We start from the raw sequence: 53,219 nt of genomic DNA on the forward strand, positions 1-53,219 counted from the left end.
TTCCTCTATTTCACCAAAGCTAGTTCCGCCCCTTCTGCCAACCCACTTTAACAACCCTACTTATTATTATTATAATTATTATTATTATTATTATTCCATAAACTTGTAAAAGAAAAGGAGATGTGTTTGGCTATAATAAATTCGGCTTCTTGCAGAGAATGGTATGATATAGAGTATGGTCTGTGCCAGAAATTGGGGATTAGGCTTTAGGTTCGATAACACATATTGACCCAAAGGCAGGCTGCCCATAGCACAAGATTAGCCCTTCTAAAAGGTTTGAAAGGTAAAGATGGGATCCACTCATTTTGAGAATCTATTGATACATTTTCATAGCTTCAAATATGTCTATACAAAAACATGCAATTTTTGATAGACTTCTATTTCAACTCCAACACCTCCTTGTCTTTCTTCCTTAGCTCATAATCCACCATTTTGATTCCTTCATTTCATTACATTCAACACATACAAAATGTTTTACTTCAAGAAAATGTTCAAAGCTAAACCCATTTTGGGATCCCTAAACTATAGTAATATTTTGATTTATCAGGTTTTTCAATTTCAATTTGACTTTCTCGAGTCTTTTAACTTTCGTTTTTTGGTTCAGTAGGTCATTCAGGTCCTTAAACGGACATCCATTTAAAGACCAAATGAACCAAAAAAAATTTAAGATTTAAGGACCCAATTCAAAAAACGAAAGTTTAAGAATCTAAAAAAACAAATAGAAATTAAGAGATCTAATGAATCAAAATCGTATAGTTTAGAGTCCCTAAAATAGGTTTAGCCAATGTTTAATGATAGCACATGATTTTTTTCGTTGAGTAAAATATTTTTCTTTAAAGTCAAAAAATGATAATCCATTTCTTTCTTTTTTTTTGCTAAATGAATAATTATCCATTTCAAATTTTATAAAGTTTTATGAAATTCCACTTTTATTAATAAAAATTGACATATATATTTAATAAAAAAATATTTAACAATTTATCTTTGAGTAAGTTATTCTCAGGTCTACCACTTATGTTATAATTCGCATTTCCGTCCTCTTTATTTAAAAATCAAATGATACGATCCTCCACTTTTATTTTCATTAATGTTTTATTCCTTCTAATTATTTTTAGTGCTAGTCAGCTAAATTAAAAAACTTAACTGAATAAAAATTAAATTTTAATTTAGTTTTCAAATTTATTTTTGACACAAATATAAATAAAAATTATATTTGTATTAAATAAATTCAATTTAATTTATTTTATTTTACTTTACTTTTCTATACATTTCATTTTTTTCTTACTATTTTAATTTTCTTATTTAATTTGCATTTTTTAAACTAAAAATAAAAAAAATGAATAATTAAAACGTTAATAAATTATTAAAAATTAATTTGAAGTCATTAAATCATTAAATTTAATTATAACATATTTTTTATTTACACATATTAAAAAATTAAATTGAACTTTAATTTTTTTTAGCTGTGTTTTTTAATTTGTCAATTAACAACAAAACTGAATTAAGTAGAGTAAAATATTATTGTTTTAATATTTTTTTATATAAAATATATTATAACCAAAATTTGTGGTTTACAACCCAACTGAATCATTGCCACTATATTATCAAACCAAACATCAAATTTTGGTTCGGTCAATTAAAGATTTCGATTTGAATTGATTTTTAGCACAACTCTGGACACGATGAGAATTAGGAGTAATAGGGATTAAAGTATGTTAGTGGGAGAAGGGGGAATCCAACCATGTTTGTCTTAAATAGCATCACACTCTTTGGTGGGCATGGGCTGTATTGCCATCCAGGTTAGATTGACCAAAAGAACGTTCAATTTTTATTCTTAATAGCCTTAATTAAAAGTAGTCAAACAATTAAAAAGAAAAAAAAAAAACAAGTGTATTGATTAGAAGATTGAGTTATGCATGCTACACAAAATTCATATCCTAATGTTAGGCCACTAAGAAAAACATAGAGAGAGTACTCTTAGTAGAAGATTTATATATTGACCATTTAATATGGTTATGTATAGAATGGAGTATTGTTTTATCATCTTCTATTTACTTAATTAATATTTTAGCCCAGTAGATCAAAAAAATTAATTTTTTTTAATTATTTATAGTTCTAACAAAAGCTTTAAAATTTTCAATTTAAATTCTTCCCAGTGATTTTTACCAATTCTCTCCTATTGAAATAGGGATTCATAATTTCATATTGGCATTCTTTTTAATAGCACGAAAGCTACATAAAATTGGACACAAACTATAAAATCAATTGAGATGAGTTAGCTAATATCACTACGAACGTTTGAAATTGAATAAAAGTCATAAAGTTCTAAAGTTTTAGTTAGAATTGTAAAATAAATTGGATTATTAGTCAATTAGGCCTTATATTTTTTGTTATACATTTTTTAACTCGATATATATTATAATACGAGATTATACAATAAAAATAAAGTTAAGCATTTGTTGTTTATTGTTTTTTGAATATCTTTTTTAAAATTAGATTTAGAAGAGATAAAGTATATACTTAAATTAATAATTCTATAATAAAACATGCAGCAAGGAGGAGTGGAGTTAGAGTTGCGACATGGGGATTTGAAAAATGAAGTGGGAAGTAATATTATGATGAAGATAGCGTTTTTCCCATAATTTAGTGTAAAGATGGTTCCACTATGGCCGCGACAACCCTAATGTATCATGAATACTTGTATGATACAAAAATTATGAATGCATTACTAAAGAATCAAAATTAGAATCTATATGTATATTATTTTTATTTATTTACTATTATCTAATGCAACCAACATTCATTATTTTTAATTTAAATTTATGTAGTTATATTCATATCATTTGATTAATATTACAATTTAAAATAAATTAAATTAATATTTTTTTAGTTTAATATAACTCATTCATTTAAATTTACATACTTTCAAAATTTGTTTTAGTTTTTTGTTCTCTTTATCCCCCTTTTGTTGTATTTTAACACAAATTGTCAGACATGTTTGAACTTAATTTTAAAGTTTGACCAATTTTAATTTCAAACCGCTTTTTAACTAGTTTGGTTTTGAATCAGACCGTAACCGGTTCTAAGTGGAGCTATATATAGAAGATATATAATTGTTTTGGTTTCATTTTATGTGACTTATATCTAATACATTGTTTAAAAAGAATCAAAATTTTCCACTTGAACCAATAAAAGTTGGTAATAAGTGCATTCTTTATATATATATGATTGTTCTAATAAACAAAAAAATGTTTATGTGAATTTTGTTCAAGATTATTTAATTATGAAGGTATTGTAAGTTCCATTTGAGGAATCTTGTAATTTTTAATTCTTAAGGAGCACTTATGGTCTTTATAATATACAATTATATAAGTTTTATTTGATTTTATTTGGAGTGCGGCTCTTTTCAAAACTAAATTAAAATCCATTTGTAGCGTAAAATGGTTGTCTAACCTAGCCGTCAAGCGTTTCTCTTTTGTTTTTCGCTTCGACTGCCGTCAATGGTTTATTTTTGCCGTTGGCGGTAGCCATTTCTTTTCTTTTTTATTGCTTTAGAATAAAATAAATAACCGTTTCCTTTTCATCCTTTTCATTTTGGTTGGTAAATCTATCAACGAGGCGCATCAATTTCAATAGATGTACAAATAAAAAATCAGAGATGGATCAAACCCTTTCAAGATTGAAGATGAAATCGTTATAGGTTATATTAGTTTTTTTTTTGATAACTATTTTACAGTGATTGTCTTTCTTTTTTGAAAGTTTTACTGTTCTTTCTATATGAAAGATTTGTTGTTTTTTATGAAGAGTTTGTGAGTCTTCTGTTAGACAGAAAAGGATTGGATCTTATTGTGTAAGAGCGGTTATGTAATTTGATTTTGTTTTGTAAGGCGATCTGCGAATCAAGATTTATATCTTGTTCCATGTCAGGTCATTAGAAACGGTTATACCCTTTTTGAATTCTTACACCTGTAACTGCTCTTTATTATTAATGAAAGATTATTCGATTGTCAAAAAAAAACCTATCATTTCAAAGGTGTTCAAAAAAAGTAAAAACTATCATATCAAATTAACTGTTAAAAAAAACAATTTGTAATTCTTAAAAAAACAATTGTATATTTTGAAGAACAAATCCATGACTTTATATTGATAAAGTGGAAAAGTATATAATATGTAATAAAAAAAAATAAAAATGAACCATTATTCCATTTGAACCAATTAAAAGATCAATTCACCTCCTCAACTTGGCATGAAAAATCAAAGAGACCCAAAATCCTGAAAGTGAATCAAAAAAATTCAATAATTGCAAAAATCGGGCAAACTTTGAAACGCACTACCTATAAAAAATTGTAAAAAAAATAAAATAGTCCTTAATATTTTTTGAATTCTTCAAATTAGTTTTTGGATATTTTTAAAAAACAAATCCTACAATTTTAAAAATTCATATATTTAAAAAAATATAAACACTTTATTGTACTTTTTACATTCATCCAACCCAAATCCGCTAGCATCATCACCGCCGACGCCTCCTCTCAGACGAGGAGACAAACCCATATGGGTTCGTCTCCTCGTCTGAGAAGACGAGCTTGGCTTCGTCTTGTCAGATAGAGGATACGAACCTCTCAAACATGTCGAAGTGGAGGAACAAGGGCGGCGGTTGGACAATCAGAATGGAATGAAGATGGCATATTTGTTCAGCGAGGGTGCCAAAGTGGAGGAAGGAGGGTAACAATCGGATCAATGGAGCAGAGACGGAAGTTGGAATGAAGGCGAGCATGGAGGGTGGGTTTTAACCGATTTGACATAGTTAAGGGGTTTATTATCTCTCTCTTTTTGAGTGTTTTTTTTTACCGATTTTGCATAGTTGTGAGTTTGTTTGATTCTTTCTTACGACCTTATACCTCTTTTATCTTTCGTGTGTAGTTGATGGGGTGAATTGATCCTTTGTTCAAGGATTAATCATATAAACTCTTAAAGTGATTTAAAAATTAGAAATAAAATATATAATGAGAATATTATTTATAGATTAGTAAAGCCTAGAGTAATGTTCAAACGAGCAAAACATGAATGTAGTAATGTTTATGTTAACAAAAAAACTCGTTTATGGGCTCATTTATTTGTTCGCAAACGAGCTCATATATAATCTCGATTAAAATGAACATGCTCGTATATAAGCTCGATAAATAATTTACACTGCAAGGAATATTAGAATTAGCAGCAAATATTTTTCCTGCTAATCATTCCAAAATTGTTAATATTAATATATAGCAATAAAAAAATTGCGGCATGTTACTGCTAATAAAATATGATCTTAAGTAATTGGTAATAAAATCTGTTGTAAAATGATGCTTAAAATTAGCTAATAGCAATAACTTTTAAAATTATTGTTGCAAAATGTCTTTTAGCAGCAAAAAAGAAATTAACTGCAAAATTATTGTTACCAAATACATTATCTCTAGTAGTGTTACGAACCGGCTCTTATAGTAGCTCGATTAAGAGTTTGCGAACTACATTATAATTAAATTAAATATAAGTTTTTTTTATTTACTAAAACTACATATACAATTTTAGGAACAATTTTAGTTTTGATTAGAAAGCAAAGCAAAATTATGTAGTTTTTAATAAAAAAAAGTAGCGTTCGTTTATTTTAGTTCATGTCCATGTTCGTTTGTTTAGATATTAAACAAGTCAAGCTCGTGTTCATTCTTTTTATCATTAAGGGAACGATTATCGTGGACGAGTTCATTTAGTACGTTCGTGAACTTGTTCGCGCGCTTGATGACACGTACTGAATATGAACACTACGACTTTTAAATGACCAAAACACGAACACCTCAAACTCAAATAAACACATTGAGCATGAACACTATAATTTTAAAATGGCTCAAACACAAATACCTCGTCCAAAATTCAAATAAATATAAACCAAATATAAAGTGAACATAAACACTTCAAAACTCGACCTACTTAATATGTTTTTATCATTAGAGAAAATGAATTTCGGTGTTTGTATGAAAATGTTGATTTCATAATTTTAGCAAAAAAATTATTAAATACACATAGTATTTGGAGTTATTGCTATTGGGTTTTCCCCAATAAAAAGGTAATTTTGTAGAAACTTTCTTCCACTTATACATCTTTCGAGACAGTCTAAACATATATATCGGAAAAAATAAAAAATACTAACAATTTTTTTTGGATTGAATATTTTAGACTGCAGACATTGTTTTTAAATTTTTAAATTCATTTTTTAGTAAATCTTCTTTGGATCACTCTTATATAAGTTTAAATTCTAAATATACACTTCTCATAACTTTAATTTTATCAAATGCTTAATTTTATTTAGGATTAATTGCAAATTAAATCATATAGCGTGTTTTGCAATTACAATACGAACTTTAAAACTTGACAATATTGCTGTATATTATAATGTGCACATTAATGACCTACTTTCATCTTTCGGCAAATTGAAATACCAACTATTCATACAACAACATGTGACTGTATATTATAATGTACACGTCGGTGTTTTGACTTGCTAAAATTCGTGTTTTAATTGCAAATCGCTTTAAAGTTTGTGATTTCATTTGTAATTAACCGTTTTATTTCTTTATAAATTTTACATAGTTTAATTTTTTTTAAATCAGTTTAAATAGTATTCGATATATCTATTGCAGCAACATGGATAAATTAATTTATTATTTTTTTAACGTTTAGTCGGTAAATTAGACCATATTTAGTTAATAAATATTTTAATACAGGTTAAACTACGTCTAATTACTACACTACATACTATAATTTATTGGATCCTAATATATTTGCAGCCTGTGGATTTTGGAGTGTTTTTTCATTAATCGTCCTTTTACTATCAACAATATCCTCCTCAAACTATTCATAAACTTTAGTAAATATTTCAATTATTTTTAAATAATTATTTGATAGTTTAGTTGTTTTTAAAGTAATTTTTTATAATTTTATTAATTTTTAATGATGTATCACAAGATTAAGTTGATTTGACAACTTATTAGTCAACTTAAATCCTAAACTCATAAAAATATAAATTCTTTTGAATCCATTATAATAGGAAAAAAAAAATATCTTTAACAGATTTTCATTAATTCAATAAAAAAATAAAATCTAAACGGGTTCAATAGAATTACACTTGGCTGATATTAAAATAAGATGACACAACATTAAAAATTTAACAAAGTCAAAAAATTTACTACAGAAACAACTATATTATTAAATAAATTTAGGGATAACTGAAATACGGATTAATAATTAAGAACAAATTTGAAAGAGAAAACACTTCACGAACAGGTAATTAAACTAAATACTCAAAAAGTAATCATTTGTTATATTTTAGAAGCTCCACTTTTTTTCTAGATATTATTTTATAAACATCATTAATAGGAAAATAAAAATGAAACAATTTAATGATTTTTAAAATTTTGTAAAAATAACAAATTCTTATATGAACTTAACATTAGACCGTAAACTATAAATTAAATGAGTGAAATGTGACACTATTGAATGTTATAAACAATCATTAATTAGCTTATCAGAACAATCATTAATTAGCTTATCAGAACAATCATTAATTAAAGAGCGTTTGATTTTAACTAAACATTTATTATTAATAATATCGAATGATTATCAATTTATTAGGATGTTAGTACTAAATACCGTCCCTAGTTATTAGGCACAGCCCCTCTCAATTACTTTCTCGCCCTTTTAACCAAAACCAAAAACAAATTGCTTAATCCGGAGGCGTCTGTCCATAATTTAAAAAAAACGACTAAAACAATAAAAAAAACATAAAAACGACTACTTACCGGAGGCTCCCGTACCTCTATTTTGGGTAAATTTTGACATTTTTACTTCAAATTATTATATCCGTTCGTCTGATTTGAGCGTGAGTTGATAGAATTTGAATATGACTGAGTTTTTGAATTTGAAATAGGTTAGAAGGTATTTAGATAAAAATAAAGACGGTATCTTAGTAATTAGGGGCAGTAGATAGTAGTCCATATTTATTATTCATAGAAAATTGATTAATTTCATCCAACGTAACATACGCTTATCACATAATTAGTACTCTAACAGTTAAATTTTAAAATCTTTAAATTGGTTTAACCACTATTGGGGGTTGGAAACCAAAATTTAAAAGTAAAACATACCATGAAGAGCCTTAGCTGCTTGGTGACTAGCCATGGCAAACTAGTTGAGTACTAAAAGAAAAGATTAAAAGTTCCCTAACCTGAAGGCGCGTAGTAACAGCGTAGACATAGTTAGGGTTAAACCTGGAAAGAGTAAAGAAGATAAAGAAGCGAAGCCATCAGAATATCTCAATGTTTGTACGCTAAATATCACCCATTCACCAAACCCAATGTCCTCCGTTTTACTCACGTAATTACTACTACTTTCATTAAGCACCCAAATCAATAAATGATCTCTCAACTTAAAATAAAGGAAAAAGTGAAGGAATACAGAAATTACTCTACTTATAAAACCTTTTTTCTCGTCACTCATTATCATATATACTCCAGCTCCTTCTTACACTATACAGCTTTCTCGTTCCATCTCCACTTCTTCAACTAGTAGCTTTATAGTTTGTTCTCTGTCTTATTGTCTGAACAAGATTTTACTTTTTGTTTTTCTTCTTCCAATCAGCCATGGATGAGCTGTATCATCTTCACTCAAGTTGTAGTGGTTATTCTATGCAGCAAGTTGTGCCGGAGAATATGGTTGTTGCTGGTGGTTATCATGGCGGCTTTTCTGCGTCACCGGGGATTTCTTTTCCGTTTCTAGGTTCGGAGCAGTTGTTTCATGGTTCTTCTGCTGTATCGGATGCCGCCTCTATGGTGGCCGAGATGCAGAGAAGTGGTGGTAGTTCAGAGGAGGAGGTTTCTAGTGCTATTAGGGCTAAAATTGCTTCTCATCCTCTTTATCCCAAATTGCTTCAGTCTTATATTGATTGCCAGAAGGTATATATTAACTATTGCTAAAACAAAATATAAATTTTGATCAAGAACTCGGCAAAAATTATATTTATAACGCTATTATGATAACAAAATACATGGACATGAATCAATTCTTTTAACATTTTTTTTCTTTTTACCCAATCAGTTGAAATAAAGACTCCTTTTTCAACTCCACTAGGTAGTTTATATTAAACTGATCAAAGCTTTAAACCATGTTTTTTGTAACGTTTTGTAGGTGGGAGCTCCGCCGCAGATGGCGTATATATTAGAAGAAATCCGGCAAGAAACTGATCTTTCTAAGAGGCCCACCGCTATAACCTCTTGCTTAGGTGCAGATCCTGAGCTCGACGAGTTCATGGTATTTTTTTCTTCTTATCAAACCCAAACCCTAATCAATTTTCCTAATTCTCCTTTACAAAGATTATTTTATTTATCTTTTCTGATTTTAGTTTTATTCTTCTTTTTGCAGGAAACCTACTGTGACATTCTGGTGAAATACAAATCGGATCTCTCCCGGCCGTTCAACGAAGCGACTACTTTCTTGAATGATATTGAAGCACAGTTAAATAGCCTCTGCAACACTACTACTACTACTACAGCTTCTTCAAGAACTCATATTTCCGGTTTAATTTCTCTCTTCTCTATCTTTATTTTATATTTGTTTGATTCGTGTCCTGATAATGATCACATAAAAGAGTGTCAAAGCGCACGTTAGCATGAAAACCTAGCGCATTTTAGCATGAGAAATTTTTTCATAGGTAAATTTCCCCAAATTGGTACTGGAAAAAAGCCTGCACCTTTGACAACATTTATCATTGTGGATATGAACTATAATTCAAGATTTCAGATGTAGCGTATTTCAAGTAAAAAAGCAAAACAAACAAAAACCCTAATCTGAATAAGGACTACCCTTTTCCTTTTGAAATGGATAATCCAATGTAGCTCTGGTATTGTTCTCCTGTGATTGACAATTATAAAATTTAGAAGTAGAATAGTTCTGAATTCTGAAGTCATTGGTAATATCATTCAGCCTTTTCTTGACATTTGTTGAGTTCTTATTTTATCCTTTTTAGTCTGTTTTTTTTTGTTAAAGTTATTTTCTTTGAGTATAAAACTGGATTCAAATGAGTTTATTTGCATATAGAATATATAGAATAAATATTGTTCTTTTGGTGAAGCTTTAACTTGAGCAAAATCTTTTGTCTAGATTATTTCATAGGTTGATTATAGGCAAGGTTGAGTCAATGCTGACTCAATACTTGTTTTTTTTTGGTGAGTGTTGAGATGTTGGTTGAATATTTTTTGGTTATTATGTTCTTTACAAAACGGTTAACGACGTTTCATTTGTTCATCCAACTTTGCCACGACACAATCCTTTAGCTGTGCGGGTAGCAACTGGTAATGGTGGTTAGCTTTATACAACTGGTTGTGCACTTTATTGGAACTCAATTATAATTAGAGATTTAAGACTAAAGTACAAATGGAGCATGAGTTGTATTGCATGCCCAAGTATGAATTAAATACTAGTTCTAGAGAAAGGATTAGAATCATTGGTCTAGTTCTGGCAGTAATCCATTTTGCATATAAACAATTCATTGGGAAGAGTTGCAGGACTTGCAAACTTATAAAATAAAGCTTAAAAACTGAAAGCAAGTCTCTTTTAAGCTTAATCATCCACATTATATAATTAACTATAGATGATTTCAAAACTGAATCTTAGGACGACATTTTATCGTGGCAGACTGAATTACTACCAAGAGTTAGGTTTTCAAAATATTACATTTGCTTTTGAGCAAGTTAAAGAAGAATCAGAAAATCTGCTCATGTTAAGATTAATACACATTTTAATTTGTGTACTAATCTTTTTAAGATACTTGATCTCCTGCTTTCAGGGATTAATTTAATTCAATGGTGGTTACAACCATTTGCTTTTGTACTTTGTGCATATGGTGTATGTCTGCTTAAATTGCTATTTTAGTAATGACTGCGTGGCCAAGCTTACAAGATTACACATTTACTAATATTTTTGCTAGCTATTTTTAGCAGCATTTTGAGATAAAGATGTTTTTCATGCACTGTTTCTAGTTGTGAGCATGGAGTCTTTTATTGTTTTTTTCCCTTAGGAATAACAAACTTTTATATATTGATCAGTTAGAAATATTATAATGTTGCATGCGTAAAATTAAAGCTCTAATACTCTTTTGAAAGTAATATAATAAGGCCTTTGCATATTTTTTCAGTTAACTACCTGCTTAAGAATTTGTAATTTCTATTAGCTAGAATGCTTCTTTATTAATTCTATGATTATAAATTTTACCGCATGTTATTGATTGAATTCTTTTTAATTCTATTAACAAACTTTTGATGCTTTGCTGAAACTAATGCTATTGTTAATCACTTATTCTAATCTTTTTTAACATAAAGTGAATGAAAGCAGACCAATTTTGTGCATTTTCTGTCATTTCCCATGCGTTTTCATGTATTTTCTTCCTTGTTGTAAAGCCATGACTCACTATATTGAACCAATAAGATTATGAATATTAATACCATATTCTCCCACTTGTTATTAGTGACTGCTGGCATATGCATGTTTTTGTTTGAAAAACATATTATTCCAGATTCTTAAACTGCTTTTTCTTATAGGCTAATGTGCTTAATGACCTTATCGTCCAGTTCTTGAATTGGAGTTATTAAACTATTAGAATTATCATTATTGATTTTAAAATTCTTACATTCTGGTAATCAAACTGTATTTTTACTAACAACGATAGGTCGCTAAATAAAATTATCTGCTACCAATGGGAGTTGGTCCAAGTGCTAAGCGGCTTGGTATCGCTTAAGCAAGGTCTCGGGTTCGAGTCCTTGTGAATGCAGAAAATTCCCACTGGAAGACTCACCCACCATGCTAGGTGCGCGACGCGGGGCAGATCTGGATTAGTCAGGGCGAAGTCTTGGAAACCGGATGGGCTTACCAAAAAAAAAAAAATTATCTGCTGAATTTCTATTTACATAGATAGAATTTTCATCATATTCATTCACTTTAAAACTATCAACTATATGCTTTTAAAAAAAAATTATTTTTAGCTTCTTGATAAAATTACTAAGGTACATATTTTCCATCGGCCACTTGCTAGTAATTTCTGTTTGAATTCATTTAGTGATCACATCCCTAAAAATTAAGTGTTAAAATGAGTTGGCGGGTTGTGTTTGTGTAGATTTTATAAATTAATAACTTTTTTTTTAACAAAGGCTAAATAAATTAAATTAATAATTTATAAAGATAAAAATGTACATCTAATAATAGATATGATAAGATTTTAAATGTATTTGATTAGGGCATGTGTGAGTAAAACTTGATTGTAAAAAGGGCAATATAGAGATAAAGAGAAAAAGGAGGGGAGGTAGGGTTAGTAAACCACATGACGCCCGCAGTTAACGCTGCAGAACCTGAGTTCTGAAACAAAGAGACGACTCTCACTGGCTCAGCCTTTCGGTGGTTTGGCATAAAAATACTTTTGTCTCCTCCTTCATCATCATCATATTTGTTCCTTTCTTCATCACTCTTCATTTAATGCCATTCTAGAGCCTTGCGCCACCTCGTCATTTCATTTCATTTCCTCTCAGATTGTCACTTTTACGTCAAGAAATTTGTCATCTTTAGCCATGTCATTTGTTCACGACAAGACCTTTCAGTCGCCCTTTTTTTCAAACTTCGTATACATTTTCGTTTCTTTAAAACCCTAACACTTTGAACATTCTTGAGCTGCATAAATAAATGTTCTCAATCTTTAGCTTTTCCAAAGTGGGTGGAGCTTGTGTAAGCTTACCATAGTTTAGTACTGTTGTAGCACTATTGTTAGGGTTGTAATATTGTGCAGATGAAGTGTTTATAAATGTTTGTCAGTGAGAGTTTTAAACAAGTTTGGGAAGAGAAGAGTGCGTGCGTGCCTTGCGGGTTATCTTTTTCTCTCTCTATCTCTAAAACTCTTAAATTTTTTCTTTTCCTAGGGCCGTACTCTTTAATAAAACCCTACACTGACTGGACTTGACTCAACAATTTCTGTCACTTTTGCTATGTCCAATAATGTTGAAGGATGAAAAAATTTGGTTGATGGGTCCCAACTATGGTATGGCATGGTGCAAATTTAAGTAACATCACATCCATGGGGACATGGAATCTCTGCATCCATGTGTTTTTACTGTTTTCGGTTTTCTACACTTAACCCTAACTTCCTTTTAGGGCATTTCAAAATAATAAAACTTCCTTTTTTAGGGTTCTTTCGTAACTTAGTTATTTTTCAAACTTGGTAACTTAGTTTGATAATTTATTGGTTAATAATCATACAAATCATTTGTTTTAATAGCTCGTAACCAAAAGGCTATATTGCCCGGAAACTTCTCGACTATTACATTTAGTTGTCTTTTCATTTCTGGAAATGTTTATGAAATTTGGAAATTTTAGATATTGTTTTTTTTCGCTGTTCAGCAAATATTTTGTGAATGTTTTCGGTTCGATGCTGCATAGATGAAATGTTGTTGAGCTGTAATTAATATATAATAGCTTGAATTGTTTATACCAAATTGGACAATGGATGCTTGAAAACTTTCTTTTTTGCTTTGGTAGTCTTTTCTTAAACATTTGCTGATTATCTGCTTCATTATTCTGGCAGATGAAGCTGCTGGTTCATCAGATGAAGATGTCAGTGCCGGAGAGGTAGAGGTACAAGATTCAGCTCGAGCAAACGAAGATCGAGAGCTCAAGGATAAATTGTTGCAGAAATATAGCGGTTACATAAGTAGCCTGAAGCATGAATTTTCCAAAAAGAAAAAGAAAGGAAAGCTACCAAAGGAAGCAAGGCAAATCCTACTCAACTGGTGGAACATTCATTACAAATGGCCATATCCAACGGTAACTTCTTCTGCTCTACTAATAACTGAAAACCCTAATTTCTTTTAAGCTGATCCTGTTAGGGTTTAGCACAAAAATATTTGAATTCTTTGACATGAATTTGGACAGGAAGCGGATAAGGTTGCGTTGGCGGATGCGACTTGTCTGGATCAGAAGCAGATTAATAATTGGTTTATTAATCAAAGGAAACGACATTGGAAGCCATCGGAGAATATGCAGTTTGCGGTTGTGGACAGTATATATGGACCGTTTTTCATGAATGACTAAGAACATTGGCTTTGTACATTCTTTTTGATAAAACTTGCAGCTAATGCCTAATGAAATTAAACGCTACCTTATTGCTTTGATTAATTATCTAATTACTGATCAAGTCCTGCTTTATACCGGCAAGACTATAAAAATGGCCACCAAAGTTCAACTTTAAGCCCGGGCTAATAATGAAGAAAACTAATGAGGAATTTGCAAAAAATACCCATTTTAAAATATATATTTGCAAACATATTCTGTTTTTAAAAAACTTATATTTTACCTATTTTTCCAAAAATTTATATTTTTACGATGAAAATTTATTTTTTTTACTCTGAAAATTTGTAAAAATACTCCGTTTTTTAAACTGTTTGAAACTATAATAGAAACAATTTTTTAAATCAGTTTCAAATTTATTTTAAGAAACCGTTGTAAACCATTTAAAACTTAATTAGAATCTGTCTATGTATGCGTGTGAATTTATGGGAATTCTAACCAAAAATTATTTTGCCTCACGAATTTGGTACAAATGATGAAATATGATTTAGTTCATCAGTTTTAAAAAAACGCCCTTAATATAAGCATTTTAGTTTGTTTGGAGTTAAGTGGCAATTTACCCACTCAACTTGTAAACAAAGGACAATTAACACATGAATTAATTTTGTGGGCAAATTAATCACGAACTTGTTAATTATGGACAATTAACCCGATTTTAGCAATTTGCCCCCTTTACTTGTAAGCTAATTGTTCCCTAAATTGGCAATTTGCCCCTTCAACTTGTTAATTAATTTGTCCAAATGGGATTAATTGCCCATAATTATTAAATTTGTGAGTAATTTATCCATAAAATTAATTTATACGTAAATTGTCCATTATTTATAAGTTGAGGGTATTACAGATATATTTCATCTTCTACTCCTCTGCATACGTGGCTTCTTCTCATTGGAGTATTGCTGAATGTCATGGATTGCTGAGCTGGAGTTGGTTAGCTGTAGTCTGTTAGTATGAGCTGTACATGATTAGCTCGTGTATTTGTTCTTAGCTTGTGTGTTAAGCTTTCATTTGTAGCTAGTATAAATACTAGCTTTGTATTTCATAGTTCATTAATGAGAATCAGAGTTATTAACTCAATATGGTATCAGAGCATTTTTGCTCCTTTTCTCGGCAGTAACTGCCAAGTTTCTCTTCTTTTCTCATCACTTTCTCAGCTACCAAACAGCCTTTTTCTCTCTATTCTCTTCATATTTCCGCAAACAAATTATAGATTCTCATTCATTTCTCATTCCTCTATCTTGCGATAGAATAATCTTAGATTTCAACAAGATTTGATACATCAAAACCAGTATTTCAATGGCTGCTACTAACACAGCTAATGTATGGAGACAGGAGGAGAATCCTTCTAGTCCGTACTATGTTCATCCAAGCGAGAACACATCAATCTCCTTGGTTTCACCTATTCTTGATGGAACAAACTATCACTCTTGGTCAAGAGGCATGAAAATGGCATTGATTGCGAAGAATAAAAAATGTTTCATTGATGGAACAGTACCTGTACCCGGCAGAGACAACTCTATGGTTAATGTTTGGGAGAGATGCAACAATCTGGTATTATCATGGATTTACAACTCAGTGAGTCCAGCAATTCATAAAAGTATTGAATGGATTGACAGTGCCTTGGAAGCATGGCTTGATCTACAGTCTCGTTTTTCCCAAGGTGATGCTTATAGAATTTCTGATATTCAGGAAGAATTATATGCTTTTAAACAGAACACATTATCTGTTGTTGAATATTATACTCACCTTAAGGAACTGTGGAATGAATTATCCAATTTGAGACCTGCTCCTCACTGTAAATGCAATCCACAGTGTCAATGTGGTGCATTAGTGACTATTAAGGAATACATAGAAAGTGATTATGTCATCAGATTTTTGAAAGGATTAAATGAGAACTTTGTTACAATCAAGTCTCAAATCCTGCTGATGGAACCTTTGCCTAAGATTAACAGAGTTTTTTCAATGGCAATACAACATGAAAGACAGTTTGGTATTCCTGTTGCTACTATGATTGAACCAAATGTATTCTATGCCAAAACACAAATGGGGAATGGATTGTTGCCAAAACCTCAGTTTGGTGCAGGACATAGCAATACTGGACAGAAGAAATTCTACAATCAAGGACCTCAGGGTCTCAAATGTACTTACTGTGGTATGACAAACCATACTGTGGATAATTGCTATAAAAAGCATGGATATCCACCAGACTTTAAGTCTAAAGGAAAACAAACTCAGAGCTATGCAAATCAAGTGGAGTCAGATAACACTATGATGAGCACAATAGCACAAAATGTTGAGAATCTGAGAATTGCAGACAATGAGCAAGGACAAGGGCAGGATAATATGATTCATATGACCTCAGAGGAATATGCAGCATTAATGCAGCAGGTGAACTCTTCTGTGAAAGCCAACAGTCAGCCTCATGTCAACACCATTTCTACTTCTTTCAATCCAGTTCAAAATGAGCAAGGTAAAATTTCTTACTCATGTTCAGTATATTCTCATTTGCATAAAGACACTTGGATTGTGGACTCTGGAGCCACTGATCATATAATTTGTTCTTTAAAAAGTTTTTTGAACTATAAAAAGGTTTTCAATGTTTTTGTGCATTTGCCAAATGGTCAAAAAATCCCAGTTGAACACATTGGAACAGTACAACTCTCTTCTTCTTTTATTCTTACCGACGCCTTACACATACCTCAATTTTCATTCAACCTCATTTCCACAAGCCAGTTAACAAATTCTCAGAGATATTATGTTCTCTTACATTATAATTATTGCTTTATCCAGGATCTCCATACCTCGAAGATGATTGGTTTAGCTAAGAAAATACAGGGACTATATCACTTAGTCAAGCCTTTCATTGCAACCACAAAAATGGCTGCATCTACCTTCAAAACCCCTATTGATTCTTCTCAGCTGTGGCACTTCAGACTTGGACATCCATCTACTCCAAGACTCAAGTTGCTACAAGCTTCTAATCCAAACATTACTTTACCTGTTAATAATCATTGTGACATATGTCATTTAGCTAAGCAAAGAAAGTTGCCTTTTCCAACTAGTGACACAATTGTCAAAAACATTTTTGATGTAATAAGTGTAGATATATGGGGACCATTTAGAACTGTTTCTCATAATGGTCATAGATACTTTCTTTCTATTGTAGATAGTAAAAGCAGATTTACCAGGATATCTTAAAATCCAAATCAGAGGTTCAGTCCTTCTTACAGCAGTTCATTGTTTTTGTTAAAACTCAATTTGGAGTACAAGTTAAGTGTGTGAGATCAGATAATGGTTTGGAATTCAATATGCCTGTCTTTTATCAAACACATGGTATAACTCATCAAAAGAGTTGTGTTTATACCCCACAACAGAATAGTATAGTTGAAAGGAAACATCAGCACATCATGAATGTGGCTAGATCTCTGAAATTTCAGTCCAATTTACCAGTTACATTATGGTCTGAGTTTGTTACTCATGCAGTACATCTCATAAATAGAATACCTTCCCCTCTTCTTGATAACAAAACTCCTTTTGAAATTCTCTATCAAAATCCACCAAAGTTTGATAATCTAAAAACCTTTGGCTGTTTGGCATATGCATCCACTATTTCTGATTTAAGATCTAAATTTGATTCAAGGGCTATTCAAAGTGTATTCATTGGATATCCCTCTCATATCAAAGGTTTCAAACTTTACAATTTACAAACAAAATGCATTTTCATTTCCAGAAATGTCAAGTTTTATGAAAATGTATTTCCTTTTAAACAGATTTCAGTACAAATTATTGATCAACCTGTTCATTTAGTTCATAATCCAAATCTTACTGCAACTGATTCTTATATTGATCATGATGTTGTTAATACACCTGCATCATCTTTTCAAAGCCAAACCATACAATTACCATCCTCACCTCCTTCTGATCTTTCAAATCCTACCACAATACTAAGGAGGTCCTCTAGAACAAGGACTGCTCCCCATTTTCTAAAAGATTATCATTGTAATCTTTTATCTTCTACTCCTCTGCATACTCTTACTAAACATTCTCTACACCATGTCCTTTCCTATGATCATCTGCATCCAAAACACAAAGCCTTTTCTATCCACTTATCCACTATTTCTGAACCAAAATCTTATAATGAAGCCATTAAACATGACTATTGGAAGGATGCTATGCATTCTGAACTCACTGCATTGCAGAATAATGAAACCTGGATTCTTACCAGTTTACCTGCAACTAAGAAAGCCATTGGTTGCAAATGGGTCTATAAGGTTAAACATAATCCTGATGGATCTGTTGAAAGATGTAAGGCCAGGTTAGTGGCTAAAGGATACAACCAACAAGCAGGGGTTGACTTCCTTGATACATTTTCACCTGTAGCAAAGTTAACAACTATCAGACTGTTGTTAGCTGTTGCTGCATCTAAAAACTGGTTTTTGCATCAGTTGGACATTAATAATGCCTTCTTGCATGGTGATTTACATGAAGACATTTACATGAATCCTCCTCCTGGTCTTGTTCTTCCTGCTCATAATTCTGTTTGTAAGTTACAGAAGTCACTCTATGGCTTAAAGCAAGCCAGTAGAGAATGGCATGCCAAGTTAACTTCTTCTTTGATTGCAAGAGGTTTTCATGCTGCAGCATCAGATTCAAGCTTGTTCATTAAACAAGAAGGTTCTCTTTTCATTGCCTTGCTGATATATGTTGATGACTTGATTCTTGCCAGCAATTGTTTATCTGAGATTGTTGCAATTAAAGCTTATCTTCATGCAACCTTTCAAATCAAGGATTTACATGAACTGAAATATTCCCTTGGCCTTGAAGTAGCAAGATCCAAGACAGGCATTAATTTGTGCCAGAGAAAGTATACACTGGATTTGTTAGCAGAAACAAGATATATAGGTTGTAAGTCTCTCTCTACACCTATGGTTTCTACTTTGAAACTCTCACAGGATTCTGGTACTCCATTACCTGATAATTCTACTTATAGAAGAATTATTGGCAAGCTGCTCTATTTGTGTGCCACAAGACCTGACATTTCTTATGCTGTTCAGCAACTGTCCCAGTTCCTGGATAAGCCAACTGATTTACACTATTCTGCTATGATAGAGTTCTTAGATACTTAAAGAGAGCTCCTGGTCAGGGTATATTCTTCTCTGCTTCTACTGCCATGCATCTCAAAGGATTCTCAGATTCTGACTGGGCTACATGTTCAGACAGCAGGAAATCTGTCACTGGTTATTGTGTGTTTCTTGGTTCTTCTTTGATTTCTTGGAAATCCAAGAAACAAACTACTGTATCTCGTAATTCTTCAGAGGCAGAATATAGAGCATTAGCTGCTACTACATGTGAGTTGCAATGGCTGCTTTATTTGCTTCAAGATTTGTCCATTTCACATCCATAGTCTGCTCTTTTGTTTTGTGACAATCAATCTGCTATCCACATAGCTCAGAATCCTGTTTTCCATGAACGCACAAAACATATAGAGATTGATTGCCACATTGTCAGACAAAAGGTTTTGGATAAGATTGTTCATTTGCTTCCTGTTTCCTCAGCAAATCAGTTAGCAGATTTTTTAACCAAGCCTTTGCCTACTACCTTGTTCATGTCCTTTCTTTCCAAGCTGAGCATTCAAGATTTGTATGCTCCAGCTTGAGGGAGGCTATTACAGATATATTTCATCTTCTACTCCTCTGCATACGTGGCTTCTTCTCATTGGAGTATTGCTGAATGTCATGGATTGCTGAGCTGGAGTTGGTTAGCTGTAGTCTGTTAGTATGAGCTGTACATGATTAGCTCGTGTATTTGTTCTTAGCTTGTGTGTTAAGCTTTCATTTGTAGCTAGTATAAATACTAGCTTTATATTTCATAGTTCATTAATGAGAATCAGAGTTATTAACTCAATAGAGGGGGCAAATTGCCATTTAAGTCTTTTGTTTTGCCCACACAATCGATGTTAGAAAAAACGATTGGAGCTGAAGGTACAAAAAATTATCAGAGCTTAATGTACAACTTGGAGCTAAAAGGATAACACAACAAAATTTCCATTCAAAAGTGTTTTTGTTCAAACCCGCAAATTTGATTTCTTTCATGTTAAGTTCGAAGAACAAATTGAACTATTCTAGAAATTCACTCTTAGGATAAATAATTTTTATTTGAAAAAGTGCATAACCGTGTATGACATTATTCCTTGAATTACTTATAAAACTAGGCCTAATTACTTAAAAACCACCCACCTTATAACTTTTTTTTATTTATACTATGACCTTGAAAAATTTTCAGTTGTACCCTATTTTTGATTTTTATGTTTCATCTCTACTCTAATGAGTTAAATTGACCTATTTTTTTTTGAAAAGAAATTTAAATTAGTCCTTCATTTTTAACCTATATTCGAATAAAACGTTAATATTAATCATTTATGTATCTTGTTTTTAATATTTTTATTCTTAAATTAATTAAATTATCAAAATTTTTAAGTTTGGGGTACAAATAAAACATAAAAATCAAAAATAGGGTACAATTGAAAATTTTCCTAAGTCATGGCATAAATAAAAAAAAGTTATAAGATGGGTGGTTTTTAAATAATTAGGCCATAAAACTATCACCTTTTCCCACTCAATTACCTAAAAATAGCTTGTTCGTATATCAATGGGTTTTGTGTCAAGTTGGAAATTCTTTGATCGATAATCCTGAAAATCAAAATTTATAAGAATTTTATGCTACAAGAAATGAAGGCAGAATATATGTATAATATGATGTTTATAATTTAGTTTCCATCTTTATTTTCATTACTTAATTGAATTTTTATATTTTTTTAAGTTAATATCATAAAAATTCACCAATTTTACGCTTTTTCTCAATTTAATTACGTTTTTTAAAAATATACCAACTTTTATTTTTTTTCCAAATTCATACACGATGCTGACGTGACATTCATTTATTGGTTAAAAATGACTTACAACTTAGCAAATTATACCAATGATGTAACATTTTTATTGGTAAATTTCTTAAGTTTGTTTTCATAAAATTGAAGATTAACTTTCAAAAGAAGATGGAGCTATTTATTTAAACTATAAACTTTTTTACTATAATTTACAACCCAAAAAATGCACGCATTTTAAATTGATTAAATTATATTTTTTAATTTGATTAGTTTAGTAGATGACTAAATTTAAATAATCTACATTTTTTATACTTTAATTATTTAGTAGTATAATTTACATTTTTCAATAAATTAGAAATTATGAAAAAAAGTAAGTCTTGAACAAAATTAAATTTGAAGAATCTACTTATAAAGGTAATAATAGTTCAATTTTATAATTTAACCGAGTTTTACATGCTTAAATTCTAACTTTTGTTGGTTAGGAATCCATAAATCATTCATAATGTTTGTTTTTTCCAATAATAAGATCATAAAAAACAATATCTTTTTTATCTTTAAAGAGATACCTTTTTTTTCATATTATAGTTTTGCAACATAAAATGAATGCATCTTAAATTGATTCACTTTACAGTTTTCTTTTAAATTATTTAATACTCCTATATCAATAAATAATAATTACGCTATTAATACTTAATTATTTGGTGGTCTTTTTTTTTTTTTTGACAATCATTTGGTGGTCTTTTTGTTTATAAGGAGATAAATATTATGAAAATAAAAGTTAAGAGGGTCGATTGAATAAAAGCTAAAAGTTAAAAAATTTACTTATAATTATAATGATACTTTAATTTTAGGATAAAATTATCTTAAGGTCTTTGTACTATAATATTTTTGTCCATAAACTCTTTACAATCCATTTTAAATTTTGATGGTCCCTCTATACAAATTATTTCTATTTTGACGTCCTTATTTTGACAGAGTTTGACAGTCTCACTCATCGTTAACTGTTAAAGGTACCAAATTTACGCACATTAAAATTAAAAAAATTATAGATAAAACTCATCTAAGAGTTCATGTGCTATACTATTTTTGTTCAAGAAATCATTAAAAACATCAATTATGTATGAATTTTTTCTCACATTCTCGCTAATAACGAGTGAGACGAAATACGAAACAATGGTAGTACAAAGACCATAAGGACTGAAAGTGAATAATGAAGACCTCATGTTCAAAAATAATAAAATACAAAAATCTCTAAATGGATTTTGCCTTAATTTTATTATTTGATGGAGTTAAATGTTTGTAATGCAAGCTCCAAAACTACAGTAGTCAAAAGTTCACAAATGATAAAATTTTAAAGTTTAGGGATCTAACTAAATAAAAGTGAAGTTGGAGGCCTCAATTAAGAGAATTCTAAACTGCTATGTGAACTGATTGGCTAGTTTAACACAGACTAGTATATTGGCTATAATTAAACATAGACATAGACAGCTTATTTTAGGTCTTCAAATATATATTGCACCAATCAAAAATCCTAAATTCTCAAAAAATACACTGTCACAAGCTATATGTATTAAATCTTAATTAATAATTATAAAAAAAATCTTAATTAATAACAATAAAATCTAAATTAAGAACAAATAAAACAAATCCAGTTCATCTCCTCTAATCTTTTTCGATTCTCTCATTCTTCCTTCTCCATCTAGTCCTAATTCCCTAACAACTAAACAAATTTAAAAAAAAAATAATGATCATTCAAAACAAAATTAAAACAGAACTTACTATAATTCATTGCAAATTACATTGTACGGCTCAATTTTCCTCTGCATCTCGCCCAAATCAATAGCTAGATAGGGGAAAAAAGTGGGTCAAATATAGTTTTTTATTCTTCTTTCAAAATAACCTATTGATGGTGATGATCCTCATGTGCTCTGTTCAATACAAAACAGAGAAGAACAGAGTAAAACAGAGGAAAATCAGAGGAAATTAGAGAATTTCAAGTTTGATTTCAATGCAATTATTATTCATTTTCTTTCAGAATCTCAGATGGGGATACTTTGTTATTCTAATTATTGCTTTTCAAATGTGTGTTTCAACTCAAAGCGCGGAAATTCAACGTATTTGCGGCTCTCATAAGGGGGATATAAATGCGACAAGCTCCACAGCTTTTGTTCCGAATTTCATTGATGTTATGGAAATACTCCAAACTAAAGTTACCAAGGAAAAATGGGGACAGGTTTCGATTACGTCTCCTGCGCCTGCAGTTTACGCCTTGGCGCAGTGCAATGCTGATCTTAAGAGTGTTGATTGTAACCTCTGTTTTAGCCAGGGCAGAGCAAAGCTTGCTCTGTGTCTTCCGACAACTGCAGCTCGTATTTATCTCGATGGTTGCTTTATTCGATATGATGATTACAATTTTTTCAATGAATCAGTGAATTCTGCATTTGATTATGTGAATTGTAGCCAGCCCACAGGTATTTTAAGTGATAATTCTTTGCATTTGGAGTTTAAGAAAAAAGTTATAAAGGTTATTCGGAATGTAACGGAAAACACGCTTGCTCAGGGAACATTTGCTACTGTTGAGGCTAAACAAGGAGCTGTTCCTGTTTATGCATTGGCTCAGTGTTGGAATTCCGTTACATATTCGGAATGTAGAGACTGTTTGGTGATGGCTGGTTCGGAATTGAAAGAATGTGCACCGGGAGCTGGTCAGGCACTGTTTACTGGTTGTTATATGAAGTATTCTCTTGAGAAGTTCTTTAATATCAGCACAGATTCTAAAAATCATGATGATGGTGAGTCTTTTTATCTGTTTCTTGTTGATTAGATTTGCTTGTTTGATATCTTCTTTGTTTGATTTTGATGTCAATCTATGTAGTTTAGGGACAAAAACTTTGAAATCGTAAGAATAGGTTATAAATATAGAGATTCCGAGATGCAGAGCATTTTCGGAAAGGAAATAAAATGTTGTAGTGGAGAACTCGAGAATTTTCATACAATTTAGATGTCTATAGATACTTCTTTCTTAGAAATCATGTTGCACGAAAACTTGTTGAGTTATATGTTTCGTTTACATTTTCTGAAAAAACTCGGAAAATTTGCTTGTTTGTTATCTTCTTTGTTTTGTTTTGATGTCAATAGATACTACACCAGGTTGTACGAAAACTTATCGAGTTTTAAGATATCGGATTCTCATTTGAGTTTCCCATAAATGCTTAAGAAACTTCGTTAATGTTTACAACTTTTTCTTATGAAAAACATCATTTTCCGTCTAGTTTATGTTTTAGTATTTTCCGTTTCAGCATTCCGATTCTGAGCAATGAAGATTTGAAATGAATGCCTTGTTAGAAATTAACTAGTTTTGCTGATTTACCAGATGCTGAAGGTGGTTTGGTAGGACCAATTGTTTTAGCAGCAATAGCATTTATTGTGCTATCTTCTTTTGGTGCTTTTCTTGGGTATGAAAGATTATCTACAAAAAAAGAAGGTAACTATTATTCAATCAAGAAATCAAATCAATACCCTTTGCGGTTTTAGTTAGATATGTTTCGACTTGGTTTCGAACTTCAAACTCGACGAACTGTTAACATTAGTGTTCTTGCTTATTTACAGATGAAGATAATAACAGGCAACTTCACGAAAGTTCCAACTTAAACTTCAAGTATGAAGTTCTGGAAAAAGCAACCAATTATTTCAATGATGAAATGAAACTCGGCCAAGGCGGAGCCGGTTCTGTATATAAAGGAAGTCTAACAGATGGAAGAGTAGTTGCAGTTAAGAGATTAGTGTATAATACGCGGCAATGGGTCGATCAGTTCTTCAACGAAATTAACTTGATTAGTGGCATTCAACACAAAAATCTTGTTAGGCTATTAGGTTGCAGTATTGAAGGACCCGAAAGTCTTCTTGTTTATGAATATGTACCTAACAGAAGTCTTGATCAAATACTTTTCAGTAAGTAGCACCGAATTCCGATATCATCACCACTATTACGTAAATGAATGTGCCAATACCGTTATCTTAGATTTATTGTAACGGTTTTAAATCTGCTGCATTTTCCTTTGCGGCAATAAGTGTTTTATTGCAACAATTTTGAAACTGCTACTAAGCTGGCGTTGCTATTGTCACTTTATGTAGCAGTGACTAGTGAGATTATTATTAATTTGTTTATCAAATGCTATGAAATTGAGTACTAAAAATTCTTAATTTTTTGCTTTTCGTGCAGTGAAAAGCACGATACAGATCCTAAGTTGGCAGCAGAGGTATCAGATCATTCTCGGAACAGCAGAAGGACTTGCGTATCTTCACGGAGGTTGCGGTGTAACAATTATCCATAGAGATATAAAAACTAGCAACGTTCTTCTTGATGAGATGCTTATTCCAAAGATTGCAGATTTTGGGCTTGCCCGTTGTTTCGCCCCGGATAATACTCATATGAGTACTGGCATTGCAGGAACATTGTAAGAAACCGAATCCTTAAGTTAACATCTTTGTTAAGAAATCATGCATACTGAGTTTGTGATGTTAATTTTTACTGTGTCATAAATGTTTGTGCTTTGACAGAGGATATATGGCTCCGGAGTATCTAATCCGAGGACAGCTAACAGAGAAAGCAGACGTTTATGGTTTCGGAGTGCTTGTTTTGGAGATTGCAACTGGGAAAAAGAACAGCGTTTATTCTCAGGGATCGGGTTCGATTTTGCACAATGTAAGATTCTTTTTTTCATGGTATCATTTTCATTCTTGAAAAGATACGCAAAAGTTCCATTCAATCAAATGTTTATGAGTTCTTAAAGCATTCAGAAGCTATACATATCAATTTTGAAAGGCTTATTACACGAAACTCTTATGAAACTAATCCCAAGGCGCAGGTGAGTTGGTAAGGGACTCTCTTGACTTAAGTGAGGTCGCGGTTTCGAACCATACTCATGTATGCATTCTGCATTCTGCAATGTCTCATAGTTGAAACCCAAACCTCATGGACCATATACCAAATAAACTCTTATGAAACTCTGAAAATTCTACATCGATAACCAAATCTTGTCAAAAATTTGGTTCCGCCGTCTCTAGTTTTCGATGTTTCCCATCTCAGCATTTCCGTTTCCGTGCTACAGTTTAGCTAACATTACGTCTCTTTGTTAATGCATTATCAGGTTTGGAAGCAATTCAAGTCAAGAACGCTAATTCAAGCAATGGATGCTAGAATACCAGACAGAACTGCTGTTAAAATTGCAGAAAATGTGCTACAAATAGGCCTTCTATGCACTCAGGCATCTCCTGCATTAAGACCATCCATGGCAGATGTAGTTGAGATGCTAACAAATGAAGATTCCGTGATTCCGACACCGAGACAACCTCCATTCCTGAATGCTAGCGTTCTGACCGCAGATGCTTCCACTAAAAACTCGATCACTAAAGTTTCACTTACAGAAAAATTATCTATGACCTTAAATCGGCCGAAAATGCTTACGCAACTATCGTCGGATGTCACTCAAAACTCATTCAAAACCGCTAAGTCTGGATGGAGTAGTTCTTCAATAGATCAACCTGATGAGACTAAATATTTTCATTTAAATGTTTAAGAAATTAACAAATATGATGTTGAAACATGAATAACTTGGAGCTGAAGGTATATAGTTGAGTTAGATAGGTTATTTTTTTATTGCACATAGAGTTACATATTGTAGGAGTAGTTGAATTTTTCCATTGAGGGGGAAGATTCACATAGGTTTTTCCTTTTATTGAACAAAATCTTTTGTAGTTTTGATTCATTTTCCCCCACTAAAATGATTTTTTATAGAATTTATGGAATTTTATATACATTTTACGAAATAAGCTAGTATCTATTGTACATCTCACGCGGTTCATTAGAACTCCAGTATTACGTAATACATCGTTATAATTAATTTGATAATTTTTTTTTTGACAATCGAATAATCTTTCATTAATAATAAAAAGCAGTTACATGTGTAAGAATTCAGAAAGGGTATAACTGTTTCTAATGACCTGACATGGAACAAGATATAAACCTTGATTCGCAGATCGCCTTACAAAACAAAATCAAAATTACATAACCGCTCTAACACAATAAGATCCAATCTTTTTCTTTCTAACAGAAGACTCACAAACTCTTCATAAAAAACAACAAATCTTTCATATAGAAAGAACAACAAAATTTTCAAAAAAGAAAGACAATCGCTGTAAAATGGTTATAAAAAAAAACTAATATAACGTATAACGATTTCATCTTCAATTTTGAAAGGGCTTGATCCATCTCTGATTTTTTATTTGTATATATATTGAAATTGATGCGCCTCGTCGATACATTTACCAACCAAAATGAAAAAGATGAAAAGGAGTCGGTCATTTATTTTATTCTAAAGTAATAAAAAATAAATGGCTACCGCCAACGGCAAAAATAAACCATTGACGGCAGCCGAAACGAAAAACAAAAAAAAAATGCTTGATGGCTAGGGTTTTCTATTTGAGAAAGAGGGGAGAGGAAAAAAAAGTTATGAGTAATTAATTTGATAATTTGGTTAGTGTTTTTTCAACTTTTTCTTTTCACGAGCATTTCTATCTTTAAATTATTGATTTGGTCCAACCCTATTAAATAATTCATCATAGAATGATGTGTGGAAAATGAATTAGTATTCTGCTATTTGTATAGCTGGCAATTAGCTGGCTTAAGCTGAAACTGACTATAAAGAAGCAGCTTTATTCATGTAAATGGCATGATTTTGATAATGAAATGAAGTGTATTTCTTCTCTCTGATTTCTACATGCATCATAGAAATGTGCAGAATTAGGAAATATGAGATGCTATTTCTTTTATTTATTTCTTGTAATTATTGAAATATAATATGGTAATTAAGTTACATAATAATTCAAAGAAATGGTTCGTATTTGTGGGCAACTACTTTATTTATAATGGAACCACCATCCCAAAATAGATGCTTTTGGTTGGCATTGAAGGTGATCATAGTCTAAAATATGCTTTAACCATTCTTATTTGCAAAAATATGTCTTTTTAATAAAATTATCAAAAATCTATGAATAATTAACCAAAAATCTACCCATAAACTATTAAAAATATAGAAAAATAAAAAAAATAAAAAAAGCATATTTTTATAAAAAGAAGTAAATACAAACAAGACCTGTTCATGGGCCAGGCTGGGACGGGCTCGGCGGGCTTGGCTTTTTTAAAGACAAGCTCAAGCCCGCCCAAGACCGGTTCGGACTTTAAATATACTATCCAAACTCGGCCCTAATGCACTATTTTTACAGGTTCGGGCCGGACTTGAGCGAGCTTACGTTGTTTTTTTACAATATTAAAAATCCGAGCCCGCATAAAAATTGGGCTTTTTTGGGTCCGCGGGCCGGATACCCGAACCCATGAACATGTCTAATACAAATCTATTTTTTTTAATAAAAATACGATCGAAAGAAGTATTTTTATAATCATTTTTATTTCTTTTTGGTAAATGGTGTAATTTCCTTGTGTAAAAGAGCACCAAGCCCAAATACAAGAGCCTTCATTGTTAGCCCAGCCACAAATCTTGCTCGTTAGTTTTCCGGGAAAATTGAGTGGATAATGAATGGAGTGGGAAAATTGGGGTGAGTAGAAAGAATAGTCAGTAGAAGTCAAGTCAGCTCACTTAATATAGAATCAGAATCTTTTACTTACTCAACCACAAATAAATACTTAATTCTTTCTTTTTTTACTTTGCCATAGCTTTTCTATATTGTGTGTGATTGAGTGAGTATCTAATTAAAATCAAATATTGTATTTCCCAAGAACTCATGACCTCAAGCTCAGGAGACTCTTCTTCTCTTCCTCTTCTTGACTGGAAATTTTCTCAAGTCTTTGGTGAAAAAATTCCCGGTGAAGATGTTCAAGATGGTAAATCCATGTTTAAATGCAATTCTTTTGTTTTTTTTCTAGTTCTAGTTTGCTCATATATTTTGAAATGGCTAAAATAATTGAGGGTTGAAGATAAAATTTGAAATCTTTTATGTTTATTTTCTGTTATGTAAGATTATTGAGGTCATTAGTTATGTAGTGAGATAATTAGAAAAACAGGAACTTAATCTTTAAGGTATAAAGTTATGAGCTTTTATTTAACTATGCTTTAGTTTCATGTGCTACCCAAATGAAAAGTACAAACTTTGTCACCTTTGTCACTTCTTTAGCTGATTTGAATAATTGCATTTTAATTATAGTTAATTTCATTAATTTTTGTCTATGTGTAATTGAGTGATGTTCACTGAAATGAGACATCTAGTTACATATCATTTGTTGTTCCAAAGGGGGCCTAAGAGGTTGTTTTGAAGTGATCAAGGTTTATAAGTTTTCGATTTTTTGAGTGATTAGGTCATAAATATACATTTTATTTGTTGTAAATGTATGAAGGGTTTGTTTGTCCCTTTTGTATGAAGGGTTTGGTAGTCTATTGAGAATTTGATCCTTGTCATGTTAGATTTGTAAAAGCTTGATTTTAATAATAATCTCTTTTATGTCAAAAAAATAAGCGGGATTCAGTCAATTATGTATTAGCTGCTGATATATATGCTGTGAATTATTATTTTTTCAGTTGATGTTGTGTCTGCACTTGAATTCGATAAGAGTGGGGATTACCTTGCTGTTGGAGATAAAGGTGGCCGAGTTGTCATCTTTGAAAGAAATGACGGGAAAGATGTGAGATTTTCTCAATATTATTCTCTCATCTCTTCCAAATGTTTTAGAATTTATAGCATAGCTTAGATAATTTTTCAATTCATTTTGTTTATATCTTGTGGTTTAGGCTGGTAGTTGTATAGGTTGTTTGGCATCTAATGTTGGATAAATTGGGCTTATGATCTTTTTACCCTTAATTATTGGCATCTTAGACTTCGAACCAACACAATTCTCGGAATGAGTTGGAGCGGTTGGACTTTACCTTCTCTAGACATCCTGTATATCAATACAAGACTGAATTTCAGAGTCATGAACCTGAGGTATGCTAATACCATGTGATGTGATGCTATATGTCTTTCTAATTCTTCTTTTACGCTTTTCTTTTAACAGATTCTCATTGTGTTATCCTTCTTTGTAGTTCGACTACCTGAAGAGTTTGGAAATTGAGGAGAAGATTAATAGAGTAAAATGGTGTGCAACTCCCAATGGATCATTGTTTATCCTTTCAACAAACGATAAGACAATCAAGTTATGGAAGGTATAAATCTTATCGTTGTCATCCTTACCAACTAAACTGCTTCTGAATGCTTTATTAGTGTTGCTATATATCAGTTCATTGCTGTGGTTTTTGAGGCCAGGTTAAGGAATGTAAAGATAAGAAAGTAAAAGAAATGGAACCCAGTTCAGTGAGTTCAGAAAGTTCTCTGTTGGCTGAAAGAAGCTTTGTAAGTGAGCAAAGCAAAATGTCTAATGGCTATCATGCGGAGCGGACAAAGAATAAAATCAAGAACAACTCACCTTTTCAAGAAGCACATACCAAGGTATCTACTTGTGTACATGGTAAAGCTGCTCTAGTTCTTTGTTCTTTATATCTATATGCATGTTTACATATACTCCCTCCGTCCCAATAGAGTTGTCCACTTTACTTTTATCACACAGTTTAAGAAAAGCAATTATTGTTTATAGGTTTTGTAAAAAAATTCTTTACTTTTCTTGTCATACCCCTATTTAATATAGCATCCACTTGCAATTTACTTTCAATTTACTCATTAATGGATTTTAAATAGGGGTAATATAGGAAAAATGGGTGTAAAAGTTAGTTACTTTTTCAAAGTGGATAAGAGTTTCGGGACAAAAAATTTTCTCAAAGTGGACAACTCTATTGGGACGGAGGGAGTATTTATATTGTTTTCTAGTCTACAGTTTAAATTACTAGTTTATCCTCAAATTAGATTGCTTATGCGGAAGATACGACTCGCGCTAGTTGTCGAAAGGTCTATGCGCATGCTCATGATTTTAACATCAACTCAATATCTAACAATAGGTAAGGTTCTGGCTAGTGAGTCTTACTTTATATGCTTTGCTGCAAGAGAAATCAAATTCTAAATAAGACATTACATACACTTAGGATAATATTTACTGCAGTTTCTAAGACGTCGATGATCTGTGTACAGTGATGGTGAGACATTTATTTCTGCAGACGACCTTCGAATTAACTTATGGAACCTTGAGATCAGTGATCAGTGCTTCAACATCATTGACATGAAACCATCAAATATGGAAGATCTTACTGGTAATTCTATTCCCTTGCTTTAACCTTCACCATAAAATGAAGTTCCTTTGCAAAAATGTGCTACGATAGAAGACCCCTCATTAATACTCCCCGTTCTCTAATATGTTTCTTAGCTGTTATACTAATGCTTTAATCACCTAAAAAGATAAGAGAACAAGATAAAAATTATTGGCTTGCTAAATGGCTGCCCAAACTGTCTAACTGCAAGGAGCGTCTTCATGACCTTTGGAACAGATATACATGAGAGTTTCTGTTAATCAGAGAACACGACTCGTATACATGAGAGTTTCTGTTAATCAGAGAACACGACTCTAAAGGTTATATCTTCGTTTTCTCCATTTGAAGTTTCTTAGCTTTTCGGCATTCCAAAATACTTTTTCAGAGTAGGAATTCGGATTATAGTAGGTAATAATACTATCCAAGGAAGGCCCTTATTAATTTAATTTTGGCTTTAGTTCAACATTTTATAGCACAGATATAGATGTTAAGATTTGTGCTCTGAGAGCCTTGGTGCTTTAGTTCAATTTTGGCTCTATTATTTTTGTGCAATAACTGCTATGCTTTGTTAAACTTTACTGAGTATGTAGCTGTTTTTTCTTCTTCTTTTTTATGATTGCCTTAGCAGATCATTTTATTGAAGTTAGCTTCCAGTCTGCACCATAGTTTCCTTTTTTATTTTATGTTGGAGATGTGAATGAATTCTAAATCGAATAAATAAAGGGAAGGCAAGTGTAGGTGAATGATACTTTGCACAAGCCAATTGGTTTTGTGCAAGATGGATTTCAATTCCACTATCTATTACTTGGCCCAGCACATTGTGGTATTATCTTGAATAACTTCTGGTTTGAATTTGTTCAAAAAAAACTTTTTGTTTAATAGTTGAATTTTACAGGCATGCCTTGAAACTTTGATTTGCATGTTTAAAATGGCTGGATAAACTTTTCGTATTGCACCGAGGATTACGCCCTGCCGAGTTTTTTTATATACTCAATGGAAAAGTGATAGAATTATTTATAGCCTGTCTAACACCCAATCATCTCTGTCAGTTACCTTCTCCTAATTGAAGCCTTAAACCTTCTATTCAGAGGTCATAACATCAGCTGAATTCCATCCACTCCATTGTAATATGCTTGCATACAGCAGCTCCAGAGGTTTTATTCATTTGGTTGACATGCGACAGTCAGCATTATGCGATCAGAGTGCAAGAATGTGAGTTTATTTTGTTATCTATTTGCTACATTCTTTTTACACCTTCCATCTTTATTTTAATTTTTAATACACCATTGTTCCCACATTTAAGATCTTGTCCTGATGTCAAAGAATGTTGCTCTGCAGCATACAAGATGCAGAATTCCGTGGGTCAAAATCATTCTTTACAGAGATCATTGCTTCTATCTCTGATATAAAATTCACAAATGATGGACAGCATTTACTGAGTCGGGATTACATGAATTTGAAGGTGCGATGGAAATCTCTTTTCATTTTAATACTGCTTTGTTTGGCTATTGTTTTTTCCGTATATTGATGCTTCGCGCGCCTGATTAGAGAAGTTTACCTTTAACTATATTATGATGGTATGTAAGAATCTAGTAAGATAGACCTTGGCTTATTCTATGCTTGTTTAATGCAAGTAGCCAAGTAAATACTCTATTTTACGGTGTACGAAACTCTAGAAAAATTAATATATGTTATCCGATTTCATCTTAATGTTTGGAAAACAACAAGCATCTATCCAAAGTATCATCAGTTGAAGCAAACTTAGTGTTTCCTTTATTTGTCAATTGGTTCTTTGCCACTTCATTGTCTGGTCTAAACTTCCTGTTTGCAATTTTAGTTTGTTAAGTTAGGTCTTATTTCGTTTGTAATGAATTATTCAATTCATTGTAGTTTAATGGTGTGCATATTACAAGAATCTTTTGTACCAGCTGATGCTTTGATTTCTTAATTTAGCTTTGGGATATACGTATGGACACTTCACCAGTTTCTGTATTCAAGATTCATGAGCACCTGCGGCCTAAGGTACATACATTTCCTTTTGACTTGTTGATTTTGATAAGATATCTTTGTGGAGCTTTCCATTAATTTTTTCAAATAGAATTTTTGTTGTCTTACACTGGAGGTTGCAATCTTATAGATTTCGGTTTCCGTGTCTATATAGATTCTGCAAGGGATTAATACACTTTTGGTGTCTGAACTTTTTTAAAAATGACAATATGGTGTCTCAACAAATTTTTTATATAAATATGGTGTTTGAACTTGTTAAATAATTACAAATAAGTTGTTCCAGCAGGTTTTGTTTCGGTAGCAGGTAAAAACGTCTATTAGTCACCTATATATGTCAGCCACGTCAAACGCTATGTCACCTCTTTCTGGCATAAGTTGTTGCTTCGACTTATAGCCACCTTTTTCTTTCCCTTGCTGTTAGAATAGTTGTTCTTTTTGTTTCCCACCTTGAATGTGCCTGCCTTGTTGTGTTACTATGTGCTTACTAGTATGTTTACCTTTCACTTTCGTAATATAGTTTGATCCATACTTTGACTGTAGCTCAGTGACTAGAGCGGAGGGTTAATTCTCTTCTCACCGGTTCTATTCAGCAGGTTGAACAATGAACTAAAACTACTCTTGTTTTTGTGAATCATCTGTAAATAGGAGTGTGCATTTGATTCCAACCAAAGCAAACCAAAAGTTTAATATCTTTTTTTTTCCAGAACTTTACCGATTTATAAGAATTTAAAAATTTCAAACCAAACTGAACCAATCAGGTTGGTTGGTTCTCTTGGTCTGATGTACTAAAAGTAAATTGATTTTCTTTACTTCCAAAGCTGAATCGAACCGTTTTTTTCCGGGTTCGGTTCGGTTTTTCTGTTTCATTCGGTTCGGTCTGATGCCTTTGTCCATTCTGGATATTAAAAATGTATCCTCATTGCAGATATAGTTGCATAATTGTATTTATAGTATTGTGCATATGCAGTTTTTTTTTTGAGTCAAAGATTAGAGTTAACACCACATTATAAAAATGTCGCATTGTTGTTGTGTGTTGCAGTTATGTGATTTATATAATAACGACTCCATATTTGATAAATTTGAGTGCTGCATCAGTGGAGATGGACTTCACTTTGCAACTGGCTCTTACAGGTTTCTCAACTTATTTTAAGTTGATACTAATAATCTTACCTTGCAGTAATTTACATATCTGTCTTCGGTTTTGATGACAATTCTTGTTTGCACTCAGCAATCTCTTACGAATATTTTCCTATGGTGTTGGAAATGAAGAAGGCGTTACAGTGGAAGCTAATAAGCATCCAAACAGGTTGGTTTTGGAAGTGAAATTACCGGTCCATTACAGAATCATTTAAACTCGTTTCCAGTCGTCTGAAATTATATATCTTAAACAGGAAGCCACTTCCTCGTTCAGCTACAAAAGCTAGAAGATCGTCCTTGAGCAACCTAACACGTGGATTCTACTGGCACGGTGGGAGTTCCTTTAGCTGTTGTGCATTTCAATCTGCAGTCACTTTCTTTGAAGTTTAATGCTTAATCTGATTAATCTGCTAACTGTGCAGGAAATGATAATTCTAGTTCCGTCGGCAATGAATTTTCCTGCGACCTAAGCTCTAAGCTTCTTCATCTGGCATGGCATCCAACTGCGACTATGATTGCTTGCTCGTCTGGGAATAGCTTGTACATGTATTATGCTTAGTGTCATAAGAACAGATCGGTTGCTACTCGTAAGTGGTAACAAACTGAAGGTTACAGAATTCCATCATTGGTGTTCATGACTTCATAATGTTAAGGGATAATTACTCTCGACGAGTTCAAGTCAAAATTACTGTTTTCTCCGTGAATTGATTTTAAAAAATCACCATTCTGAACACTCGAATATCTAAAATTTATGGAGGAAACAATAATTTTAATCTAAACTCTTAGATAGTAATTATTTATAATGGGCAGTGAATAGTTTGCTTGTTTGATTCAAATTATAGTTTGGTTTGAGAGGCTAACTAGAGATTAGCAGGAAACTAGATTTCTCTAAACTTGAGGTGGCCTGCCAATTGTACAAATGAAATAAAATTTCTGTAGAACTAAAATTGTTAGCTAATATTTATTTCTTCTCAGCTCCGGCCGTGACATATGAATTTGCTCCTCTAAACTTCCATGCAAGAATGATTTTTTCACATCAAGTTATTCTAACTTAAGATCCAACGCACTCATCATAACTAAAAGAACCCAAATGGTTTTTGCTTCACAATAAGTGAGAATACTTTATTAGAGTCAATTCCATCTTTTTGTGAAAAATCCTACAAGTCTCGCCTTGAATCTAGCTGATTCAATTTCAGGAATACCCTCTTTCTTCTTGATGAACCATTTGCTTCCTACCAGTTCAACTCTTTGTAGCGGTGTTTAGTTCATCCGTTCAGCAATCCCATTCTGATGTGGTGTGTACCGTATAGTGTGATGCCTCACGATATCTTCATTTCTACAAAAGTCATCGAATGGTGCATTGCAAAACTCTAAATCGTTGTCCGTCCTAAGTGTCTTGACCTGTCTACCAATATGTTTTCAACCGTGATCATCCACTCCTTGAACCGCCCAAACATTTTCAATACTTTCCACTTCTCTGGTTGTACTCTTAATTACTTTGATGATCTAATATTCCAATTAACATTAAGAAGAAAATAAAGTTAAATTTGGATCAACTTAAAGCTGAATTTATAAAACCAATCAAATAATACGTATAAAATTAAATAGGTCCAAAGTCGTGAATATGTTTTTGAATTTTGAATGTAATTTTTCTCATACGAAAGTTCATGGCTTTGAGCTCAGTATAAGGTATATGTATGTTGAACTTCCATTTTTTAATCTTGTTAATGGATCAATCAGATCATCTCTAGCTATCAAAGGGGTTTATTTTATTTTTTGTGATTACTAATGACTATTTCATGTAAATTTTAAGTTTTTTTGAGTATGTTTATGCTCAATTGTTCATGACTTGATGATAGAGAATCAGTGATGATTATATGAGTTTGAATTTGAAACCCGAAAATTAAGCTTTTAAATGATTTTTGAATGTTTTTGTTTATTTTGAATATGTTTTGTTATGTGATTTGGTTTTATCAAAAGTTCATTAGTTTGATTGGTTTAATTATATTAGTTGTTTAAGTTTAATTGAAATTTTAAATTAGATTTTAATTAGAGTTAAGTATACTTAATTAAAGTTAAATATGTGAAACTATCAATCTCATTCTCTTTTTTTGTCAAAAGGATATAATTTCACTGATTTTCATAATTATTAAATTTTTTTAACTAAATTTTATAACTTTGGACATTTAATTTTTCATGCCATATTAAGGGGATTGAATTGATATTTTGTTCATTTTTTATTTAAAGCTTTTGTTTAAATGAGGCTCCCATTCAATTGAGCCCATTCAAGTGGGCCTACACTTTATATTCCATCCTATACTTTTTCTTTCTCTATATAAATAACAAATTTAGGGTTAGAGTAAAAAAAATATAGATCTCAAAAAAAAATTCATACAAATAGTGGCACAAAAATCGAAATTTGAGCCCAGATCTCTGCTTTCAAGTTGTGAGTTTAAGGATTAAGGTATTTGGCAGGAGCTATTGCGAGTTTTCTAAATCTCACAGATTTGCCACCTTTGAATCCTTTTACCCAACTTCAGTAGCATCCTACAGAGGTAGGTTTTACACTGTCTTCCTTTTTTCTTCATGAAAATCCTTGCATGTTCTTGTTCTAGCAGAGATTAGGGTTTATCTGTTAAACCTGACTGCTAGTCGAATTTTTTTCATTTGTTTTGGTGCTTTGAGTCTATTTTTTTTCGCATGATCATTTGGATAGGTCGTTTTTGTGCTCTTAGAATTAAAGGTTTGTTAGTGCTTTGACACTTCAGTATTTGCGCATAAAATTTTTGAGACTGAAGAATTTTTTGTTATGTTTTTTTATATTTTTAATAATAAAAATAAGACAATATTTTTGTAACTTAAAATACTTTTATAAAAAAAAAGTTGACAGTTATCAGAATAATTATTTCATATAACAGTTGTGCTATATTATTGTTATTAAATTCTTTTATTTTTATTGGTTTGTTATAATCAAGGGCTGATCTAGGGAAGGTCAGCCGACCCTTTTCGCCGGAAAAAATTTAAAGAAAATAAACAGATTTTTGGGTATTTTCTATTAGGGGTGGTTATAACAGTCCTTAGAAACCGCCCTTACATTTTTTATGTGCGGTTTTCTCTTTGCAGGGGCGGTATTAATCGCCCTTACAACTGCAAATTAACAATTTTGTTTTGTATTTACAGCCGTTTGATTTTTCTAAATAGTCAAACGTAAAAATTTCAATCCTCATGGTTGGAGTCCTTATTCTGCCACTCATTATAATGATAATGTGACATAATTTGTTATTTTTATATGATAAATTTTATTAAAAAGTAAATTTTTATTTTTTTCACTTTTGTGTTATTAACATTATATGATAAATTTTATTTGAAATAAATTTTTATTTTGTTAATTTTTCTAGTGTGTTGAAAATTGCTAATCGCTTCCTAAGCCATAAACATTTTTTAGTGGATATTGTTTAATTTTGGTTATTAAGATGGATAATATATTAATTTTAGAAAAGAGATACATATTAAAAAAAGAACGTATATTGTGAAATTCCAGTTCTATCATATCATTTTCATTGCCAATTTTTTTTATTTCTTTCGCCGTTTCAAAACTTGGTGAATTTTTATTGACGAGGCCACTAAAGTTTCACATGGCAAGACAACTTAACATTCATTTGTTAAACATGATGTTTCATTTTATGGATTAATTGCAAATAAATTCATGAGTTCTACATGAAATCGTCTTTTCACATACAATTTCAGTAGCCATATTAGCTAAAACTACTAGATTTGAAAATGGTGATAGAATTGAAAAAAAAAAATTGTGCTGAATGTATTTGTCAACTTTAAAATAATGTTATACTCCCTCCGTCTCAATAGAGTTGTAAACTTTGCCTTTATCACACAGTTTAAGAAAAACAATTATTGTTTATAGATTTATGAAATTTTTCTTACTTTTCTTGTCATACCCTTATTTAATATAGGGTTCACTTGCACTTTACTCTCAATTTTCTAATTAGTGGATTTTAAATAGGGGTAATATAGAAAAATTGAGTGTAAAAACTAATTACTTTTTGAAGTGGAGAAGAGTTTTGTGACAAAAAATTTCTCAAAGTGAATAACTCTATTGGGACGGGGGAGTAGAACTGTGCTTTCTTTTAAAAAGCATTAATTTTGTTCCTAACTACCTGTAGGAAGTCAAAGGTGGGCAAGTTCTCATTTTTGGCATAAGGTGTCTTAGCCCTTACAACTCTTACTAATCCTTCTCCTAATTCAAATAAATAAAGTACACCCTCTGTCCCAAATTAATAGGCAATTAAAACTAATAAGAGTGTTAAGAAAGTTTAATTGTCTAGATAAAATGAGTTACTTTATATATAAAAAATACTACTTATTGTAGTAATGATTTTTTATTTAGAGTATCTTTTGTTTTTTTTAATGTATTTTATAATAATTAATGAGGCATATATGTTATTTGTAATTGTAATTTGAAGGTATAATAATATTGTTTGATCTTTTTAAAAATGTTGAAGATTTGGATTAAGTTTTACTATGCTAGTCATTTTAAGTAAGGTGGACAATGGTAGATCTCAAGCATTTGTTCATCATACTTATCTCCATGACTTCTTTTTAACTTCTTTTACGTCCAAGATAAGTACCTATATTTACACTAATGTGTTGACAAACTTGGAAAGGTGGACATGAAAGATATTAAAGAGGAGTCGAATTTTTTTATGAATGGGCTACAAAAAAATCACAAGAGCCTTGAAGTTTTGAAGTATGAGAGGTCTACGGACCAAACTACAAGGCGTGAATTTGGAAATGCCATAAGTACCGGTCAAAGTTGCTCTAGTGTGTTGGAGCAAGGACAATCTCCGATGGATGACACTGTCATTTCATCCGCTTCATCCATATGTCCAGCACCTGTTTGTCGTCAATTTTGGAAAGCTGGGAACTATGCGGATGGTCTTGGTTCCAAGGTTTCAATTCAAAGTACGACTCAATCTTTTTTTTGAACAATTTAACTTCACTAGGATTAGGCATAAATTAAAAGCCTCTTTGGTATCATTTTCGGTTTACTTGATAAACTCTAAATAATTTTTTTTAATAAACAAGTTGTGGAAATTAGAGAAACATTTGTTTGGTTTTTCTATATATGTGTAAACATGTATATAAATTTGCAAACAAGTAATGAAAATATTATAAATTTTCTTTATAGCCATATTGAAAACAAAATTAATACCAAATAAGACCTAATGGAGCCAATTGTTGGATGCATAGGCTTGGCATGTAAAAATAGTTTCGGTCTAGTTTTAGCCTTTGAGTTTCGCCTTACAAGTCAACTCACTTCATCCTAGTTAATTTTAATGTGGCTTCCTCGTTAATGAATTTTAATGAGCAAAGCTACTTGTACCCTCTTATTCCAACTAGGAGCATCTATGATGTTGATGTGCATCACTCTAATGATGACATATACATGCCATGGTGGAGATATAATTCTCACATCATTCTTCAATCTACTCTTTTTAATGGCATTCTAGATCAACACATAAAATTTTTAAAGGTAGAAATCTAGGTATATGTAATTTTCGTGAATTTGTTTACAAAAGTTTAAAACAAGTGAAGTTGCATGACTTTTTCAATACGTGCTCTAATTTTAAAATGATAAGTTAGGTTTTCAAATGCTTCCTTAGTTTTTATATGACTTAAGAATTGATATTTTATTGATTATTAATATTTGAAAATCAGTGCATGGTATGAGTTGGTATTTGTTAAGATAAGTTGAAGCCTCACCTAAAAGCTTGGTTACTTGACATGTTATTAGAGCCTCTATGATTGAAAGGTCTAGAGTTCTATGCTTGACGACCCTTATTTGGTTTATTAAAAATATTTGAGCACAAGATGGTGCAGGCGTGTGTGCTTGTTTGTTCACGTTTCAAGCCTAGTGAGCATGAAGTGTTTGAGGGCGGTGTTAAGATAATAAAATTGTTGTTGAAGCCTCACCCAAAAGCTTGAGAATTGGTTTTAACAATAGTCATTGTCTCATATTTTGGTGTTCTATCATGCAAGATAACATAAGTATACTTTTTCTAGTATCTTGTTCTATAAAGCACCAACGTTTCTTGGATGTGTCGTATGTAGCGGGCGCGCAACACGGCAATGACATGGCAGAATAAGTGTACCATTTTGAAGGTGTGGGGGGATGCCAACTGATATGATAAGGGGTTTTTAAAATAGTTATAGGTCGTTTTTAAAAATATGCCGACCTAATAATTTATTTTTAATTTAATTGATTGCTCATTTTTTTTCTCTCATTTTTACAACTTTGCATATACATGCATATATTTAAATATATAATCGGTGTCTTGTGTCTTCATTGTGTTTCTGTGTTATTTTTTCTTGGCTTCACCCATGTAGAAGTTTTTGTACTTTACACTTTTTTTTCTGTAGGTTTTTATACTTCATTTTTATATTATTTGGTCCTTCTAGTTAGCTATTTTTGATTTTCAGATTCTTTTTGAGTGTTTTTCAGTCCCTCTACTTACAATTTTTTTCTTCAAGTCACACAAAAGGACTGAAAAAAGCTCAAAAAGGACAGGAAAAATAAAAATTAGGTCAGTAGAGGACCAGATAATACAATAATAAAATATAAGGATTTTCGAAAAAAAAGTGTAAAGTACAGGGACGTCTAGATGGGTTTGACCTTTTTTCTTTAAAAAATATTGTTCGTTATGTCCATACATGATCTTATATTTGCGTGAGTGCTTTGTAGATTTTATTACAGCAATGAATCAATTGATGTATATTAGCATATTAAAAAAAGCATAAAAGTATGGCAATTGCATGTTTTAGAATATTAGGAAAAAACGGCCACACATCTCAAATATAAAATTGTTTATTCTTGAGGTATGTTATGCTTTTCTTTTTAAATTTACTTCTTTTGTCTCATGAAAATAGGTGTTTTTGCTTTTTCATGCACATGATTAGTGTAGTTTGGCTTTACAATTTAGAAAAATAGTTATATTTGATCGTTATTCATGAACAAGTATATTCTTCAAAACAATATGGGATAAGTTCAAATTTGATTAAGATTGATCCCTCTTCACTTTATCGTGTTTTGGGAAAGATTTCTGCCTCTCAATCGCATTTAATCCAAACTTGAGGTGGCCATTATACTTGACGAGTTAGTGTTTACCTCGAGTTTGAGGTGATCCAGAAGTTTTCTACTTGAGGTGATCTTAAATTCAACAAGTTTAGGACTTCTGCACAAATATTAACTTGGAAACTTCATGACTCACTTTAGACATCTCCAAATGAATTGATTTTTAAATTCATTTGAAAGTTTAAGATGCCTACTTTAATTTTTATGAAAACATAAATTTATTACAAGTCTAACTATTTTAAAATATCACTTAATTCTAAACGTCATAAGTTTAGTTTCAAGCCTCCAAATGATATCTATTTTTGATTCATTGCAAAGATGATGATGTCTACTTTAATTCATTTGCATAACACTTGTTCATTTGAGATCTTTAAGACCGACAAAAATAGCTATTTATGAATTAGGATCAAATGTGACTATTTTTCTTTGTTCCACATGAAAATCAAGAGCAAGTCATTGGATTGTGTATAAACTTGATATAATTTTTTTGTGTAATTTCATCATTTTATTTTGGATCAGTTATGCCTAGTAAAAGACTATTATCTAAATTGTTGCCATTCTAGATGAGTATTTTTAAGGTTGGATTAAGTGGGTATTTCAAATGTCTAACTTAGTTTCTAACTTTAGTGCTAACGAACTACTCCAATCTTTTTCCCTATTTAAACAAATGGTTTTGCTTGTTTGCAATTTGAACACCATCCAGCAATGGATATAGCAAACTAATGTTGTGATAAATGGCCTTCATATTATTTTCTGTATGGGATACTTTGTTTTAGAATTTCATTATAAATCTCATGGAATATGCCGTTTCATTATATATGTTGCTCAATGCTTGATCAATGACTGGTTAGCTTCTTCTATTTGGAGGTTCTAACCAAATTCTTTTACTTCTTGATAATAATAGATGGCAAAAATAATTTCCACGTCAGCCCTATGTTTCTTCATTCAAATGCTACTTCGCATAAATGGGCGTTTGGTGGTACGTATGAACATTGTTGTTTTCAACTCCATTTCGGGAAATTTTGTTGATTGTACTAATATGATATGCATGTTTTTGCAGCCATAGCAGAATTGCTTGATAATGCAGTTGATGAGGTAAGTGTGACTCGAAGCTATTTACCTTTTGTTTTCTTTGCACGTGCTGGAATCCAAGAGTGTCTCTCTTGTTGCATGATATTTTTTGTTAATGTAGTTATTTCTTGTAGAATTTATTTGCAAATTAATCTGTTTTGTGATTCATTTGATATAAATATATGATCGATTCATTTGAGTCACTAAATGAATGTTTAAGTAAACCAAACTCAATATATATATAATTCCATAGAATTTTTTGAAATACATTTAAACCAAACATATGAAAAGATATCTGAATTAAGTTGAATTATGACCTATATATATCTATTGGAATTTTCTTTTATGGTTAAAAATGTCTCATTGGCCATACTACATTCCAATGTCAAATAAAAATTGTAGACGCTGTTAGGATTAATAATGGGATGTATGAAATCATAAGATGCATAAGAAGTTCCTATCAGAGACCAATTATATATTTTGGGCGGTTGGTAAACATGTTATAATTTTAAAGATGACAAGGATGATAAAGTGGACAAGTGCATAAATAATGCGATGTGGTTTTAATGTTTTAGCTATCTCAAAGCCTTTTTTTATAAGAGCAGGCTTTCGTTAGATATAATTTTAGCCAACTAACAAACATGCCTTATAATGATTTTGTGCCTATTGAAGATGATGCCATGATGAATGTGTGGGCAAGTAGGAATTTTATGGAATATGCAGATTTATACCAAGTCGGTAGTCACTCCAGCAAAAGATAGGTTGGGCATAATTGCTTGGAATGCTCATTTTAGATGTATAATAGCTATTCTATGGAAAGTCGAGCATATCAAAGTTGGGGAGGGAGGAGGAAGGTGGGTTGCTGATGGTCCGGTAATGGGTAGATTTGGGATAATTTGATTGTGATTTACTGGTTTTAGATGGTTTGCAAATAACCAAAACTCCTTTGACTTAGGAAAATGATTTATAGATATGGTCATTGACTTTTATACTGATTCCCCTGTGGTTAAAACACTCCAGTTTGTTTCACTTCTTATTGACTGTTATAATCATTTGGATTTCCTAAGAATAATAGAATCTAGGGGTAGTTGAATTGAGCAAGAATAATTATGGACTATTTGGAGTAATACGTGTGAGTTCATATTAAGATTATCTTATGCTAGGAACTTGGTTGAGCTGCTGTTTCCTACAATAGACAGCTAATGGATGACCCAATATTATGTAACCTGTTCTCTCCATTTTTTTCCCAGCAAGCATGGCAGTGCAATGAAGATATCCATTTGATATGTTTACCTTTGGGTGTGCCTTAGAACTTAAGTAATTCTAGGGAACCGGACATGCGTTTTTAAAATAATATCCTAGTAGAAACTACAGTTATTTAACTAAAAATTAGATTTGGTATTTACAATTATTAACATTGTCAGTAAAGACTTGTCATGAATAAATATTTGCTTACTTTCGTTTGCTCCAAAAGAAAGTAGCCTTCTTCTGTTTCTTTTTTGTTTTTTAAATATTTTCATTGTCTTCTTCATTTGCTGGTTTTGGAGTGATGTCTTTAATAGTGCTCAAAGTTGAATCAAAGATCACTTTTGTCTAATTAGTTATGTCCCATCAATTGAGTATAAGTTCTTGTTCCTTTATATGTGTGTTTGTTTCTTTTAAGAATACTTGTTGAGGATTTAATGACTTTTGATCATTTAACTTTCCTTGGTTTGAATGGCTTTTCTTATGTCAATTGGTTAGTTTCTCAAGTGCATTATGATGTTTTCACCATTTAGTTGGGATTTATCGGGTTTTATAATGTTTTCACCATTGGTTGGTTTGTCAAGTGCATTATGATGTTTTCACCATTTAGTTGGGATTTATCGGGTTTTATAATGTTTTCACCATTTGTTTGAGATCATCTGATTATATCTTCATACTTGCCTATCACTTTTCAATTTCTTTTGTTTACAAAATAGATCCAAAATGGAGCCACTTCTGTCATTGTAGATAAAATCTCAAATCCAAGGGATGGTAGTCCAGCGCTGTTGATTCAAGGTACCTGAGTAGGCTGTAGGATGATTGTAGTCTTGATTGATATGAAATTTATTTGATTAAATAATTCAATTAAATCTTATTAAAATTTGGGGCTTCTCAAATAGATGATGGTGGTGGAATGAACCCTGAAGCGATGCGGCAGTGTATGAGTTTTGGGTTTTCAGATAAATCCAAATCAGCCATTGGACAATGTAAATTATCCTTCACGGTTTTCACAGATTGTATATTTTTTGCTTTATATCTGCTGATTGAACGCTGATCTTTCAGATGGTAATGGCTTTAAGACAAGCACTATGAGACTCGGAGCAGATGTTATTGTTTTTAGTCGCCATCTGCGTAATAGGTATGACACTGTCATCTGTCATCTGCCAACTGAAATCTGTAGTAGACTTGTGCATTTGAATTTAAAACTTTTCAATTACTGTATGCCATCGATTACAGTTATAAATTATATGCTCTATTTCACATTATATCTAAATACTGTTGCCTCTCTCTCTCTCTCTCTCTCTCTCTCTCTCTATATATATATATATATATATATATATATATATATATAAATAAAAAATCTTGATGATTTATTATTATTAAAAGTTTTACACAAACCTAGAAGATGGACATTAAAGTTCTTGTTTCAGATTCTCTTTCTTTGAATCTTCTGCGAGAATATATAAGATTATTTGATGGCAACCAATTTTGAGATTTTCTGCTGTAAATGCAAATTATTCTCTAAATACCTTTTGTTGACCGATTTTATCGTTCATTTTTTCTATTGTAAGTCCTTTTCTTTGGAAAGTCAAAGATGGGAGGTTAGATTTTTGTAACAGCTGGGACTTTGGTATGGGAAGACTATAGTTAGCACTCTTATTTTGTGTGTTTATGTGCTTAGTTTCATTGGGGTGTTCTGTCGGGATTGGTGACAGCTCATCCTCATTTTCAGGGCCAACTACCGCCTCTTAAATTTATACAGTTTTATGCATTATATATCAAAATTAATTTAAATTTGATTCTAACGGTGTGTGCATGTAAATGTGAAAATTGATAATTAGAATCTAATTATAGTAACAAGTGTAACTCCGCTTAGATCAAGAATTAGTCTTTCCTTTTAATTTTATGGTAAATGTTGTTTGATGTGTTTCTACTTAAGCTGTCTCCTGTTTTCTGCAATAAGCAGGGTGTTGACTCAAAGCATTGGACTCCTATCTTACACTTTTTTGACACAAACAGGCTATGACAGGATAGTAGTGCCAATGGTGAGTTCCATTGATTAAGCTTTTGGTCAGTATGCTTTCTGATTCTTCCCATCGTATTTGAGAATGTTCAGGAAAAATCATAAATATTAACTCTGTATTAGTGTTAGTATTAGTCTATTTTATCTTTGCTCATGGCATGTTTGTGAATGTGTCATGTACATGCAACTACTTTCTAACTTGAGGGCACTGTTTGTTAAATGAGTATTTCCTGATGAATTAAAAATATTAGAACATATTTTTTTATGTCTAGATTTATTAGATTAGGATCCTGACATTGACCTCAGTGAAAAGTAGTAAAGGACAAGGTTTCTATATCTTGCTTAAAAAAAATCACATTTTTGTTTCTGGATTTCATAAGGGCTTCAGGTGTGTTATAGTCTTGTTCTTGATCTTGAATTTATGCACTTGCTCTCTTTGCAGGTTGATTATGAGTTTAACTCAGCAACTGGCAGTTTCGAATTTTCAAATCGGTGTAGTAAAGAGCTTTCTATGTCAAATCTTTCTTTGCTGTTACAGTGGTCTCCATATTCAACAGAAGAGGAGCTTTTGAAGCAAGTAATTTACTTGCCTTTTATCTAATCTGGAAAATTTATGGCATGCAAGAAGAGCAAGGACTCTATCCACCCTACCATAAATTGTTACTTAAACATTGAACAAAGTATCGTTTCACCCCCTCATCTTGGCACCAAAAATTTAAAAAAAGTCAATTGTAGCAAAAAAGTACAAAGCGGAATAGTTTCCCCCCTTTGACAAAAAAAAGAGAGTGAGTTTCATAATAAATCCTAATTTACTCTTATTAATTATAATTAATCCTAATTAAATCTTAATAAAACCAAATTAAACCTTTTTGAATTTTTTTTATTTAAACATATTCTAAATCCTATTTTCTTTTTTCTTCTTCTCTGTTTCAACCGCCACCATATCCGACAAAAACGATGGCCAACCGCCAAACTGCGCCGCTCCTTCGTCTCAGATTGACGAACCTGGGTTCGCTCAGACGAGGAAGATAGCTTGTCTTCCTCCCCTAAGAAGAACCCAGATGGGTTCGTCTCCGGCGGTGGCGGTTTCCAGAAAAAGGGGTAAAATGGTTATAAAGAGACAAAAAGATTCCTTAAGTTTTATTTACATTAATATAATATTTGAACTTTAAAAATTATGAGGGCATAATTAAAATTTAAACATTATTAAGTACCAATTTAAAAATTGAAAAAATATCAAGGACTATTTAAAATCTTTTTCTGTGCTAATTGGAGAGAGTGTCACTCTCTTTAAAGTGAGACTGGGGAGTGGTTTTTGACCCGATTTGGCGAAGTTGTGAGTCTTTTGTCCGGTTTTCCTACAATTGACATTTTTTGATGCTTATTGCCAAAATGAGGGGGTGAAAGATCCTTTATTCCTTAAACTTTGCTCCTTTTTGTCGAAACCTCTTTTTGTTTGCATTGACATTTTGATACCTTGTAACAAGGATTAGAGAAAATATACATGATTTAAGTTAAACAAGATTAAATCTATATTCTAGTTACTATGCCAGTAAGAAGTTTAAACTAGATCGAGAAGCTAATGTATTCCATTATTAATTGTAGGTTTAGACTTTGACAGTTTTGGCCTAGTGTATCTTGAGAATTATAAACTTATGAAAAGCATGTGCCCATCATAAACTAACCACCCTGAATTTGGAAAATGAAATGTTGCTGAAGGCCCTTTCGTGCCTAACATTCCTATTTTCCATGTTCAAATTAAAAATTAGCGAGTATTCGCTAAACAGAAATGGAGGGTGGACAAGAGCTCACACTTTATTGGAGCATTCTTGATAATATGCAAGTTAATAGTGATATTTACTTTGTCGATCTCTAATGTTTTCCCTATACAAATATGTTTTGATACATGTCTATATTCTTGTTGCAGTTTGATGACATTGGATCTCATGGCACAAAAGTAATAATATATAATTTGTGGTTCAGTGATGATGGGATATTGGAGTTGGATTTTGATACGGAATCTGAGGTCAGAAACTTTCTTGTCTTATTGCTATGTTAATTTGTTCTCATCCTGTTTAATGCTGTTACCCTCAATTATTTGTGTACACGGGTTGGGTTTCAGGATATTCGTATTAGTGGGGACATCAAACAGGTAGAGACTTCTCTTGCTTGGAAGAAGATTAATGAACAGCACATTGGCAACCGGTTTCGTTATTCCCTCCGAGTAAGTATACAAATGGGTTTATTATGCATTGATATTTGCTCACATGAATTTTATATTTAAGAATTCATTTTTTGTAATATTTTTTTAACAGGTGTATATTTCCATCTTGTATTTGCGTATACCTGAAACATTCAGAATTAAATTGCGGGGAAGAATTGTTGAGCACCATAATCTTGCCAATGATCTAAAATTTCCAGAATTCATCTTGTATAAACCTCAAAGTGGTGGAGTTTTGGAGGTTGTGATTCTTTGCTGGAATTTTCTTTGTTCAGTTTATGTGTTTAATATACGAAATAAATTGCTTTAGTTATGATTCCTATATTGGAAACTTTTCTTTCATTAGCTCTCATTTCTGCGTGAAAATGGAGGGGAAAATATGATTCGATCTAATAGGTGGTCTAAAAAGTATATGCATGTGTTTCATAGATTTATGATTGAGATAGAGTCATTTTGGTGGTTAAATCCTCCTGCTCGCCTATGAACTGGGGTGGGAATATATAAATATGCAGAGATAATTACATTTACATGAGCGATAGATGATTTTTAACATGTATCTATCGATTTTTTTTTCTCACATGTAAATCAGACGTTTATAATACATTTACATGAGTGATAGATGATTTTTAACATGTATCTACCTATTTCTGTTTTCTCACATGTAAATCAGACATTTATTTTATAATAGACATGTTATTATCACTGACACTATTATTTTAGGGTCAAGTCATAACTACTATAGGATTTTTAAAAGAAGCGCCACAAATCAATCTCCATGGTTTCAGTGTCTACCACAAAAATCGGCTAATTCTGGTAAATGTTCTTTTGAAATGTCAACATTTTTAGAAATTATGTTGCATGAGTCTTATTTCACTCCTGTTGCAGCCATTTTGGGCGGTTGTGAAACAGTTTGGATGGGACTGTCGTGGTAGAGGAGTGGTCGGTGAGAAGAACCTAAAGCACTGTTTCATTTTCATCAGTTTTTTATTATTATCATTTTTTTGACTTTAGGACTTCTTTGAAATTTATGGTGATTTCTATGTTCATCATCTAGGTGTTCTGGAAGCAAACTTTATTGAACCTACACATGATAAACAAGATTTTGAGAGAACTTCCCTTTTACAGAAACTTGAAAGTCGCTTGAAAGACATGACACATGAGTACTGGTAAATATTTTGTATGCTAAGTTGTCTTCCATTAGTTTTGGAAATATGTTCTAGTCCTTTTTTGGTAATTATTCGGCTGTCTTATCGAAGATCATTTAGGGGTCTTTTGAACAGTTCAGGGATCATTGTTATGTTTTGAGTTACTGCTGAGTGTTTTATATTTTATTGTCTTAACAAAAAAATATAGCATAATGACATGCTTTTTTTTTTGTGTAGCTTATCTTATCTTTTTCTTATCTTATTTATCTGTTGTGGTCACCTTATACTTCTTATGACATAGGCAGAATGACAAAATTACTGTATGGTTGTTATTCCTTCCAACAGCAGAAGCGTGGTTTAGGTAATAGGATTATATGTCTGTTAGCAATTTGATGCGAATTATTGTGACATTTATAGGTATCACCATTGTGGGCTAATCGGGTACAAAGTGATTAAAAAGATGCCCAAACAAGATTCTCTTGGTTTTGCACATGGTAAAACAAAGCCTGTTAAATTGAATCACGGATCTTCTGTCCCTAGCAGTGGAAAAGTGTCACCTGCTGCAGGTAGAGCTGTAGGGGCCTTTGATTCTGAATTTAATCTGAATTGACTTGTATTTCCAAAGAGTTTATTGATTGATAACAAAAAAAACATTTTTTCTATTGTAACAGTGTTAGGCATGAAAAGGAAAGAGCATGATGATTTGGTTGATGCTGAAGATATGAAAAAGCATGCTCGGACTGGTGTTAATGGCACTGTTTCAGGCCAGAGTTTCGGAGCACAGGTACATTTTTGCAACATGATTTGAAGAATTGATATGAAAAATGAATTACATACAATTTTCAGTTAAACGCAAAAGCTTAGAGTGAAAATGTTAGGTATTACTACGAAAATACCTAACATTTTGCAAATAGGTGTTACAAAGGTTAGAGAGCATTTGATCTTCCTGGTATGAAGTAATTGCTTTTATTAAAGTTGTCACTTTCGTTCCTCTTCTTCTCTTCTATACCCGATTTCTAGTTGAAGATGTGCTTTTTTAATAGAGTGGGGACTTTTTTCATTTACAAAAAGACCGAGTTGACTTAAAAATATTTATAAAAATACCAAAAAAATGAAAGTATTTACAAAAATTATGAGCTAAAGAATTTGAAAATAGTATTTGGTTTAATATTGGTATAATTTCAATACACTTTTGGTATTATCGTTAACAATTGTTTTATATATTTTCTCGTTGATAACAGACACTTTTTGTTTTTATATATTTTTATTATATTTTGTTTTTGTATAATTTCAATAGACACTTTTTGTTAATGTATATTGTTAGTTTAACTTTTAGTATATGATGTGGTGTAATGTTGGTATAATTTTTATTTAATACTAACTAAATTTCAGTATGTTCAGATGTGTATACTCACGGTATAATGTTAGTATAATTTTAGTATATTTTTACTTTATTAGTATACTGACATTATACCAACAATATACATTACCGTATTTGTAATTTTTTTTAATTTTTGGTATTTTTAAGTCAACTCGGTCTATTTTGTAAATGAAAAAAATCAACAATATTTTTGTAATTATTTTCATATTTTTTGGTAAATGGTGTAATTTCCTCAAAATGTTACCTTGATCCATTTTTGATCTCATTTATCCAGAGAAGTAGGAGAAAAAATTACATATTTCTGAACAGAAACCAGAAACGTTCAGACTAGCATATTAGCAAATGTTGTTTGATAATTGTGTTGTGCTTACCTGCTGAAGAACTAACACATTACTTATTTTGAATCCTCCATTAAATTTGTCTATTTCAACACTTATTTCACCTTCTTCTTAACTTTGTGCATTCCTATTATTGCTTGCTGTTGCCATGGTTTGATAAGACTTCATTTTGCTAATTTATCATCTCTTCATTTTCTTTTTGGAAAGACTGTGGATATCGCAAATCAGTCGAAATACCAGGGTCATGAAGCTCTAGTCTTGACGCAGGAAAACAAGAAACTTCAAGCACAGTGAGTGTATTAGATTTTTGTTTTATACATGAGCATTTCTCTTTTACCTATTGGCCACATTTATTGGATTAATTTTCTTTACATTTTGTTTATGCATATTTCGAGGGGATTACATGGTCAAAACGTTGTTGATATTGCACTAGCTTCTGCTATATGCCTGTATAACATTGACAAAGACTTAATACACCTGCAATCTAAAACTTTAAGAGCTTGTATCGTATCTCAGATCTTATGGATTTTTTATTTACATTTTTATTTCAGATGCGATGAATATGAGAAGACGGAAAAGGAATTGGAGATGAAGGTATGTAGCGCTTTTTCGTATATTGCAAAATATGGCAGTTTGAATACTTACTATAATTAAAAATTGCCCTAATCACCCAAAAAATACTCCACCTTTTCGTATTTTTTCGTTTATGGCCTCACCTTTTAAAATCTTCAATTGTAGTTAATTTTTCAATTTTACTTTCAATTGTTGCCATTTGTTTAAATTGGAGAGAAAAAAGGTTCAAATAAACCTCTCATATTGCTTCATTTTTGAAATTAATTATGGTAAAGAAGCAAATTGGAACAATATGAATATAAACGACATAATTGAACTTTTTCCCTCTAATTTGGATAAATGGCTATAATTGAAAGTGAAAATTAAGAAGAGGGCTAAAAATGAAGATTTTGAATGGTGAGTTAATAAACAAAAATATCTAACAGGTGAGGTTTTTTTGGGTGATCAAGCCTGAAAAAATTACCTTTTTTCTATTAAGGGTTAATTGCAAAACAAATAATAGACTTTAGTGTGTTTTGCAGTTACAACACTTACTTTAAATTTTAGCAATGTCAAATACGAATTACTAATTTTTTGCAATTCGGAATACCGGTCAATTTTCTGATAGAAAATGATGACGTGGTATCCACATCAGTAATTTTATTGGAAAATTGTTTGGTGTTTTGAATGGTAAAAAATTGATAATTCATGTTGTAATTGTAGAACACTTTAAAGTTCATGATTTAATTTGTGCATTTAACCCTTTTTAAAATGTATAAACATTTGCATTTCCATTGGTTTGCAAGATGCAATAATAATTGGAAGAAAAAGTGTTCCAACTCAAAATTCAGTATATTTCTTTCAGTCTCCATGGGATGCATAAACTGTCAGAATGCAACTCTTATGAACTTATCTGAAATTGCAACGGAGTCTGTTTTTTCTTGCAGATAACACAACTTAAAATTGCGATAGGAGGAGTCCAATGTGAATATGACAGACTCATAGCCGAGCTAACGGCATTGGATTCGGTAAAGGAGGAAAAGCTTGTAAATATGTAAATTCAGGCTGTAGCGTCGCATCATTTTTTTGGTTCACGGAGCAGTCTCTGTTGTATGCATCCCAAGTATTTCAATGGGGATTTTGTAACTCACAGCACAGGTCAACTTGTAATCCATCAGCTGTGAGTAAAGAAAACAAGATCAAGTGTAAATACTAGTCGATAAGGGTAATTTTGATTTTCTGTAGGTCTTTTTAGTTATCAGGAACGTTAACTTGACCCAATGTAATCCACTTCTGAAATCAATGTACATGTCAATGTAATCTCAAAACTTAGAATTCTGTTGCAAAGGATTTCCAGTCCCTAAGCAATTTGATATATCATGTGTTTTCTTTCCTGAGATTTTGCTACTCCTGCAATAGTTTTTTTATGAGTTAGTGCGAGACTTAATTTAATTAAGTAAAGGGTCACTCTTGATTTTTGAACATGTGACTTAGAATCATTATCAGATAATTCATTTGTAACTCTCTTTGATCAATTAATGACAATATCCTCAGTTTTTATGTCAATAAAGGATAAAAAAATTATTATTAGGTCAACTAAGGACAATTCCATCTTTCCAACTTGATAATTTATAA

The 53,219-nt window shown here is 31.6% G+C and overlaps 5 protein-coding genes across 6 annotated transcripts; all 5 read left to right on the forward strand.

The window, feature by feature from the left end:
* Positions 1 to 8,335: 8,335 nt before the first annotated feature.
* Positions 8,336 to 14,241, forward strand: LOC126674934 (homeobox protein knotted-1-like 6). Its single transcript, XM_050369481.2, has 5 exons — positions 8,336 to 8,984; positions 9,217 to 9,339; positions 9,451 to 9,604; positions 13,652 to 13,890; positions 13,999 to 14,241. Exons 1-5 carry the CDS (start codon positions 8,673 to 8,675, stop codon positions 14,155 to 14,157), a joined length of 987 nt encoding a protein of 328 aa, XP_050225438.1. The 5' UTR covers positions 8,336 to 8,672; the 3' UTR covers positions 14,158 to 14,241.
* Positions 14,242 to 15,486: 1,245 nt separating this feature from the next.
* On the forward strand, positions 15,487 to 17,388 carry LOC130015294 (uncharacterized). Its single transcript, XM_056105091.1, has one exon. It carries the CDS (start codon positions 15,487 to 15,489, stop codon positions 17,386 to 17,388), a length of 1,902 nt encoding a protein of 633 aa, XP_055961066.1.
* Positions 17,389 to 22,786: 5,398 nt separating this feature from the next.
* Positions 22,787 to 26,715, forward strand: LOC126674931 (cysteine-rich receptor-like protein kinase 1). Its single transcript, XM_050369477.2, has 6 exons — positions 22,787 to 23,865; positions 24,447 to 24,557; positions 24,683 to 25,024; positions 25,296 to 25,530; positions 25,634 to 25,778; positions 26,224 to 26,715. Exons 1-6 carry the CDS (start codon positions 23,082 to 23,084, stop codon positions 26,650 to 26,652), a joined length of 2,046 nt encoding a protein of 681 aa, XP_050225434.1. The 5' UTR covers positions 22,787 to 23,081; the 3' UTR covers positions 26,653 to 26,715.
* A 1,914-nt stretch (positions 26,716 to 28,629) lies between these two features.
* On the forward strand, positions 28,630 to 35,435 carry LOC126674932 (serine/threonine protein phosphatase 2A 55 kDa regulatory subunit B beta isoform-like). The gene is made up of 15 exons (XM_050369478.2): positions 28,630 to 28,687; positions 28,869 to 28,973; positions 29,665 to 29,768; positions 29,960 to 30,067; positions 30,166 to 30,285; positions 30,386 to 30,568; positions 30,980 to 31,071; positions 31,202 to 31,320; positions 32,406 to 32,529; positions 32,656 to 32,779; positions 33,271 to 33,339; positions 34,364 to 34,455; positions 34,553 to 34,630; positions 34,716 to 34,792; positions 34,884 to 35,435. Exons 1-15 carry the CDS (start codon positions 28,669 to 28,671, stop codon positions 35,018 to 35,020), a joined length of 1,551 nt encoding a protein of 516 aa, XP_050225435.1. The 5' UTR covers positions 28,630 to 28,668; the 3' UTR covers positions 35,021 to 35,435.
* Positions 35,436 to 36,813: 1,378 nt separating this feature from the next.
* Positions 36,814 to 52,981, forward strand: LOC126673379 (protein MICRORCHIDIA 6). Of its 2 annotated transcripts, XM_050367505.2 has the most exons (20): positions 36,814 to 37,016; positions 39,141 to 39,438; positions 42,513 to 42,587; positions 42,669 to 42,703; positions 44,641 to 44,719; positions 44,824 to 44,910; positions 44,987 to 45,062; positions 45,891 to 45,969; positions 46,390 to 46,524; positions 47,875 to 47,973; positions 48,070 to 48,171; positions 48,263 to 48,409; positions 48,889 to 48,981; positions 49,054 to 49,111; positions 49,223 to 49,334; positions 49,731 to 49,879; positions 49,985 to 50,097; positions 51,240 to 51,322; positions 51,584 to 51,626; positions 52,532 to 52,981. In XM_050367505.2, exons 2-20 carry the CDS (start codon positions 39,147 to 39,149, stop codon positions 52,640 to 52,642), a joined length of 1,968 nt encoding a protein of 655 aa, XP_050223462.1. In that variant the 5' UTR covers positions 36,814 to 37,016; positions 39,141 to 39,146; the 3' UTR covers positions 52,643 to 52,981. The 2 variants fall into 2 exon arrangements, with proteins under 2 accessions (XP_050223462.1, XP_050223463.1); XM_050367506.2 differs by lacking the exon at positions 39,141 to 39,438 and having other exon boundaries at positions 36,816 to 37,016.
* Positions 52,982 to 53,219: the final 238 nt, after the last annotated feature.

The sequence above is a fragment of the Mercurialis annua genome, linkage group LG3 (genome assembly GCF_937616625.2).
Source record: "Mercurialis annua linkage group LG3, ddMerAnnu1.2, whole genome shotgun sequence".
NCBI lineage: Eukaryota > Viridiplantae > Streptophyta > Magnoliopsida > Malpighiales > Euphorbiaceae > Mercurialis > Mercurialis annua.

What these genes read in the sequence shown, in the direction of transcription:
- LOC130015294 (XM_056105091.1), top strand. Translation starts at nt 15,487, where the DNA reads ATGGCTGCTACTAACACAGCTAATGTATGGAGACAGGAGGAGAATCCT.
- LOC126674934 (XM_050369481.2), top strand. Translation starts at nt 8,673, where the DNA reads ATGGATGAGCTGTATCATCTTCACTCAAGTTGTAGTGGTTATTCTATG. An exon ending in CTTATATTGATTGCCAGAAG is followed by an intron (nt 8,985 to 9,216) that starts GTATATATTAAC and finishes AACGTTTTGTAG; the next exon opens with GTGGGAGCTCCGCCGCAGAT. An exon ending in TTCAAGAACTCATATTTCCG is followed by an intron (nt 9,605 to 13,651) that starts GTTTAATTTCTC and finishes TTATTCTGGCAG; the next exon opens with ATGAAGCTGCTGGTTCATCA.
- LOC126674931 (XM_050369477.2), top strand. Translation starts at nt 23,082, where the DNA reads ATGCAATTATTATTCATTTTCTTTCAGAATCTCAGATGGGGATACTTT. An exon ending in TTCTAAAAATCATGATGATG is followed by an intron (nt 23,866 to 24,446) that starts GTGAGTCTTTTT and finishes CTGATTTACCAG; the next exon opens with ATGCTGAAGGTGGTTTGGTA. An exon ending in CGGGTTCGATTTTGCACAAT is followed by an intron (nt 25,779 to 26,223) that starts GTAAGATTCTTT and finishes ATGCATTATCAG; the next exon opens with GTTTGGAAGCAATTCAAGTC.
- LOC126674932 (XM_050369478.2), top strand. An exon ending in AGACAATCAAGTTATGGAAG is followed by an intron (nt 30,286 to 30,385) that starts GTATAAATCTTA and finishes TTTTGAGGCCAG; the next exon opens with GTTAAGGAATGTAAAGATAA. An exon ending in AAATATGGAAGATCTTACTG is followed by an intron (nt 31,321 to 32,405) that starts GTAATTCTATTC and finishes CCTTCTATTCAG; the next exon opens with AGGTCATAACATCAGCTGAA.
- LOC126673379 (XM_050367505.2), top strand. Translation starts at nt 39,147, where the DNA reads ATGAAAGATATTAAAGAGGAGTCGAATTTTTTTATGAATGGGCTACAA. An exon ending in AGTCGCCATCTGCGTAATAG is followed by an intron (nt 45,063 to 45,890) that starts GTATGACACTGT and finishes TGCAATAAGCAG; the next exon opens with GGTGTTGACTCAAAGCATTG. An exon ending in AAAAGTGTCACCTGCTGCAG is followed by an intron (nt 49,880 to 49,984) that starts GTAGAGCTGTAG and finishes CTATTGTAACAG; the next exon opens with TGTTAGGCATGAAAAGGAAA.